Source organism: Pyxicephalus adspersus, chromosome 4, assembly GCF_032062135.1.
Source record: "Pyxicephalus adspersus chromosome 4, UCB_Pads_2.0, whole genome shotgun sequence".
Classification (NCBI taxonomy): domain Eukaryota; kingdom Metazoa; phylum Chordata; class Amphibia; order Anura; family Pyxicephalidae; genus Pyxicephalus; species Pyxicephalus adspersus.
Window position 1 is genome coordinate 136,560,467 of NC_092861.1, and position 72,089 is coordinate 136,632,555.

Here is a 72,089-nt window from a genome sequence, read left to right on the forward strand (position 1 = left end):
ACAGAAAGGCCCACAAACAGCAACTGAAAGCCGCTGCAGTAAATGTCTTGGAGGAGAATTAAAAAGGAGAAAACCCAGCACCTGGTGATGTTCAAGACTACAGGCTGTCATTGCCAGCAAAGGGTTTTCAACCCTTATTAGAAATCAACCTCAAGTATTAGAAATTAACATTTTATTTTCAGCTTTTTAATTTGTCCAATTACTTTTAAACCCATGAAATGAAGTGAGTGTGTAAAAAAAGGGTTTAGTTTCTCACATTTTTATACAATTTTTTTGTTCAACCCACTGAATTAAAACTGAAAACCTGCAGTTGAACTACATCTGAGTTGTTCCATTTAAAATGAATTGTGGTTTTGTACAGAACCAAAATTAGAAAAAAAGTTGTCTCTGTCCAAATATTTATGGACCGAACTGTAGGCAGGTATCTTCACTGACTTAAGGATAAAATCGTAAGTGAGAAGTGATCTAAAAATCTTTAAATATACATAATTGTATTGGTACTGTAACCAACTTCTTTTTTACAACCCAACCCATTTCGCAGATACACTCCGCTTCATCAGGGTATTGTAAGTACAGTTCACCAATACAGTATATACGCACATAGATGTCAAACAAAGGGTGTGTAACAGAAGCCTGACACAAGGCACAGAACAAAAGATGGAGAAATCTCCACGGCAGCACAGGACTACTGGCTCAACAAAGAGGTATAAAAGTTTGCCAAACCAAAATGTTAATCTTCAAGGAAGTATATATGCCAGTATCTATATGTGTGCATACATACATACATTTGTCTTGCAATGTCAAGAAGATTGGACTTTCATCACCGATAATAAATGGCATCCCACCAGAAAAGGCATAATGCCATCCAGAAAGGAAACAGTGTTGTTTCTTGTATGGAAATAGATATATAACATATGGTGGATGGTGGATATGGTGGATGAAGTGGTTGAGTAATAAATCCAAAAAGACCAAGAGGGATGAAAAGTGCCAGTCCTGTGCATAAAGCCCCCAAGACAAGGGGTAAGGAATGCAGGCTGTGGTCCATGGTGCAGGACCCAGTTAAGAACTAGGGAAAAACATTAGAGAATTTAGAAAACAACTAAGAAAATGAATACAATGACCGACACCAGTTCCATATCAGCCCGTATACCAAATAAAAAATAAAAGCCATATAAGAAAAGTTAAAGCTTACTAGAGTTGTATCATATGAGGATTTTCTCTTGGGGATCCTAAACTTTTCCTTTTCTGAATTGAAAATAAAGTTTTAGATATAGATACACTCCAAAACAGTTTTAAACAATTCAAATTTAAGTAAATGAATATACCTAAAATGGTTTTATATTCAGCTGCTGTTTATTATATAATATTTAGTTTGTCTTGCTTTCCCCTCAAATGATGTATAATCCTACTTTCTTACTTTGTATATGATGAGGTCACTCGTAATGCAAGATTTATTGTCCCTGCCAATTTTTCTTCCAGGTGGTTTACTTTAACATACATGGAATTGAACAATCATGCCTCCCTTCCTTAAGAACACTCACGCTGAGAGATACATGAAACCCATTGTCAGATCTTCTAAAAATGCCAGCTGCTTGGCAGTCATACTGATCCTGACTGCGGTACTATTAGTCACTGACCTGCAACGCACTTGGCAAATTTGTTTTTGCTAAGTGATTCAGAAAGTATTTAACTCAGAAGAACAGCATGGAAGAAAGACAAATAGCATGTAAGCCTATCCACTACTTAGCTTTCCTTAAAGAAAAAAACTTTCTAATTATTTTTGCACAGTTCTTGAAATAATTAGGAAAAAAACAAGATAATGAAAAGATAAATATCTACTTAGACATGATTATAAAAGTAAAATTGAAGTTGTGGCCTCTACAGGTTAACATTTATCAGGACTATAGGATATTTACCAGGATTCACTGGGAATGAACACAACAGGTTTAATAAAACAGAAGACATTCTAGGCAAAGCAGCAGGCAACCTACAGACGTACTGTAAAGAAAAAACACCAAAATGACGAGATTAGATCTGTAGTGCCTAGCACAGGGTCCACCATCCCCCATGTGGTGCCTTTTGAGTGTTAGGCAAAGTTAGGCACCAGGCAGACAACGAACAGTAGCTGTTTTGTTAAAGTTAAAATGTTTACAAAGGCTGCCAACTGTGCCAACTAATAATCTTTGCCTGCACAACAACTTCTGAGGTTCTGTCCCCATCCCATTGGTGGGGTCTACAATCCAAACTCGAAAGGTGTAGGGGTAGTTGGTGTTTTGTATATTCCTGGTCACATAGAGGGCCCTACAGAGCCTCTGAGCCCTGCTTTGCTGGAAAAGGAATTCTAAGGGACTTGATAAAATACAATAGGATCACAATGTATCCAAGGTTTTGTACAATTAATGGAACTATAGTCAAGGTAACAAATGCAAAGCGGCTTTGTGCTTAAGGGCTCCTTCCCATCTTTGCAATGTAATACTGCATACATGATGGAGCACATTGAGAAAAAAAAAACCCATACTTCTCCAGTGAATTGGCTGCATGTACTTTAACACTGTAAAAATCTCACATGACCTTAAGGCAACACACACTATGTGTAAAGTTGTATTCTGCAATGCAGGTGACTTGCTTAGTACTGTAACAACATTTTTAGTGCCAATCAGAATAAATGGCACCACAAAACACACCAATCATGGTACGTGTTACTGTGCATTGCAGCAACTAATCGTAAAATGTGTTTTATTGGGCATTGATGCAATTTTTTTTTTAAATACTAAGCTATTGTGAAGCCCTAAGGGTCACATTTGGTCCACCCTATATTTATTAAGTTGGTACTGCTCAACTTGGCATTATAGTGCCAGCAACAAGAGGGGGTCAAGGTACCCTTTGAAGCTGCACACAAATGTTGTAGCTAGAACATTAGCAGTAACAATATGAAAGCCTTCAACAAAATGTCAAGAGATCCACAGTAGTTTAAAAGAAAGCATGGTACATCGAGTTCAACGTTGTAAGGAGAAATAAAAGCAGGAGAAATTAATAGAAAATGCACTGTTGCTCTGTATAGGGCATCAGGGTTGTGCTTTGTGACAGTCCAAGCTCTGACGTCTTTTCAGATTTTGACAAAATGAGGAAAATAAGAACGGCATGATTCCATTAGGATTGGGATTGAAGCTAAGCCATAAATCTAACATCTGCTGCATAGGATGATTTTTCCAAGTTAATTTAAAGGGTATCTCCTGGAAAACAAGTAAATACTGCAAAGAAACACATAAGTCTAACCTGTCATATATACTATATTGCTGTATGGAGGGTGAAGAAGTTAAAGCCTGAAATTTATTTGCCTTTGTGCCACTTTTACAGCTCCTTACCCTTTCATCTCTTCCAAATATCAGTGCATTGTGACCCTGTTGTAAAAATCTACCTCTCCCCAATATATTACCAAGCAGATAAACCTATTCCCCAATTTTATCTTTCAGTTCAGCAGATTGCATGACCATCCATGTGGCCCAAAACCGCAATCACGTTGGTAGTCTGCACAGCCTACCATGTTTCTAAGCTTACATAGAAAGCATATTAAGAGACACTGTCATCTGCTCATTCAGATCAAAGGACTATGCCTTCTTGTAGTAGCCTGCTAGCCATAGTCACTGACCTATGGAACTTACTAAGGTGTATGTCATATGTCTTGCACCCTTGTCCTCCCCATGTGACAATATTTGGGCCTGGTGATTAACTTACATCTACATGCTACTTGTACCCAAATCCCCACCCCAGAGGATTAAGAAAACCAGTGCTGAAAGTGGAATATAAATGGGGGAGTGTACCCCCATGTCTCTTTAGGACCAAGACAAAGCAGTCAGCAGTAAAATCTACAAGACAACAAAGCAGAATCCAACCTGCTTTAGCCTGCTTTTACTAGCAAATGTAATAGCTGAATACATTTCAGGACACCAATGCAGTTTGCATGGTATTCTAAAGAAATGGGAGTATGCAAGCACACCAGACAGAATTATACTTTATACAAACTTAAAAAAAAAAGTGTAGTCAGCACAAACACTCTCTGAACCAGAAGAGCAAGTCTATAAATAGCATTACCTGGCCTGCATATTCCGAGTCTTGAAACGTGCATTGTACTAAATGGGAAACGCTCCAATATTGTAAGCCACTTAGGAAACTTTAGAAAATGGATTTGCCTTCACAATGAATATGACGTTAAAAGCCTTTTTGAAAAAAATAAAAATAAAAAAAAAGTGTTTTCCAAAGGTATAGTTAAAACTTTTTTCAGTGGTCATTCAGTACATCATGGTGCAATTATTGTATGGCTACTAAAAATCTGTTCTCTACGTGATTATGTGCATTATGTTAAGGTTGACTTTATTTAAATGGGCTGCCAATGCACCACAAAACTAGACTTGTACCATAACGTGGGGTGTGCCTTGGGTGTGTTTAAAGGTGAATGAATAGCACCACCAATAAATTAACTAATAAATATAAACTAATAAAAAACTGTGAATTCACACCTGCATTATAAAGCAGAATTCCCAAGCACCCAAAATATTTTTTCTCCAATTAAGACCACTTTGGTTATTTACACATTCATTTCTACACCTTTCCAGCCCTATCCAAAATCAGGTGGAGGTGACACTGTTATGGTAGTTTGTGAGAGCTGGAATGAAAATAGATGTCTTGCACACTAAAACCAATCAGGTTTTACCTTTTCTCTTCAAAAATGATAAATTGGTCAACCTTGCTTTCCTATATTAGGAAGTCACAAAAAAAAGCCAACAATACCCTTCCTTCTTTATAACATTTGAGCATATAGGACAAACAATCCTCATACACCTCTAAGTCTTCAGCTATGACACAGGTGCAATATTTTCATTGGAAACTAACGATTTCATGACCAATTGTTCGATAATCGTTGACAAAAAAACTGCACAACGAGAGGCCAACAACGCAATGTCACTGGAAATAAGCGACGGGCGTTTATCTTTGTTATCTATGGTGTGTAGGGTTATGTAGTCATCGTGGATGGTTCTGCGGTACACTTTCACCGCACGTCACTACCTGCATCGTTTAAATGTTCGTATCTAGTGTGCACATTATTGCTGAATTAGATTTGATTGTTCAAAATAATCATCATTTTGTTACGTCATCTGCAAGGTTATGGCTAGGTACACACGTGATAATTCTCATTAGAAAACGAACCTCCAATGACAGTTCAACGACTATTCACAAATATTTTGAACGATCACATAATCGTGAATATTCGTTGATCTGTCCTCGGTCATTCCTTTTCTAACGACAATTATTGCACGTGTGTACGTAGCCATAGCCTTTTAGATGACATAACAAAAATACAATTTAAGAGGGTGCGGTCGTCCTATGACGCAGTCACATGGCCAGCACAAGACGAAAGGTATTTCTTGGTTTTGGAACAGGCTTGGGTTAGGGATATATGCCAATTACCTAATATGTAATTCTGCTGGTATTTAAAAACTCAAAATTAAGATGGGAAATACTATGTCTGTTGACCACCAAAAAGGCTATTCTGAAAGTGTGGATCTCCCAAGTACCCCCTGCTATATTAGAGGTCAGGGAAATCCTCCTTTGGTGCACCCCAAGTGGGGTCAGGAGAAGGACATACTGGGGGGGGGGGGGCGCAGCAGCCAGAGCGGCGGACCATGTCCCCTATACAGATCGCAAGCTCATTGCTCAGATCTGTGATGGGAGAGTAGGTGGGCTCTGGCATCATCACGTCACTATGGGGTATGTTTCTTCCCCTTTGAGGGACACCTAGCTCCGGAGCTGGTTATTTTAGTGGTCCGTTGGTCAGAAAAGGTTGGCCTTAAAATTGCCTAAATAACAGTATAGCTTATAAGTGATTATTGTTCCTCAGTATACCCATACCAATAGGTTCTCTCGACATTGTGAGTTAATACTGTGGCTTCCTTACTCCATGGGCTTTGTTTCATTGCTTAATTATTATTATTAATAATATTATTAATAAACAGGATTTATATAGCGCCAACATATTACGCAGCGCTGTACATTAAATAGGGATTGTTTAGATGTTTACCTGTTTTACCAAGTGTATTGGTACAGTAACATTGATTGACCCAAAGATGCCTAGTATATGCAAGTATCAGATCAATGTATGAACTCTCTATTATGCTATTTTACTGAATGAGGTTTTTATTGAGATGTACAATTCTTCATATATTTCAATTTATTAACAACAGGGTAAGGCCCTGTGTTGACAAGCTTTGGACTTTACTTGCGATTACTTGCTTCAGAATTTCTTGACAGGTGGATTTCACCTGCAGTTGATCCCTCTTGACCTGCTTTAAGCTAGTTACGCTAGGTAAACCTTTTCAGAATTTCTTACATCATGGCTTTGTGAGGATTATTTAAAAGCAAGAGATTGCAATCCAGGGTAACTTCTGCAATAGGGAAGGACAATAAATTGTTGCATATCAATTATTTTTTTATCACTATAATTATTATAATCCATGTTTTAATGGTAATTCAAAAACATGAAATATTGAAATCTAGATTAAAGTTTGAAAATGGAAGTAAATTTTCTAACACTGGGCTTTAAAATCAAACCCCAACTCACACAATCCACAATTTAATGTACAGCGTTGTGCAATAGTATTTAAATTTACTGTAATAGTATTTAAATACTGTTTCTCGTTGTAAGTGCCTAAACAACCCTAATTCATTTTGTTATATCTGTGGCAGTTTCACCATTCCCAGTCAAACGGCAAACATCAGCACATTTGTAGAGCGAGCCTATTTGGCATATTTCAAAGTTAAACTTGGTGATCAAGATAAGTCTTGGGTCCCTCATAAGGTGTGCAAACAGTGTGTCGAGGGTTTACGGATGTGGACAAAAGTAACACGTGATAAGATGCCATTTGGTCTACCTAGATTTAGCGGGAGCCAGGAGATCATTTCAGTGACTGTTACTTTTGTATAGTAAAACTTCAGGATATAACAAGAAAAATAAATGTTACATGGAGTATCCTAGTCTACCATCGGCTAAAATCACAGTGCCGGTTTTACGTTACACTACCCTCTTGAAAAACATATTATGGTGATTAACTAGGTGACAATGATGAGTTTGAAATTAAAGAGGACTCTGTTTGTAAGGGATTTGATAAGCATGAGTTGAGTGATTTGGCACATGATTTTGGACCATCGAAGAAGGCTTCAGAACTCCCAGCATCAAGACTGCATGAGAAAATCTGAACTAAGGTATTGTACTTTCGAACCAGAGAAATTGCATTTCTGCAGTACTTTAGAGTTGACAGTGACTTTGTATATTGCCATAACATACCTGGCTTATTGGAGCAATTGGGAATTCCAATCTATAACTCAACTGATTGGCGACTATTCATCGATAGCTGAAAGCGGAGCTTAAAGTGTGTCCTTCTTCACAATGGCAATATATTTGGGTCAGTCCCAATTGGCCATTCAGTTTCTTTTTGTGAAGAATATGCAGACATATAGAGAGTCATTGAGTTCTTGCAATATCACCAACACAATTGGGTCATCTGTGTGACCTTAAAATGCTATGCTTCCTTCTTGGTCAGTAACGCGGATACACCAAGTATCCCTGTTATCTGTGCATGTGGGACAGCAGAGCTCGTGAGAGGCATTGGGTGGAAAGGAATTGGCCTCCAAGATCTGACCTAAAACCAGATGATCCAAACATTCTACATGAGCCACTTGTTGATGGAAAGAATAATATATTCCTGCCTCTGCACATGAAACTGGGTCTGATGAAGCAGTTTGTTAAAGCTTTGCCAACTGAAGGAGATGTTTCAAATATCTAATTATGGCATTTCCTAGCCTGTCATTTGAAAAAATAAAGGCTAGTGTGTTTGATGGTCCACAGATTTGGCAGATCATCAAACATAAACATTTCATCAGGACAATGTCAGAAGTCGAAACGAATGCTTGGTTATCATTCAAAGCCATTGTCAAGGACTTTCTTGGAAACACACGAGCAAATTACAGAAATTGTCCACAAAATCTTGGCAAGCTACAAAATGCTTGGTGGCAATATGAGCATCAAGATGCATTTTCTGCATAGCCATCTTTCTAACTTCCTGGAAAACCTTCGTGCAGTCAGTGTGGTGAGCAAGGTGAACGATTCCACCAAGATTTGAAGGTCACGGTATCAGGGTGGATTGGATGTATATTTGATGGCCGACTATTGTTGGAGCGCAAATTTTTACATTAACCGCTTACCTGAACAATTTTCCAATGTCCTACTCTAAAAAAAAAATGGCAGAGTAACAATAAACCCTTTGTATGAACAAAACAAATTTAAATAAACAGTACATTCAAGTTATTTCATTATTTTTTAATTGTAAGTAAAATTTTTATGTTTTTGACAAAAATGGGGGGTACACTGTACTGTAAAAAACTGGATGTGATAGCAAAAAACTGGGGTCATTTCTGGATTCACCCACCACAAATTAGTAAAAAACAAGTGTAAGATCTAACTCAACAAAAAATGCGTTGCTCAGTCTAATTTTAACAATAATTATAAGTTAATCTATAAAGCACATCCGTGCTAAGCCTATAGAAAATAAATCATTTTTAAGAAAGGGTAGAGGACAGACAGGCTTTTGATAGGCATAAGTAGCTAGTAAAAACGTTTTACTAATTAGTGAGTGTAGTCCTATTAATAATATAGACCTACTAAACTAAGTACAATCAAAATTGTAAGGTAATGTGTTAAAGACAAAACTAAGAAAAGTTGCTTATCTTGTACCGCGTTTACAATAATATCTAAAACACCCAACGCATTTAGCCCTTAGGCTTCCTCAGGGGACAGTTGAGATCAAATAAATTAAGACAAGCATAATCACCGAAATGAAAAGGCACTTGGAGATAGCTATGTCAAAGTATCCCAAGGATATCTTTAAAGAATCTATTGAGACTTTGAAGAGGGGTGAATGAAAATAATTTTTGATCAGATAAGGAAGATCTATACGGCTATCCTTTGATTGGTTTTAATCTAGATTTGATATATGAAAATATAGGTCGTTGTAGGGTTCACATACTATAAAGAAAGGTTAAAAGAATATGATATAGAATGCCGTTACTTGTATCTTATTGTTTCAACTGGAAAAGTGCTTTGCCAAATTAGAGCAGGCGCTATTGTATATGTTTTAGAATATCCACGATGGTCACTAGTTACTCTAAGGTTGATGGTATGCAAATCACTGATAGATATAGGATAGCATCAAGCTATACACAAGTAGATGTTAGTCATTGGTGTTTAGTGAGGACTTGTGTGCTCTTTGAAAACACTGGTTTGTATAGGGTGAAGGTCAAGGTGTCAGCAGCCAGTCTCACAGGTCTCTGGGTAGTTCATAAGGTTAGCATGCATTCCCCGGCATTATCATGTTTTCCAGGTCACCCTTGAATTATCTCTCTCCCCCCTTCCTTTTGTTCATTGTCCCCCAACAAAATAAAGTGAACAATGTTTGCAAGTTCTACAGTTCAGCAATGGCAAATGTAATGGTAGTTTCAAATACTTTGTTTGTTATATATATATAAAAAAATATAAATAATATTTATATCTAAAATTCTGTACTGTTGATAACCAGTTTGTTGTAAGTATGTTGTATTTTGTTTGTAACTTCGTAAATTTTACTTTAAAAAAATGGAGTTTCAATTAAATCTTTTTTTTTTTTTTTACTTTGTGAGCAAGCGCGCCAGGGTCAGGGTAGCATTTCTGTAGCTGTGGTCCTGCTAATGATTTCATTTTTTTTTGTCCAGTAATGGGAAAGATTTACAGCTTTTATTACGTTCCCTGCTCACTTGTGACAGCACTATCACCAGGATAAATAAAAAAAAAAGAAAGATGAAAAAAACAAATCTCAAGCATACATTGAAAAAGATGTTTTCCACAGTTTTTCTTCAAAGACACAAAAATATAATGAATGCCCAAAGCAACCAATTATATTTGGGATTATTCTGTTTAATATGCACAGTCTTTCTGTAGCCCTGATCATTCATCCCAAATAACTTGCAGCTATTGATCACAGCTTTTAAAGCTCTGAAATGGTCCAACTGTGATTCCAGTTCTAAAAGATGCCAAATTTATTTCTTTATATTTTAGACTGCTAAAGCACTCTTGATAAGAAGAGTTTTTAAATGAGAAAGCATGTCAATGTAAAATCTGATAACAAAAGGCAACAGTCATTTTACAGGCACTCAAAAAAAATGTACATGTGCCTGGGGTTGGTGAATTCATTCGTTAAATATTGATCATTTTAGCCCCAGTGTCTTCTATGAGCTAATTTACGGGGCTGCAAAAGCACAACTGCTGTATTTTTCCAGGTCAATTAAAAATTATGTTGCATCCCGACAGTCATATAATTTGATAGATTTCCAAATGAAATGTAAAATAAATACAGAACAGAGAATGTAATAGTATTTTGGGGTAGATATTTAATGCATTTTCTAGTTTTCCTTAAAGAAGATGGTGTTATGCACGGAGATCTTGCTTACAGTTCCTTGCTTCGCAGCTTCCAAAATATCAAGAGACTTCAAACCCAAAGACATCATTGCAGCTTGGCTGAAAATAAAATCAAAGGGTTTTTGGGAAAAAAAATAGAACATGCAAACGATCACAGGCTCTCAGCTAGTTGACAATTTAATGTAAAATTTAGATACTTTGGGGTCATATTCTCGCCCAATACTTCCTAGAAGAAATTATATTGCTCAAATCTATATCAGTAAAAACTAAAACCCAGCTGGCTGGAATAAAAAAAAAACCTGCCCTCTGCACAGTTAAGAGTTCATTCTCCCTACTGTGTTGCTACATTTTCTATAATTCATGAGCATTGCATATGGCAGCCTATTCATTTAAATGGGCATAATATGCATGTGCAATGCTGTGCAATGCTGTGCTCTGGGAAGCACAGCCTGCAGTAATTCATGGTGGTACATTAAGCAGGGGCAACGCACTAGCGGGAATGCTTCTAACAAAAGTACTATTGACATTTTTGTATACTAATACTGCTCAGCAGTACCTGACAAGTCAGTTGCCACATCCCAGATGTCATAACCAAGAAGCAAAATAACTGGGTCTACAACCACCTTTAGCAAATAAAATCAAATTTTATTAAACAACTGTAATATATATTTAAAAAGACATTACAACATCTTTAAAATTAAATATGTTATACTTGATGCGTTTCCCAGAAGACTGCTTCCTCAGTAGTTAACTAAGATCTATAAATATATACAGCGCATAAATCGGTTTGCAGAAATAGGTGTATAACAATTGAGAACTAAGATTTGATTTTAACCTCCCTAGAGGAAACCCCAAGTGTGACTCAGGGTACAGAAAAGTTGCTAAAAGTGGTAACCCTGAGTCACACTCAGGGTATGTTAACCTATGGGAAGGTTAGTAAGTAGAGCGCTAAGCTAATCAGTCGGCGTCCCTCGCCGTCCAGCGCCGCAATCTCCGTCTTCTTTCATCTTCCTGCTTCTGCATCCAATGAGTCATCGGGGAGTTCCCAGTGACGTCGGTGCGTGTGTACGTTGCCGGCGGGGCGGGAAATTCAAAATCCATTTGTATTGCATTCAATACAAAATAACTGTATTGAATGCAATACATTGGATTTGTATGTGTAAAAGCAGTACATTGTTTTCAAGAACATTTATTTTACAGTATATATATTAGTATGAGTATAATGTGTATTCTTTTTTTAATTTAAAAAAATAAAACATTTTTTTTAAATATATAGATTATTTAAGTTATTCTATTTATTGTTTTTACATGATTTTGTGTTTCAAACTTTACTATACTCATACTATTATAATATACTGTAAAATAAATTTTCATGAAAAACAATGTACCCATTTTAGACATATAAAACTGGAAAGAAATGAACCGCTAGGGAGGTTAAAAGTTGCAATGTCTTTATGTATGTAACAGTTTAATAAAAGGTTTTATTTTGGTAGAGGTGGTTGTATGTGTTAGATAAAAGTTCCAAAAGGGGTTCTTTTTGCTTCTTTACTTTTGGCATTTTTTCTAGGATTGTGTAAACAGATTTTCTTCCTATACGTAGAACAATGACATATGCTATTCAAAGGAAACATCTAAACCCCAACTAAATCCCAATCCTAACTAAACCTAAAACTAAGCAAGGCAAATTCTAAAGGGCCTGTGAACTACTATGATTACGTGACCAATCACATGTGACCACGGTTACAATAGAAATCAGGTGCCTACATGTGAGTTTGGGAATGGAAGTCACAGGAAGTAGGTAATGAGCAATTAGAAAGCCGCAGTATTTTAACGGAAACATAAAGCAACAAAAGGTCCTGTAATTACACCACTACAGGCAAGCACAGCAATCCAGTAGGTGTTTGAATTTAGGAAAATTTTCCTTCCAAAATGTGAAACATCATTTACAATCAATGTAATTTTTTAAAGAATTTGCCTTGTTCAATTTTAGCTTGAGTTGGGGTTCAAACAAAGAAAATTGTGCTATTTGATTGGAGTCCACAACTCCCCTCAGACCTTTCCTGCACAATTTCTTTTTACAGAAATGCAAGCAAGGATATTGGGCACGCAGTGGTCAGATATTCTATCTCATCCTAAGGTGGTGTTTGTTTTTAAGGCAGTATTTTAAAACTAATAAGGCAGTATAATAGTACATATAAGGCACTATAAAAGCATAGGGTGGCACTTGTTGAGCCAAGTCTAAAAAAGCAACTGCCAGATGCTGCAAGAAGCATCTCAGAATTTGGCATCCACCAGTAGGATTAAAAGAAAACTTATCAGTCTATTGAAACACCTGCTATGAATGGGCTCATAAATATTATTGATAAAGCAAAGACAAGCCGTCAAATACCAGTTGGTAGGCTTAAAAACATCTGGGTGAACCAACTTTGGCTAAACTATAGTACGTAAAGCTAACTGATGTAATACTGAACAACAAGAGAGTTTTCCAGCAGAGCTGAAATATTCAGTGGTCTGCCGGTTAATACCCAACAAGCTATTTAAAACACAATATACAATAAACTTGTCAAAATAAGACAAAACAAAAAACGTGCACCGTTTAGGTGCCAAGACTGATTTTATCCAGATGTTACATGAAACCCATTGGGGCCTTTATAAAACTATTAGTAAATTGTATCCGGAGTAACCAATCATATGCTAGCTCATGTTACTCCGGTGCAGTTAAAACAGCCAATTGGCTACTATTCACTCCGTGTTTTCCATGCAATTGGTCATAAAGGCCTGAATAAATAAGCTAATTGGTCCTCTGTCTATGGTTAAACTGTGGCTAAATTAGGGTAGGAACACAGCAAATTTTAGCATAATTAATATGAAGATGAATAACAGCTATTCCACAACTGCCTGCCATTGTGAAAAATTGGAAGGTTTAAGAAAGTTTTTTCAACTAATAATTTTTTGGTTTTGCTAATTTGTATGAATTCATGTAAATTTCCTTTCCATGTTGTAAACAGAGACTGCAGGCCGAAGAGCAAACATTGCACAAATTCCTGATCACACATCTGGAATGGAAAACGTGTACAGGCATTTGGTATCCATGTTGTAAAAGGCCATTTGTTGCAGCTATCTATACCTGTATCCAAAACACGTCGGGTGGTTTATCTGCCCATGCACGGGCAATAAGATTTTAGCATAATTATTATGATAATGAATAACAGCTACTCCACAACTGTCTGGCATTTTTAAAAATTGGAAGTTTTAAGAACGTTTTTTCAACTATTTATTTTTTTCAGTTTTGCTAATTTGTATCAATTCATGTAATTTTCCTTTCCATGTTGTAAATAGAGATTGCAGACCAGAAGAGCAATCTGAAAAAAATCTCTCACACGACACACAAAAATTGAATGCAAGCTTTTTTCCTCGTTGGCTTGTAATGTATGTTTGAACTTGCAAATTCAACATCAAGAAGAATTCGTTTCCTAGCACAGCTCCCTCCCTGCTTGCATATCATAGTCCTCTGCTCTTCTGGGACTGCCTAATTACTGTGCTAGCCTGGCTCTTCTTCCTCTTCTTATAACTTTTTATGAAGCCGTCAGGGGAAAAGCAGCAAAAAGGGAATACTATAGTGTGTCATTCGAATTCCAAGTCTGTGGGCTGCAGACATGACATCAAAGATGGTGGTGCACACTAGGGGTTTAAAATCTACACAAGGACAACTTTTACAGTTAATTCCATGCATAAAATATAATACACATATGATCTTATGGAAAGATTTCTGTTTAAATGCATAATAGTAATAGGGTAATATGAATACATGCATTCCAGTGATATCAAACCAATTTTTATCAGAAATCAACCTCAATATTTACACATATATATACACACACACACACAACACACAGGGTGTCCCAAAAGTCACTACACACTTCCTTTTATCTATTTCACTCCAGGTATCATTCAGAGACACTTGAGGCCATCAACATATGACAACTTAGGCTTTGCAGTTTATGTAAGCGTATCATTCCCTTAACCATGGCTCACCAATTGACATTGGAGAAGCGTTGCAAAATTGCTACTTGGCAAGAAGTTTTTCAGTCTTCAACTGCAGTTCAAGAAACTTAATGGCCGTCACTATATTCCAATGCGTAAAAAAAATTACGCTATCCATGGCAAGTTTCTCGAAACAGGATCTGTTCTTGACGAACCACACAGGTGAAAGGCCTGCTACTACCACCACTGATGAAAACACTGAATTCCTGGAGAAGGCCTTCCCATAGAGCCAGGAAAGTCTATCCGGAGGGCAGCACTGAACTCATCAACCAAAGCTTGATTCGTGAAGGCAGGCCTAGCAAGTAAAACTACAAGGACTCCTTTTGATGCTAAAAATATGAGTAATTTTTAGGAATTAATTAAAAGTGTATAGTAACTTTTGGGACACCCTGTATTGTTATAGTGCCCACAACATTCCAGTCCTGTGGGAAAAAAACATGAACATTTAAATCAGTGTAGAACCCCCATTTTGTATGCTAGCATGTAAAAAGTACAAACTGAAAAATAATTGCTCATAACTTTTTTTTTTTTTTTTTTTATAAGGGGCAACCAGCACATTTTTAAACAATCATTTTTTAATTGCACTCTTAAGGGTCAGACAACTAAAAACACATGAAGTATTCCAGAATATGAAAAGCAGATTTTACAATTTCAAGGTGTTTGGAAAAGTTAACACAAGTGGGGGATGAAATACGTCTGATAAAAATGCATTGATCCTAAGCCAAGTATTGTGTGGGAGGTCAATTACGGCAATTATGCAGAATAAAAAAAAAAGCAAAGCACAAATGCCTAGACCACAACACTGAAATAAAAGGTAAACAAGGCACAGGAAGCAAGAGGGAAGGAAAATAAGGGTTGCATAGAGATTGACCATCTCAGAACAACATTTCAGAGGGTTACAGTTAACAGACATTAGATGTTTGTTACAATTTATCCATACCAAATTAAGCAGACATCCTGAGGTCTGATCTCACACTAGCAATCAACTAAACATTCCAATACATGGGCAGATTCTTAGAAAATAAAGCTCTTTTATATGTTTGCTGATGGTGAGAGGCCCACAAATTCCTGATCACACATCTGGAATGGAAAAAGAAGTTATAATAAGGGCCAGTCAGTACTTTTATGTGCCTTTTATACAGATGTTGGCATTGTCTTTTGTATGGTACAGGCATTTGGTGTCCATGTTGTAAAAGCCCATTTGTTGCAGCTATCTATGCCTGTGGCCAAAAAACATTGGGTGATTTATCCGCCCATGCACGGTCAGCTTGAAGTGGTACTATAACAAGGGCATAGACTAACTTTAACACATTTGTAACTAGCATCAAATCAGACTTAGAACAAGCTCTCACAGATCGGGGTATCTAGGGCCACTCGGGAATTATATCAGTCAAAAATAAAATAAAAAGCACTTTCACTTTAATTTCAGCTGCTTAGTTTATTTGTTTCCGCTTTCCAGCACAGACTGGGCAGCCCGCCAGCCTTTTAATCTCTAAAGCTGGATTCAAACATCCATGTTTTTGCCTTTACGCATTTTCCTCTGATATAAATGGAAAAGCACCAAAACACAAGTCCTTGTGCTACAATGCACAGTTGGAATGCATTAATATAAAATGTAAAGTGCTCATTAATTCATGACCATAAGCCATTTTATATAATACTAGGCAACAGCTCAAACCCGTGCTAGGGGTTCAGTAATTTTGGGTTAATTTTTTTGGATGCATTTGCGACATCAGGGGTTAGCACACTGAGTGTTGCGGTTAGTTATTACAATGTATCTAACTGTTTAATTGCAATAATGGCATTGATTACCTTTTTCTCTGAAGGGGCCCTGCATGACCTCAAAATGTTTACTATTGCTTTGTGAGCTTATGATAAAAGTGAAAGGTTTAAATAAGCTCTATTGTAAACAAAGCTGATTAATAAAAAGAGGGAGGGAGCACAGTGACCAGACAATCTACTTCACTGCTTTTCTTGTTAACAGAGGATGAATTTCTCCACAGTGCCTGCAGCTACAAGGTCAGTGGGAGCTTGTTTTGAAATGCATTTACTTCTTAATGTGCAAATACTTAAAATGTTCACAGTCTGACCAAAAGTTTTTGCCTAAGAACCAGTGATACCGGTAGGATCTATTACAAACCAATCATTGAAATACGGGTATTGGAGCTATTCAGGAAACAAGTTCCAGTTCAGCCTTTCAGGACGTGTTAACATAATTAGGCCAAAATAAACGTCCACAGCATTAAAGAGTTTCTCAAAAGGGTTCTGTGGAAACCCAGGGTCCTTCCAGATGTTGCTGGGGGTTCCAAGAACAATAGGCAGTTTGACGCATGTCATTTTAACAGATACAAATGATATTTTTGGCTATCTGTAAGGATGACATTCTTTCCAATGAACACCATACTAATATACGGTGAGCTGTGGATATAGTAATTACAGCAGTAATTACATAAAAACCTGAAAGTTATTTCAAAGGGTTCCCCTGAGAAACACTGCATTAAAAGATCCAGTCTGCCTCCTGTATGTGACACTGAGCTTCATTGATGAAAGTGCTCAAAACTGTGGCCCCATGAAACAAAATTGCAAATGGTATTTACTGGATATGTGGCTAGGAGAATATAGAGGATGCTTTGGTCTCTATCCTTAGCAACAGGGTAGCATCACCAGTTCCTAAATGGCCAAGCTATATTTTCAATCATAGTGTAAGTCCACCAAATGACTGTTTTTGTTATAGAGGGGCAACAATATACTTTATACTCATAGAAATGTACACAAAGAACACATTAAAGTTATAGAACGCTCGGCTAAAGAGCAAGTGGCAAAATGCATTAAGCCCTAACTTAGGTGAAAGGGGATACACTTTAAAGTGCCAATGCAATCTTTAAAAATATATATTTACAGTTGCAGGTAAACAGTACCGTAAATCATTTCAGCCAGATTGCGTGTTTTAGGTAGGGAGGGAGAAGGTAAAATAAATCCAGTGCGTTTTCATAGGTGGAACACTGGAGATGTGGAGTACTGCAAGAAATCTATACCAAGGCATTTAATACAATTCTAGATCAAACCACCATGGCTATAAATGCTGAATTTCTGTGGGTGGGGTGTATGGCACAGGATTAGTAAGGGGTATTGAAAAGGCTTTTTTAACTATTTGCAAAGGACTCCTAATGTCATTTATTTAAAGGGATCTATTTATAAATGTTTCCACACAGGAGTTGCACAACTTTCACCAAAGACTTACACATTTTTCTAGTTAATTCCCAAAAAACTTAGGAAAAGCTGTGTAAACAAATTTATAAATAGATCCTCAGATGTGTCAAGCCATTCTGTCTTGGATAGTAACAAGGGGTTTGAACGTCTGATACTGTTATCCGGAACTATTTCATTTACTGCTATGGTAACCACAGTTTAAGCAAAAATGAGCTGAGAAAAAATGAGATACAAGGACATAGTCTGCAATACAGAGCAGAGACGGGGTCTACGTACATTTTATTCTCTTTGTGCAGTTTTTTGTTTAGGTCTTGTCTTGTGAAACAGCCATTCCTATGATACACTTCGGGGAAATCTTAGGTGTCCCAGATAGCAGCAAAACCGGTTGTAATCCTTCCCTATTTTATACAAAAAAGTGACAGACACAAATTTCATAGTGATATTACATTAGTATATAAAATTATACACTTTGGGTCTGATTTATTAAAGCTCTCCAAGACTCGAAAAGGAAGGCTATCATGGAAGGACCTGGGTGATCCAACAAACTTGATCCAGGATTGAAAATTTTTGTCAGCCAATAGCAAATCATTTTTTTGAAAAATCCATTCGATTCACCCATGGTAGTCCATCTATCTATTCGTCTTGCAGAGCTTTATTGAATAAGGCCCATTGTATTTTATCTTTTAAAACAGTTCTCTGCAGCTTAGCAATACAATAAAAGGGGAAGACAGGAGGGATCCTTTATAAACCAAAGGTATTTATGTGCAATAGCAAGCATTAGGGTTCAAAAACTATAACTGTATAGTGTGGCAGGGCAATTTTCTTTGGTGCTTTGGGGACAATGCTTCTATCCAGCAACATAACTATTCAAACCTCAGAATTCACTGCAGAATTTTATTTTAAGCTGGGTGGGAAGAAGCTGTAGGTGGGTGGTGGTCCCTGTTTTGTGACCCAACTTTTCAGTAATCACCTAAAGACAGCCGGGTGGTTAACAAAAAGTTGCCCGATGGTGCCCCCAGCTAGGAGAGGCTGGGGAGAACAATGAAACCTATACAGGTAAAGGGTCTTTACTCACAGTATTTATGGTTGGGTGGATGTTTGGCCTGGAGTTCTATTTCATTCCAGTAAGATAGCAGGTTGTTGTTCATCTTAAATAAGCAATGCTATGTTTTACAAAAAAAAAAAAAAAATTGTGCTTTCATGATTTTTGATAGATCCAAGTCGATCTATTGAAACACTTAATACTTCAAAGTAGGAATCATGCATTAAAGCAATTGTGTCGAGCACGCATATCACTCGGACAGGCAGCTGAATGTTTAGGATTATTTACATTGTCTTTTTAATTTTGAAGGTAAAATCTTTTCTCCGATTGAGTTTGTGGAGATAAAAGATTCATACGCTGATGAGCATTAAACCACGCATGCCAAGCACTGATAAAATCAAGTGCCTAAAGGAGTGTGATAATTGCAAGGGGCCACATTAGATTCTCTGAGGCCAAATGTACCAAGGTACAAAACACAGTGTTTGAAGATTTGCATATTAATTATGAACATAATTTTCTAGGCTAAGACCAAGCAATGACTGATTAGTCTTAACATCCAACACTTGCGGTTGGGCAGGGGGAGTCGGATGCTGGGTTTCTCCATGCTTTGTGGCACCTTCTAGCAGCCTCATCAGAACTACAGGGCACGGTAGTGACAAAGGGAAGTGACATTGTTCAGAGGAGGACAAGGCAGGTGGAAGTGTGGAGATTGCTATTAAAAAAAAAAAAAAAAAAAGAAAAAAAGCAGCAGTATGCCTAAAATACAACAAATGCATTTTTCTTATGATCACTGTAAAGGGACACAATCATTAAAAATAAGGTTACAAATTTTAGAGTTCGATGAAATATATTATGTGAGATGTGTTATGTGGGCAACATTGGTGGGAGCCAAAGAAGTGGAGGATTGGTAAATAACTCCTAGCATCTATGGCCCTGGACAGACTATCACCTGATCCAACATTTTGGGCTGGTTTATGCAACCAAGAATTGTAGGCTATATGCAACTTTGTCGGAATTCCCTGCTGTACCGATCCCTGGGAAAAAAGGATTCGTCCATTATGGATTTTGGCAGAAAAAAAACAGCCTTAAGATAAGACCAAGGCACAGAATCCTTTGTTCAGTGCACAAATACATTTAACAAACTCCAGTGTGTGCTTATGTCAACATTGTTCAGATATTCTGGCAATGAGTAGCTATAGACATAACAGTTCCTCAATAGAGCTCTACAAGCTCTACAGAACAAAATATGGATTTAGACTTAAAAAGGGGGTAGCATGTGAACAACATGCCGATATGTCAGCACTTGCCAAATATACATATATGTATAGAAAACTATACACAGTAGAGCCCATGTAGAGATCTAACCATATAAGATTCAACAAACTGAACTGCACAGATTTAAGACATTTTTCCTGGAACTAGCAGGACTATGAACAGTTCTCTTTGGATTTACAGGCTACTCCCTCGTACACCTTTCAGAAGCTTCAGGCTGTATAGCACCTAGACAAGATCTAAAATGTCATTGTAAAAAATAATCTGTAAATGCACAAAATTTAAAAAATGACCACAGCAATCGATTTTCATTTTCAGAACCCGACTGAAAAGAAATAAAGTGTCAGATTAACATTAGCAGCCTATATTTTTTTTTTTAGCAAACCTTTGATGGATCAGACCTTATTGTTTTAACATGGGCATGAGAATCTGAAATATGTTATGTCCAGCATAAACCAATAACAAATTATGCCGTTCGGTAAAAACCACATATTTGAAAATGATTGCCACAAACTTGGGCCCTAAAGAATCCTGGTTTTATACAGTTTTACATAAATTGATCTAGAAATGATTCTGGATTCACTAAATTTATTAATACAATAACAGATTCTTGCACTATTCCACATTTCTTTAAGACAATTTTGTATAAAAATAAAGAAAAGAGTTCACTGAGCAAAGTAACAAGCTCACCTTAACAAAGGCACCTGCAAGTAATGCTGGATGCACACTTTTAAGGTTGATGAAATTATACAATTTTAATTATCGGATGCTACAGGTACACTTTCTAGCTTACATTTTTTGCACTTTTATTAAGTGGAAAAAAAAAAAACAATATATATTTTCTTTTTTTTTTTAATAATTCCACTGAGGCCAGTCATAATGATGATCACAGGACAGCCTTATTGCACCATAAATATATTTTGTCAAAAGTTCATGGAAAGGCTTTTAAAGTTCAACTGAAAGGAGCGCAGTGGCTAAAATACAAGTTGACTTAAAACAGCAAAAAAGTGTACAAAAGTCACATACCAGAATTTTATAAACCCGATATCCTCTTTGATTGTCATGAGTGTGTGGTCAATTGAACACACCTAATGACAGGACTGCATATCAGCACTGGCACAGTAAACATGCTCATATGACAGGAGCAAGCAATGCTGCCAGATACCAATGATGCTGGGCTGTCTCAAAGAATCTTCAGTCTAAGGATGTGTACACATGTGCAATAAATGTCATTGGTAAGGATCTTTCACAATCCTTTCCAACGGCAAAGGGCTGCACAATGCAGGAACGAGTGCTGTACATACTGAACCATTTTACTCTATGGAGAGGATAGGGGGGAGAACGACGGATCAGGACCCTGCTACGCTGTCTCTGCTTGAATTACATTGCGATCGTTCGTGAATCTGCCTCAGACGGATCCATAAACGATGAACAACGAGAGCTGTACACACACCAGGTTCTCCTTCAATATCAGCCTTAACGCGATTATGGGTTTAGAATCATCAGATGTGTGTATGTAGCCTAATCTGATTAATTTTTCCTCAAATAATTGGTTGCCTTGGGTACGCACACCCATGAAATTGCCTAGCTCAGGGTTGTCCAATCCTTGAAGGCCACACCACATGCCAGTATTTTTAGTCATTTTTGACTCTTTTGTAAACCATAACTGCTGTCAGAGAAATACTAAAAACTAGCCTGGAAATCCTGGCAGTAAGACATGTTTAGGCTAGAAGGTTCTGGGATCTGTCTGATCTAATTGTTTAACGTTTTGGTGGTTTGTTTGGAGGTCTCTAATGTAAAGTAGTCACACACGTAGCATCTAAACTGCTATACCAGTGTTTCCATGAGCAATAACCTGTTCGTGCCTCTCAGGTCAGTTTGACACCAATTATCTTTTTGGTTATATGTAAGGGTGATAATTCTTCCCAATGGCCACCACACTGAGCTGTTGATAAAGAAATTATAGCAGGGGTCCCCCAAAGTTAAAAAGGTTGAGTTATAGTGTTGCACAAATCAGGCAATGACAACAAAAGGCAAAATGGCTATATAAGAAACCGTTATGCTGTTGATAAATATAAAAGTCAACTTGTATTTTAGTCTGTGAACCCATCAAACTCAGTTTCTTTAACCAAGTAAAAGCACCAGGTCAACTTTTTTTTTTTTTTTTTTTTTGTCAAAAACATTTTCTATTGCGGTAGCATATCATGGACTTTAGCTTAATAAAAAGGCAACATATTTATTCTCCACACTTTGATGGAAATACAAACTGTCCATCTAGTGCTTTGAGGGGAAATCTAGGATATTATATAAGGGGGAAACAGCTTTATTAGACAAGAAATCTACTGTATGCATTTGTTGAATTTTTTCCCCTCCATTTTTTTTTTTTAAGCCATATAGACACCTAATTTCCTGCTACAAAATAAAACGGAGATAGGAGCATTAGTACAATTAGTGTATGCATTCTAAGAACATGCAGTATGGGGATTCTGCTTCATAGTTCCACAGAATGCACAAAATGTCTTCCATTTAGGCAGAAGAGAATAGACAGATACACTTAAAGCTTGAAGTGCCATACTTGAATATTTTCTTAATACAGGTACATGTGCTTATTTTATTTAAATGATACACATTGAGCATATCCTAAGTCTAAGAGGTGATATTCTGTAAGGTAAAGACAGGACAATAAGAAATGTTGCTTTTTTATTATTTTGACTTAATGGGCTCCCTCTCTAGCCACCGCACTCTGACCTTTTGCTTATAGTGATATTCTTTAAGGAAGTCTTGTAACATGGATGGCAGAGGAAGTAAATCAATGCCATCGTAGGTGGTAGACTTGCAAATGACTGCTCTGCAGATATACTGCAAGCTAAAAGGAAAAGTTCTGTTTAAAGGTGCCGTTAGCAAGGGCTCAAAAAACATGCAAGAGCTGGGATCTTTATAATGTTCTAGGAGTCCAGTAACAGTGGAGGAGTGAAACACACAGGGATCATGAGCGTCAAAGCTGAAGTTATGATTCCACTGCTCAATGCGTGCATGCAGAGATCGGTTGTAGCGGCGGAAGCTGACGGAGAATAGGTAGTCCTCTTGTGCGGAATCCCTGAGCAAAAAAGTGCCCTCTGGTCGGCCTTCCAACAAGGCCTCTGCCTCATAGCGATCCATAACTCCCCAGTAACATGGGTTGCTTGTGATTTCCACCAGATCTGGCACAAGGCAGTGAATATAATCGATCTGGGTGTGCACTTTCCAGGCTCCCTGTCTACTCGATTGCATATGGCTGTCTCCCGAAAACTGTCGCTGCTTCTGCCGCCGTGACTGCAGACAGAGAGTTGTGCTGTCTTCTTCGGACTCGCATCCGCCTTGGGATGCTGCACCGTTGTCACCTGACAGGTCAGCCATGCCAGGAGCAAGTTTTGGTCCAAGCTTATATACAGGGTTTACTTGTGCTGTCGCTTCAAAAGTGTGGATTTGGGCATTTGGTGGAGGGTCAACACCTTCTTCAATACTAAGCCTACGCCTCTCACGTAATCTATCCTCTTCATCTTCAGCAGAAAGCAAAGACTGCTCAAAAGTGTCCAGTATGGTTGAGTGTGGACTAACAGGTGCTGTATGCTGTTTAATCAAGTGCCATTTTTGTGCCAGATCAGAACCAGCAGGAAAGGGGCATTTTTCAAGCATCAGTTCGGAGAGATGAATTTTCCTCTTATTAGCAAAAAGAGGCTTTGACTGCCTGTTATATGCTCTAATTGGAAAACACAAACCCACAGTCTCATTCAGCCTTTGCCGTAAACTGCGACTTCCAACAGCCCTGCTTGAAACTACCTCCATATCATGCACGGATCCTATCCCATGACGCCGTTCTCTCCTCTGAAGTCCGTTTCTTTGCCTACTAATTTTTTTGTCTGGATCAATAGAGCTCTGTGTTTTGGTGGAGCACGAATGCTTCTTTTTACCCCCCCATGGGGCATGGCGTGTATATGAGTCTCTTCGTGCCAGACGGGCACCTGCACTAAGACCCATGTCATTGTCCTTTTCAATACTAATTTCAACAAGTTGCGGCATTTCAGAAACACAGTTAGGATTTCTTCTACTAGAACCACTGAAAGGACTTGGGCTGAGTTCAGAAGAAATGTTTTGGTGTATGGGACTAGCTGACTGAACGGAGGCCGGACCAGCGGAACCCTCTGCTTTATCCCCACCATTTAAACACCGGTTGGCATTAACATCCACAATGTCGTTTTGGTTCCCATCATCCTCATGGCTAAAGAGATTCTGGCACCGATATTTGAATGTGTTCCACATTTTTCCAACTTTATCCATTGATCAACTGACCTGCAAGTAGAGAAAGAGAATATCAGATACTGAACTAAATGTAATATAAAATCAACAAAAAATAAAAAAATAATTATTTGCTCAACCTAGAAACCCTTTAAAGAGATATATTTAACAAAGAGAGCATAATCAGCAATGAATCCCCACATCTGACTATCGTGCCTTGCACTAGTAAATCATTTAATTCACACCTTGGCATTTTGGCAGACATGCAATACAAGCAGGGTAAGATTATCATTTAATTGTTCAAAATATATTACCCATTTTACAGAATATGTCATACACCGAGTAATCACTGTGCCAAACACCATTTCCTGTTTTATACTCGTGTTATTTAGAACCCAGATACACAATAAAGGGCCTATGCAGATGCAACAAGCAGTAAAGACCATCATCAGACCTCATTTTACATTTTCATTTACACCTTAAAATAGGAAATTAAAGTATATTGTATCTCTACTAGAAATGTTTGTCTACTGTGTTAAATTGTTCCTAAAATGATAAAATCTCTATAGAAGTTCTCTGTAACAAAAAGGTTATTAAAGTTGCTTCCAGTATTTCCCATCGTTGCTCCATTGTGGCGCTTATTGTATTAATATTGAACACGTCCAAGATATCTTCGTTCTCGGCCACATGGCAAATGCACATATTAGAACACTACTATGCCATGTAGTGATGTGGAGGTCATGGGAAGAAAACAGGTAGGGGGTGCAGGTATCCGATACTCCTGAAGACACTAAAGAGAGCCCCAAATACAAGAGGGAACCACTTTGGAGATATTTTTTTTTTTTTTCAAAAAAGTGAGAAGAGCCAACTGTGAAAACTGTTGAATCATCTGTACATTTTACAGCAAGCATAAAAGAGGAGGAGATTTTGAATAAAGCCAATACCAAACATATATAAGCAAATATGGCATAGATATATTTAACTATTACACAGTATTTTTAAAGTGCCGACATATTACGCAGTGCTGTTTAAGGGGTTTACAATCTAATGTATCATAGTCATGTCAACATAGTCTAAGGTCAATTTTTAGAGGGAAGCCAATTAACCAAACTGCATGTTTTTGGAATGTGGGAGGAAACCGGAGTACCCAGAGAAAACCCATGCAAACAGAGGAGAATCTGCAAACTCCATGCAGATAGTGTCCTGGCCGAGATTTTAACCTGGGACCTAGCGCTGCAAAGGCCAGAGTGCTAAGCTCGGAGCCACTGTGCTGCTCATATAATGAATATAAGTATTGTCTATTTCTAGTTTGTACATAATAGGCATAAATATTACAGCACTTTACCAAAATTTGATGGATTTGTCTTCTTAAAAGCTTATTCCATAGTTTTGTAAGGAAGGTGCAATGCTAGATCAACACATCACAGCTTATTTGCCTCCTGAGATAAAGATAGCAACCACCCAGGGATTGCATTAGTTTTATTAAGAAGAGCTGACAATCTCTAACTAAAAAAAGTAGTGAAGTAAGAAAAATTGTAGGACTGTAATACGTGCATGCAGCAGAATGTATATACCAGACACACTACACCATGTTTCCCAGGCCTAATAACATTGGGAGATCCATTGAAATAACTTTTAGGTTTTAAGGGACTCCTGCTATAACTATCCACCTATCACAGTACATTACGTAGTATGGTGATCACTAAATGATCAACATCCCTCTACTTTACCAGGAAACTTCAGTCACAATAATACTGGCTGGATTGGGCCAAACAAGAAACAGCTTTAAAACATTTAGAACTATACATAACCTTCTAAATATATGAACAGTATTTTAGTACTAGAGAGCACAACAGTAAACAGGCAATCCTAACCAATTCCTAAACAGTCCTGTTGCTCAACAGATTTCTTATAAATGTTATGCACATTAGGTCAACCTTCCTTCACAGGTGTTATGAAACATGTGCATGATACAGATCAGCCAATTGCAACCTTTTAGCAGGAGTAACCCTTAAAATAGTTTTGAGGTCTAAAGAACCCCGCCCCCCTTCAACTAATATTAAACCTACACAGTGCTCTACCCAGATTGTAGATGGGTGGAGGTCCCTGTATTGTGACCGAACTCAGTAATTGCCCCAAAAACAGGCGGGAGGGTGGGTGCTGAAAAGTGCCAGGTGGTGCGCCCAGCTAAAAGGGGCTGGGGAGTGCACTGCCTACAGCTCATGGTATATTAGTATGATCAGTATACTGTTAAGAGTTTCAAATAAAAAGAATGGAGTTTACTCAACAAAATGAAACAAAACTGGCTAAAAGAAGAGACTGTAAAAAAGTGTTCCCCTACAATGGTGGTCAGTGGAAAAGCAAACCCTTACATTGTCCATATATGTAAATCAGTCAGTCACAGCTCTCTTTCCAAGTAAACTCCTATCAACCCATTGTGAAACCCTGGGGTTTAACAAAGCTCAAGTTATCTATAGCAAACTTTTTCAAAGGCCTCCTCTTGAGGTGGCTAATATTCTTGATGATTATGGCTGTGTAGAATTTTGTCTCATGACATCAAAAGTTGTAAACCCTGCCCAGTTCTGCTGCATTTATTCACTTCTAGGATCTGCACACCTTGAAATGCCTAAATTGTATTTTTTTTTATTTTAGAATTTGTTTTATTATAATTAGGGATAAAATAAAGACAAGATATGGAGGGATATCACTCCAATGGTGACGGAGCAAAAAAGAGTGAGATGTTCAAAGCCTCTAGATCAGCCTCAATTGACCTTTTTATTGTGGGGGAACACTTGAAATATTTTTCGGGTCTTTAGGAAACCCCTTTAATTATTATACCCACAGCTGACAGTACATTAGTGTGGTGATCAGTGGGAGGAATGTCGCCCTTACAGATAACACCAATGCTGTTCTTTTCTATCAACAACAATCAAAAAATGCACATGGACTGTGAACTGGGGTGCTAGGAGAGACTGGATTAATGTACAGGTAAAAGTAGGAAACCCCTCTAATTCCCCCACATTAACAGTTCAGAACAACTTAGGCTGCACATGCATATTGGTTATTTTTTGATACGTCTTGCAGAGTACTTACCTGTATTACAATGTAAAATGGACACAGGTAACCACCAGATTCCTAATAAGTTTCTGCCTAAGGTAAAAATAAAATAAAAGCAAAAATAAAATAAACTGAAGAATGTGTTTGAGGATTACATTGAACATTTGGTAGTGGAAATAACTCTTAGGCTAACTGCTTTGTAGCAATTTGAAATTTTAACACAGATAACCAACTATTCCACAACCAGACCAGTTACTGGAGGTATCCAGGTCTGGTCTGAATGATCTATATACTAATAAAATGTATCACAGCACCAAGCCTGCTGTGGAGGCTTGAGGACAATTTTCTATAGACAGCTATTAGTTTACAATTTCCATACACAACCATCAGCAAAATCCCTAGTCCATACACAGATGATCAGGACCAATCAAGTGTGGTTCACAAACACATGATGACCATGTCCACCATGACCGTGATCAAATGCAAGCTGAAACCTTGATTCAGCTGCTTTCAAGCTTGCAGAGAGCACTGCAGCCTGTAGATGGCCAAGCTGCTCTGTATAATACTGTAATATTCTAATACAAATATAGTATTTAAAAATAATGGATTCATTCATTTATACATGTTGTCCATTTAATATATAACAAATAAAACAGGGTTCCCATTAAAATTGTGTACCTATAAAATTATCTGCACATGTATTAAGAAAAGGTTTATTTACGAACATTCTGATGCTGCTAAATTTGGCCTTGACATTTAGGTTTTAATGACCTAAAAAAAAAAAATCACAACTAAGTAGTACAAAAGAAGCTCCTATCCTTCCTGATTAGTTTTCCTTACTCACCATTGCAGTGAGCCAACCGATTTGGGGATCGTTGGGATGTTATGCCTGCAATCGCAAGGCTTCCTGACTGAAATGATATTCAAGTTGCTATATCTGTTACTAGGCATGAACAGCAAGCCTGTTCAATTCATATAAGAAGTCATTATTATTTCAGAAAGGGATAGTAGATGTCCCTTCTGCAATAATCCCTTGTGTTTGCTCGTAACTGTCCCACATGCCTGCAGGGGAATTACATCACCCTAGCCTGGTCAATCAAGATAGTCAAAGAAAGTCTCCAGGAAGAAATGAAGGGGGATGGCGGCAGCGCCCTGAGACAGTACAAGGACTGATGAGTATGGCGGGTTTAGTTCCCCTTTAGGCTCACCCTGCATACATCTGGGATAATAGGGCAGATGTTTGGTCTAACCAGGGATCCTGAAACAATATACAAGGATTGTGGACACGTAATGTGATAAAAGAAGGTATGGTACAGCCCTCCACCCCCCCCCCAATCTTGTGTGTGAGGGGTTTCTGGTCCTATCTGGTTTGGTACAAAATGATCAGTAGGTGGCGCTGTTATTGGTCTGTTTGTGTTTTGGTTGCAACTGACGTCATTCTGCTGTAAATGGCAGAATAACCCATTGGGTCGCATATAGATCCTAAGCAAAGGTTAGGGTCTCTCACTGGATAGAAAAAAGCCTTTGCTTTATGCATATTCCAAAAGGAACAATAAAAGCTCATACTAAAGGGATAATGTTTAACTTCCTGGATTATGCTGGCTCGGAGATACTAAGAAACATGGGTATTTATCCCCCACACAAATGTTCAGCTACTTGTGTCTGTTGGCTGAAAGTGGATATTTTATTTTCCAACGATATATTTATATCACATCTGGCAATGCAAAGGAGAACATACATCCCATTACAGCAAGCAAGTCATGTCTGCTTTCTCACTAGCAGAAAATTTCTGCTATTTTTCAATTAACATTTCAAGTCTTATATAAATATACTCTGCTAATGCCGGAACTGTATAACTAGGGGTGAATACATAAATGCAAAGAAATTTTCTGATTAAAACATAATAATTAAACACATTTGTATATGAAATTGAAGAAGTAATAATGTTAAATAAAATAAACTGGCATTTTAATAAATGTGTGGGTATGTCCATGTATTGTAACATCTAAACTATCCTAATTTTAATAAATAGTAATTTTTGTGTGGATATTGAAAATCTCGGATTCTTCTATTTCTCTTTACCTACTGGGAAACATTTAACATCGGTACCAATCTCTAAACATTAATCATTTTACCTTCTGAGCTTCTAATGGAGACATGCCGATATGTAGTTCAGGAGCTGACATCCAGAATATTTTTGTGTCTATTCACACATTCTCTACCAACAACAACATGCTAACAGTAAAGCTTACAGGGACATTACAATCATTGCTGCAGAGCCTATTTGCTTAGTTTATTCCTGCAAGAGTCATTGCAATAACAATTATCTGATGGCGTTTTATGTATGTCATGCTAATAAAAAAAATCCTGCAACTAAAATTGCTCCTTGCTTTGAGTACCTTTACATGTGCTGCCAATTCCAAGCTGCATCAAGCGTTTTTAGTATTCGCACTGAGAAAAGAAGCCTATGCACACAAGCCGCAACACAGCGATTACAAAAACACAAGGCTGATTTCACCAATGTGTGGCTACTGCTGGTGGAGGAACCATGATTATGGATGCAGAACTTTAAATGCCTTTTTTATCATTTTGTTTCCATTGAATATGTCATTATCTATAGCGATAATATGATCTTCATTATAAAAACATACCCTAGATTTCTAATTCCATAACTCCACACTTGTGTAGTTATTCAGCTTCAAATTTTAGTTGGATTTTCAAGTGACGCTGGTTAAATAATCTAATTTGAAGGTAACAAGCCGATACAAAAAAAAAGTGCAATGTTGAAAGGTAGAACTTTATAAAATCTTCTAGACAGACAAAAACATTGTTAAAAAAATGCAAAAAACCTCAACCTATAATATTAAAAAAAAATAATAATTATATTAAGATTTTATGGTTAATTTACAAAATTCATGGAGTACAACCATTACATCTGCTCCTGACATATGCAGGCTGTGTTTCCCAGTGTAGCACAGCTATCCCCCTTTACACCACTCTTCTAAAAGCTGAAGTATGCAGTCTACAGTTCCAACTGTCACACGATATTTCAGAAGAAGGATAGTGACAAAGGTTTGTTTTGGCACAGCATGCATTATCCTATACACTCAGCAATAGTGATTGCTTTCAAATCCAATGGTAATGGATAAGAGGAGCTATCAGTCCCCTGTGAATGAGCAGCTTAATTTCTGTGCAAGACAGAGAGCACAACCAACATTTTCTAGATATAGTTAGCAAATACTTTTCAGCTGAAGTTGCACACAGTCAGGACTATGCAAAGTCTTATCAGGCAAACTGTACACATACATGGCAGTATTTTCCCCAACTCCTCAGGAGCCACCCAAAACCAGCCAGGTGGTTACTGAAAAGTGCTAGGTGGTGTGCCCAGCTAAAAGTGGCTAAGGAGAACATTGCATGGTGTTAAACCCAAGAGAAGAACCTTTTTGTCTATATATGAGAAGACTGAAAAAATGTGTGAATGCAAAGCAGATTGAAAGCTACATTTTGAAGAATGATTTACTACCTGCTTTTCTTAAGATTTGGTCCCCTTGGCATGCAGCATCACAGCTCGCTTGGCATTGAAAAGTAGGTACTGAATCTAATCCCCATGGGCTTTTTGCTGCCTTTGTATCTGAGGGCCAGTAGTCCTTCTCTTGACTGTCACCTCTTTTTTTTTTTTTCAAAACGGATGCCACGTGGTGTATAATCTGTTTACACATCCAGCTACACACAAATACTAATATTTATATTTATATATATATATATATATATATATATATATATATACATACACACATATACACACACATAATATATTATACATACACACACATACATTACATTACATTACAGATACTTTAAGTACAACATGTGAGTGCAAGTACACCTTACTGATCCACTAACTACCAGCGAAATACGAAATACCACAAGGACCCAATTCTTTAATGTGCTGACAAGAACAGATTTTGGTAGAAGAAATAGTTAGCCAGTACTGTGTTGATTTTCCGTTCTCTGGCCAGTCTCTGTCTGCGATGGGTCAGAATTAGTGAGTTGTATGATGATGGTCACCAAACTGAGGACAAGCAGAAAACAAATATTGCAGAACAAGCTGATATGTTATTCTATTAATGGGCTAATTATCTTTTTTCCTGCAACAATGTAATGAGGATGAAAGCATTGTTTAAATAAACACCAAAACTAGTGAAAGGAGGGTGAATCTGCAGTGGAATCACGATGCCAGAGGAGCTGCCTCCTACTAACGGGTTCAAAAGCCACAAAACATCCATAATTAGGAAAGACTGCTAATCCTGAGGCTCCCTCACATCCATTGAAAGGTAGAACTAGTTTGTACTGGTTTTGAGCAAACGTCAGGCTGCAGAAAGAAGAAAATGTTCCACTCTTCATATTCTGAGCACTCAAACTCAGGGAAATGCAGCTTTAACACAGAGAAATTCATGCTGGAGTAAAGCAAAGCAACTTTGAAGACTGTGCAGCTGTTTGTAATGCATTCATAGGAGTTAATGGTGGAAAGAAAAAAAAAAAAGTGTTTAAAGCTGATGGGAGTTAGGACTAAGATATCAAGCAAAGAGTAAGATTGTCAGACCTCACACTGACTTTGCTTGGTGCAAATCAAGCAAAACTCAAGTTTCACAACAAAGATGCTCAATACTTTTTTTTGCAATAACAATCTGCCTTGAGCATCTTTGTTGTGAAACTTGAGTTTTGCTTGATTTGCACCAAGCAAAGTCAGTGTGAGGTCTGACAATCTTACTCTTTGCTTACGGTAATATCTTAGGCCTAACCCCCATCAGATTTAAACACCTTTTTTCTTTTTTTTTTTTTGCAATAACAATCGCTCCATGAAACAATAAAAAAAAGCTGGCCACCCCAGCTTTCACTGTGCTTGGGGGAGGAGGAAGGACTAAACTCCTTTGCACCCGCACAGTAGTTGAGTCGTCCTGGTTCGGCCAAGGATTGTACATAAGCAGGAAGAGAACAATAGAGAAAAAAGATGGTAATGGCCTGTAACAGTGCCGGACAGGTGAGTATAGTAAGTTCAGTTCTGCTTTAAATGGGACAAATGATGGTAGCCAGGCAAAAAGCATTTAAAAAAAAAAAAAAAAAAAGGCAAAAACACAGCCTACATATTTCTCAGCACTGACACTTCAACACTGACTTGTATTATTATATTATTATATGTATTATTGTATTATTGGCATATAGTCTTGTACAAATTCTAATTCAGTGAAGAGAACAGCACAACACTGACAGAATAGGTGAACCCACCAGAGTTGTCATTATATAGGGCCATGTACATGGCGAAAGAACAAAAACATCTACAAGTGTGAAACAAGAAATCACATCATCTACAAGGACTACTTAAAGTGTACCTAAACGCAGAAACTTCATGCATGCGCAGGTAAGATCAGCAAGTTTTTTTTTTTCCAACCTACGTTACTCGATCTTGCGCCTGCGTCGGGTGACGTAGGACGAAGAACCAGGAAAAAGGGGCCAAGATGGCGCCACCCAGCGTGCCCGCTTAAGACTGATGTGGGGACGACGCGGGACATCTCCGGATGGATCGGACTGCCCTTGCAGGATTGAAGGTTAAGTGTATTTTTTTTTTGTTTGAGGCACTGTTCAGTTTAGTTCCTCTTTAAGAGTGGGTCTCAACAAAACATTTCCTTTTTATAAAATGTAAAAATAGAAATAGCACTAAAACCGAAAATGGTTTAACAAGATTGATAGAAAGTGTTGTTGCAACAAAAAGCGTTCCTGTTCTGCAAAATCCACAGGGTCATCTAGTTTTTGGAAAAGGTTCAAAGCAGATGGAAACTGCTCATGTATCTGTGCAAACATTGTTATACAAATGTCACAAGTAAATAAAGGGAAGCTACGACTTGCCGGAAGGAGATTTTGCCCATATTTAAAAAGAAGAGTCTGTGTATACTTATACCAGGGAAAATGTAACAAAGCGTACCTAACAGTTTTATTTAAAGCAATTTTGTTTGCAACATCCTTTAAAAAAAAAAAAAAATCCTGGGAGCCCTTTTATCAATAGGGAAAAAATTGTGGACCTCATGCAATCACAGTGAGATCGGCAAGTTTTTTTTAAAAAGGAAACGTTTTGTTGAGATCCAAGTCATCGGCAAGATTTTTTCCCCAATCTGCATCACTCGATCTCGTGCCTGCGCAGTGAAAGATCAGGTGACATAGAAAGAACACAGAAGGAGAGAGAAGATGGCGGTGCCAGATACTCCCTCTGCACTGGGGCGAAGACAGATACCAGGACGTCACTGGACCCGATGGTAGAAACCTCCCGACGAATAGACTGATCTGCGGGATTGAAGGTAAGTGTGATTTTTTTGTTTCGAGTTTTGGGTTTACTTCCGCTTTAACATTTTAACTTTCTTCCATCTACGAGTAGAGTATACATACATCCTGTAGATGGCCTTCAAATATGTCCCCGGAGATATTTATATTTTTTCCTTGTTAATGTCACTAGTGCATGTGTACTTTACACTGCAATAATGGCTTCCAGGCCATGCAAAAAAAGAGAAGCAAAAATCTGGAAGAATCCAAGATGGAACCAGCCATCTAAACCAGAAATGTCCCTAATGCTTTTTCTTTTTTACATAGAGAAATGCCCTGCCTAACATAAGAAATGGTATTTTATTAAAATTCTAGCTGTCAGCATAAAAAAGGTTATTTTTGCTATATACCAAATATAAACAAGAAACTATATTACTCTACATAACGTATAGTGCTACCAGATACATTACACATTATTTTAGTGGTTTGTCCGGACTGGTGAGAAAGCTTTACCAGTCTAAACTGGAAACCAATGCTGAATATAAATCAAGGCACAAGGATATCCACCTCTATAGTGTTGAACAGCAGGTTACCCACTTGCAAAACAAAGGTAAAAATCATACTAACCAACTTACCTCGACCATTGCCCACAGCACTGACTGCAGCTCCAGGGGAGAGGAATTGTGCCTGAAGTCCTTGCTGAAATAAATACTTTCAGAATTGTTGATCACCCATGTCCTTCACTGAGCTCACTGGTTCCTATGGCTAACCCCTACTTACAAGGTCAGAAAGAGCAAGCAATGAGCACAGCTGGGGACACAACTGATCAACAGTAGAGTACTGGTTTGTAGATTCAAGGACAAGATGAAATTAAAGAGTCAAAGTCTTTTTCATGTTCAAATTCCTGCAGAAGCTGTCATTATCTCATTATATATATATATATATATATATATATATATATTATATATATACACACACACACATAGCATCATTATTTTTTTTTTTTAAAGTCTTGCTTTAGTTTTTCTTTACTAGTGCTCCCATTTCTTTTTTTTTCGAAAATGCTGATTGCTGTGTGGGAGTAGCAATCCTTCTCCAAAGGTCTGATATCTCCTACAACCACAGTTGCCAACAAAAGGCTTGTTATTATCTTGTATTCATATAGCACCAACATTTTACCCAGATCTTTACAAAGCCCATAGTCATGTCAGTAACTATCTCGAAGGGCCTCACAATCTAATGTCCCTTATGTAGTCGAATGTCATTAGCACAGTCTAAGGAGGGGGGAGAGGTAATTAACTATTCGATTTTGAAATGTGGGAGGAAAACCTGATTAGCCCACACAAACATGGGGAAGTCATACAAAATTCTTGCAGATAGTGTCCTGAGATTCAAACTTGGGACCCAGTGCTGCAAAGGCCAGAGGGATAACCTCTGAACCACCAGGTCAGACACACCTGTGATGCGGGAGAGAGGGCAGTCCTTTGTAATGTACCCACAGTAACTACCTAGCAGGGTCACAAGTTGAAGCACCTGTAGTAATAGAGGGAATAAAAACAAAGCAAAGAAAATCCATGGTAATGACAAGCATTGACCCAACTTAATATGTAATGTAGATTTTCAGGCAATGCTGACACCTTCATCCCCTTTGAAAAAGGACCAACAAAATCCCACTCACCCCCATCACCAGATAACACTGCAAGGACAGACAAAGTGGTGATTCATTACTATAATAGTATAACAGGAAGAGGAAGTTTTGTGGTAAGGTCACATAACCTTCTACAATTGTTTGAATTCTGTGGGTCATTTATGCTCTGACAGTTTTCCTAATATCAGATTTTAGAAAAATTACAATATGGGGTAAGGGTAAACCTATTGGTCCTCTTTGTTCCTTCTTTAGCTGATCACCCCCATTCTTATATGCCTACCTTAATTATTTCTTAATCACAGCCCTCATAGCGGAATCTTGCAGTTCTCCAGTTGAAACAAAAGGTGACTATTAGCTCATTTTAGTTTGTCCATTCATTGTTAAGTGCTGAAGAGCTTCTATGCTCAAGTGCAAGGTGGCTTTTATTGCTCCAAGGCAACGAGATGACAAGTGCAAGTTAAGAAAAGAAGAGGAGGTCTCTGCTTCCAGTGCAAATACACCGCTTATTTAGCGTTCTGCCATATGACCTGTGCAGACAAAAAAAAAAAAAAAAGAAAAAAAAAAAAGAAATTAGGGATTGACTAAAATACCAAAGAAATACATCCATTTAAATCTACATAGTTTTTTTATTTTTTATCATAAGCACAGTATAGTTTTTTATCATTACCCACAGTATGACAAAAAAGCTGCAGAAAGTCACATACAGTCTGACTATTTCTTGGATGGAGGACAATTAAAATCATTTAGCTTTTTCACTTCCCAGCTTCACTGTCCCCAGCACTCCCCTTTCATTTAGGGGTTTAACTTCTTTCAATCATAAATTGTTTTACAATGATAGTGAGGTCTGCATGCAAACACTACCTGCCTTGGAATGCACAAAACTCCAGACAGACATATCCCCTTTATCATCATTACCATTTTGATATTGGCAAAACCCCTCCAAAGAGCGCAGCAAATGCTTGCATTATGTAAATGGGGATACGCTAATAAAGTAAACAAGGCTACAAGGTACTGCTAAATATTCTCAACCCCTCTTGAAAATCTGTAAAAAACAACAAAGACTGTAATCTTTTCGTGGCAGGGTCCTCTCCTCCTGTATCACCGTCTGTATCTGTCTGACATTTACAACCCCTATTAAATGTACAGCGCTGCTGTGTAATATGATGGCGCTATATAAATCCTGTTTATTGATAATAAGACAACTATACTGTTCCTTACCCAGACTGCTCCTTATCATCAGGTAGTGAAATTGTGCCCAAGACTTAGGGGTGTGGGGATGACACTTCTGATCAAATAATCGTGCTCAGGTCTGCTCCCCTGTGCTTAAAGCATGGTCACTGGAAAAATAATAGGGCAGGTAACCTAGTCTTTGGGACACTAAAATATACAGTTATCTGACTTATTCTAAATTTTTTCATACCTGACCTAAAAGCACTGAATCCTGAGAAAATCTAGTATTTCTAGTAGAACTCCGGGCAAAAAAATACTTCAAATCTTCTGTCATGCCATGGGGGATCAAATGCCCCCATATTTCTCTTTCTTGTAGCTCAAGCCACTTTGGACTCTAAAAATTGCCATCACAGCTGCTTCAGACTGAGTGAAACAGAAAAGCACTACCTTTCATCTTGCTGGGAACTGCAATGCACATTCATACAGCTTATACTCTAAATTCCTGGGTGGCAATGTACCAAAAGTACCGTTTTACTAACAGTAACTAGCAATGTGTTGTACTCCAGCATGCATTTCAATTGAGAAAGCTTTAAATACCCTGATTTAGGAACTACACACATGCAGGAGATACATAGAAGCTGTGTGTTGGGGCGCAATGATGGGAAGTTAAATGCCCCACAACAGTATACAAACCTCCTGGGGTTGGAAATCATCTGTTCTATGTATGAAGCAATAGAGAAATATCTTTATAATGCAATACAACTTATAAAAGGTTCCCCATCTCGCAGGTACTTTTGACAGATCACTGCATACCATAGCATGTGGGAAAGGCCAACAACACAGAGTAAACTAGTAATGGCATAATATAATAAAATGTGGTACCATATTCCATATTCATTGCCCTCATTTCACATCCGTTCAGCACTTTTATAATTCGCATCAGACAAGGATAATGTTATAAAATGTGGCTGCATCTGCCCACAGATTTCAGAACAGCCGAAAATTGTCAGCCAACTTTTTTTTTTATTGTAATCAGATTAATTGTTAATGCAGGTTGCACCAGATGGTGAATTAAACATATTGCGTGATCACGAGACAGAGGATAGCACAGTAGCTCAGATGCCAAGCAACATCTGAAGCCTGCTATACAAACTTTAGAACAATGCTTGGGGGAAAGTATAAAGGAAAATTTACTGACCACAGAGGCCTAAAGGGAGAAACAGAAACCTGCTTTTTCTAGCTTACAGCTAAATTATAACAGACAAGAATGCAAGATTGTCAAAATTCACAACACAAAGTGTATCTATATGCAAAAGTTAGTTTTTGCAGGTGAAAAGGTTACCCATCAGGTTCTACTGCTAGAGACCGTTAGAGATTTTGCCTCACTTTCTCTTTTACTTGACAGAAAGTGTGTTTGTGTGGTGGTGGTGAGGGATCTACAACATGGAAACAGAAAAATAAAAGCCGATATCCTTTAAACAGGGAATGCTAGAAGCTAACTGCACCCTTCCCTTTGCTTATTGTCATTACTTCCCGTTCTTTGTTAACTTCTTCCATTGTTGTTCCCCCTTTGTCTTATGGCTGATATGCTAATTGTTTATATTTGTATTTGATATTGATAACATAATTGTATTCTTTGTGTTATCCCTTTCACCATTACCACAAATGTGAATAAAAAGATTGAAATAAAGGATAACTGCACTTATAATGCACAGCTTTCCATTCCTTATGAGATGTGGTATTAGGTAGACAGATTTACTGTGCCACATCGCACCCCGGGTCCAATTCACCAAGACGAAGACTACTGAGTTTTTTTAGCAGGGTCTAGAACAGCAAAAATAGAAAATCCAAAAACGGGACATTTAAGGCCAATTAATTTAAACTTCTACTGAAATGAAATAAGTGATGTTCCTAATGTTGAAGCGTTTCGAGGAGTCTGAGTCCGCTCCCTCAGGACAAGGGAGATCTAAAATTTTAACAGATGATCAACAATAAATATCCTAATACAGAAGTACCACATTTCTTCACAAACGCATACAACTATAAAAATGCAACTCACAAATTTCAGGATGCTCGTGATTGCCCAATAATCTCTTTCACATAGTATGGTAATAGAACAAACAGGAAATCAGCAACAAACCCAGGGTCTACCATCATAGATAAAAGTAGAAGCAGCTAGTAGATCTGGTACCAGTACCACACAGCTTGGAGGATCAGCCCTCTCATATTAAATATATACACACATATGGAAATGAAATATAAAAAATATATATAAATATGAGTTTGAGTAGCCTTATTTACAAATGTAGGTTTTGCATTCTGCTTAATGTTGCTGTACTTAGTACCCACAAAAATTTATTTTGCCTATGTTCTAATATTCAATTCTATTCGGTGTAAAAGAGATACTCTAACTATGGTAGCAAGAGTGATGCATAGTAAAAAAATAACTCTTATTTCTTTCCTAACATTACCTTTAAGCAGAACAAACATGAAGCCACGACGGGGCCATTTTCAGCACAAGAATACAACTCACCATGCATGAAGCAAAAATGTCACAATCACAATTTTCTGGAGATCATCAGCTGAAAAATATATTTTAATGAACCTCTGCTATCTACTGACTCAGCATGTACCAGCTGGTGAGGTAAAGCCCTTAAGGAAATATCTCCATGTGCAATTTATGTGGATGTAGGATCGTCATGGGGTATGACTTAAATGTACAAACAAAAAGGCCAAACTAGATGGGCATCTACCAGTAGGCAGAGAGGTTAAACAGGGTGAAGTCATGCAAGGTATATAGTTGTTCTAATGTACCATTAACTAACACTGAGAAGATTACATTTTTACTGTTCATATTGCCACCTACATTCCCAATTCTTTCAAATGAACTCCCTTATAGCCAAACTCAAGGCTCTGAAAAAAGCACAACTAATAGACAAATATAATGAGCCTGATTTATTAAAGCTCTCGAGACTGGAGAGGAAACACTTTCAACAGTGAAGCTGGGTGATCCATTGCTAGCAAATATTTTCAATCCTGGACAAGATCCATTCCATTGCAGGGCCAATGTGTAGAAATATGTTTAAAACATGGCCTTATGTTGTATTACCTTCATAAAGTTTTAAAAGAGTAAATGATCAATAAAAGTGTAAAAACAAAACAGCAGCTACAACATGTAAGGTCACCAAAGTCTCCTAAACTTTTTATCCCAGCAGCTAACTAATCTTGTGAGTGTTCATGTTATTTCAATGCAGAATTTGGGCAGAACCATTTGCAATTTTACAATGGTAATTTATTGGTGTCAACTGGAACATTTACCTGGATGAGGCAACCCAAAAACATAGTACTTGCCTCTGCCCTGGTTTTTAGGCCAAACAAAATCTTCCTTAAGCAAGCAGCCAGAGTGGAAGATTGTGGGCCAGACTTAAAGTGTATTGGAACCCAGGAAACCTTTTTCAAATAGTATTATTATGGTTATAAATATACATTTGTTTCACAATAGCTCCAATTATCAGATATTATTGCTTTCATTTTTTTGATTCTCACACAGTTGACAGTTCTGAACCTGCACCTATTTCTGCTTTTAAGAACGGTCAGCTTTCAACTCCGACAGGCAGTATAAAGTTAATTTTGCAACTGTTTATGTTTGGCTCCTTACCAATAAAGTCCATGTGCACTGGCTGGGTGTGATGTGTGATTGATAGTCCAGGTTATTACAAAGAGGTGAACTGGTGAAGTTGCTGGGGAGAAGGTGTTAGTTCAGAGCTGGCTTCTGTGAGATAGGCAGACATGTAGACGTCAGGTTTGCTATAAAAATAGGTATGCACTGCTTTTGTTTTCAGGGTAGCCGTCAATCCAGGCATCCCCTGCGCTTGCCGGGACACATTGAACCCCCGCACGGGAGTTATGTCTTCCCAGCCCAAACAATCAAGATGTCCAATCACAAGGAGGAAAATAAGAAGCAAGATGGCAGAGCCTGCAATGGAACAGGGACAGGCGAGTATAGCAAGGTTTAGTTCATCTGTAAATCACAAATCTCCTAATTACTTATCGTGATTCACAAGAAAAGAAAAAAAAAAAAAAAAAGAAGAAGAATAAGCTTTTAATTAAAATGATGATTACTTTCGACCTATTCTATCACTGCTGACCTGACAGGAATCAGGGACTTTTTTTTTTTTTCAAAACGGATGCCACGTGGTGTATAATCTGTTTACACATCCAGCTACACACAAATACTAATATTTATATTTATATATATATATATATATATATATATATATATATACATACACACATATACACACACATAATATATTATACATACACACACATACATTACATTACATTACAGATACTTTAAGTACAACATGTGAGTGCAAGTACACCTTACTGATCCACTAACTACCAGCGAAATACGAAATACCACAAGGACCCAATTCTTTAATGTGCTGACAAGAACAGATTTTGGTAGAAGAAATAGTTAGCCAGTACTGTGTTGATTTTCCGTTCTCTGGCCAGTCTCTGTCTGCGATGGGTCAGAATTAGTGAGTTGTATGATGATGGTCACCAAACTGAGGACAAGCAGAAAACAAATATTGCAGAACAAGCTGATATGTTATTCTATTAATGGGCTAATTATCTTTTTTCCTGCAACAATGTAATGAGGATGAAAGCATTGTTTAAATAAACACCAAAACTAGTGAAAGGAGGGTGAATCTGCAGTGGAATCACGATGCCAGAGGAGCTGCCTCCTACTAACGGGTTCAAAAGCCACAAAACATCCATAATTAGGAAAGACTGCTAATCCTGAGGCTCCCTCACATCCATTGAAAGGTAGAACTAGTTTGTACTGGTTTTGAGCAAACGTCAGGCTGCAGAAAGAAGAAAATGTTCCACTCTTCATATTCTGAGCACTCAAACTCAGGGAAATGCAGCTTTAACACAGAGAAATTCATGCTGGAGTAAAGCAAAGCAACTTTGAAGACTGTGCAGCTGTTTGTAATGCATTCATAGGAGTTAATGGTGGAAAGAAAAAAAAAAAAGTGTTTAAAGCTGATGGGAGTTAGGACTAAGATATCAAGCAAAGAGTAAGATTGTCAGACCTCACACTGACTTTGCTTGGTGCAAATCAAGCAAAACTCAAGTTTCACAACAAAGATGCTCAATACTTTTTTTTGCAATAACAATCTGCCTTGAGCATCTTTGTTGTGAAACTTGAGTTTTGCTTGATTTGCACCAAGCAAAGTCAGTGTGAGGTCTGACAATCTTACTCTTTGCTTACGGTAATATCTTAGGCCTAACCCCCATCAGATTTAAACACCTTTTTTCTTTTTTTTTTTTTGCAATAACAATCGCTCCATGAAACAATAAAAAAAAGCTGGCCACCCCAGCTTTCACTGTGCTTGGGGGAGGAGGAAGGACTAAACTCCTTTGCACCCGCACAGTAGTTGAGTCGTCCTGGTTCGGCCAAGGATTGTACATAAGCAGGAAGAGAACAATAGAGAAAAAAGATGGTAATGGCCTGTAACAGTGCCGGACAGGTGAGTATAGTAAGTTCAGTTCTGCTTTAAATGGGACAAATGATGGTAGCCAGGCAAAAAGCATTTAAAAAAAAAAAAAAAAAAAGGCAAAAACACAGCCTACATATTTCTCAGCACTGACACTTCAACACTGACTTGTATTATTATATTATTATATGTATTATTGTATTATTGGCATATAGTCTTGTACAAATTCTAATTCAGTGAAGAGAACAGCACAACACTGACAGAATAGGTGAACCCACCAGAGTTGTCATTATATAGGGCCATGTACATGGCGAAAGAACAAAAACATCTACAAGTGTGAAACAAGAAATCACATCATCTACAAGGACTACTTAAAGTGTACCTAAACGCAGAAACTTCATGCATGCGCAGGTAAGATCAGCAAGTTTTTTTTTTTCCAACCTACGTTACTCGATCTTGCGCCTGCGTCGGGTGACGTAGGACGAAGAACCAGGAAAAAGGGGCCAAGATGGCGCCACCCAGCGTGCCCGCTTAAGACTGATGTGGGGACGACGCGGGACATCTCCGGATGGATCGGACTGCCCTTGCAGGATTGAAGGTTAAGTGTATTTTTTTTTTGTTTGAGGCACTGTTCAGTTTAGTTCCTCTTTAAGAGTGGGTCTCAACAAAACATTTCCTTTTTATAAAATGTAAAAATAGAAATAGCACTAAAACCGAAAATGGTTTAACAAGATTGATAGAAAGTGTTGTTGCAACAAAAAGCGTTCCTGTTCTGCAAAATCCACAGGGTCATCTAGTTTTTGGAAAAGGTTCAAAGCAGATGGAAACTGCTCATGTATCTGTGCAAACATTGTTATACAAATGTCACAAGTAAATAAAGGGAAGCTACGACTTGCCGGAAGGAGATTTTGCCCATATTTAAAAAGAAGAGTCTGTGTATACTTATACCAGGGAAAATGTAACAAAGCGTACCTAACAGTTTTATTTAAAGCAATTTTGTTTGCAACATCCTTTAAAAAAAAAAAAAAATCCTGGGAGCCCTTTTATCAATAGGGAAAAAATTGTGGACCTCATGCAATCACAGTGAGATCGGCAAGTTTTTTTTAAAAAGGAAACGTTTTGTTGAGATCCAAGTCATCGGCAAGATTTTTTCCCCAATCTGCATCACTCGATCTCGTGCCTGCGCAGTGAAAGATCAGGTGACATAGAAAGAACACAGAAGGAGAGAGAAGATGGCGGTGCCAGATACTCCCTCTGCACTGGGGCGAAGACAGATACCAGGACGTCACTGGACCCGATGGTAGAAACCTCCCGACGAATAGACTGATCTGCGGGATTGAAGGTAAGTGTGATTTTTTTGTTTCGAGTTTTGGGTTTACTTCCGCTTTAACATTTTAACTTTCTTCCATCTACGAGTAGAGTATACATACATCCTGTAGATGGCCTTCAAATATGTCCCCGGAGATATTTATATTTTTTCCTTGTTAATGTCACTAGTGCATGTGTACTTTACACTGCAATAATGGCTTCCAGGCCATGCAAAAAAAGAGAAGCAAAAATCTGGAAGAATCCAAGATGGAACCAGCCATCTAAACCAGAAATGTCCCTAATGCTTTTTCTTTTTTACATAGAGAAATGCCCTGCCTAACATAAGAAATGGTATTTTATTAAAATTCTAGCTGTCAGCATAAAAAAGGTTATTTTTGCTATATACCAAATATAAACAAGAAACTATATTACTCTACATAACGTATAGTGCTACCAGATACATTACACATTATTTTAGTGGTTTGTCCGGACTGGTGAGAAAGCTTTACCAGTCTAAACTGGAAACCAATGCTGAATATAAATCAAGGCACAAGGATATCCACCTCTATAGTGTTGAACAGCAGGTTACCCACTTGCAAAACAAAGGTAAAAATCATACTAACCAACTTACCTCGACCATTGCCCACAGCACTGACTGCAGCTCCAGGGGAGAGGAATTGTGCCTGAAGTCCTTGCTGAAATAAATACTTTCAGAATTGTTGATCACCCATGTCCTTCACTGAGCTCACTGGTTCCTATGGCTAACCCCTACTTACAAGGTCAGAAAGAGCAAGCAATGAGCACAGCTGGGGACACAACTGATCAACAGTAGAGTACTGGTTTGTAGATTCAAGGACAAGATGAAATTAAAGAGTCAAAGTCTTTTTCATGTTCAAATTCCTGCAGAAGCTGTCATTATCTCATTATATATATATATATATATATATATATATATATTATATATATACACACACACACATAGCATCATTATTTTTTTTTTTTAAAGTCTTGCTTTAGTTTTTCTTTACTAGTGCTCCCATTTCTTTTTTTTTCGAAAATGCTGATTGCTGTGTGGGAGTAGCAATCCTTCTCCAAAGGTCTGATATCTCCTACAACCACAGTTGCCAACAAAAGGCTTGTTATTATCTTGTATTCATATAGCACCAACATTTTACCCAGATCTTTACAAAGCCCATAGTCATGTCAGTAACTATCTCGAAGGGCCTCACAATCTAATGTCCCTTATGTAGTCGAATGTCATTAGCACAGTCTAAGGAGGGGGGAGAGGTAATTAACTATTCGATTTTGAAATGTGGGAGGAAAACCTGATTAGCCCACACAAACATGGGGAAGTCATACAAAATTCTTGCAGATAGTGTCCTGAGATTCAAACTTGGGACCCAGTGCTGCAAAGGCCAGAGGGATAACCTCTGAACCACCAGGTCAGACACACCTGTGATGCGGGAGAGAGGGCAGTCCTTTGTAATGTACCCACAGTAACTACCTAGCAGGGTCACAAGTTGAAGCACCTGTAGTAATAGAGGGAATAAAAACAAAGCAAAGAAAATCCATGGTAATGACAAGCATTGACCCAACTTAATATGTAATGTAGATTTTCAGGCAATGCTGACACCTTCATCCCCTTTGAAAAAGGACCAACAAAATCCCACTCACCCCCATCACCAGATAACACTGCAAGGACAGACAAAGTGGTGATTCATTACTATAATAGTATAACAGGAAGAGGAAGTTTTGTGGTAAGGTCACATAACCTTCTACAATTGTTTGAATTCTGTGGGTCATTTATGCTCTGACAGTTTTCCTAATATCAGATTTTAGAAAAATTACAATATGGGGTAAGGGTAAACCTATTGGTCCTCTTTGTTCCTTCTTTAGCTGATCACCCCCATTCTTATATGCCTACCTTAATTATTTCTTAATCACAGCCCTCATAGCGGAATCTTGCAGTTCTCCAGTTGAAACAAAAGGTGACTATTAGCTCATTTTAGTTTGTCCATTCATTGTTAAGTGCTGAAGAGCTTCTATGCTCAAGTGCAAGGTGGCTTTTATTGCTCCAAGGCAACGAGATGACAAGTGCAAGTTAAGAAAAGAAGAGGAGGTCTCTGCTTCCAGTGCAAATACACCGCTTATTTAGCGTTCTGCCATATGACCTGTGCTGCAAAAAAAAAAAAAAAAAAAAAAGAAAAAGGAAAAAGAAATTAAGGATTGACTAAAATACCAAAGAAATACATCCATTTAAATCTACATAGTTTTTTTATTTTTTATCATAAGCACAGTATAGTTTTTTATCATTACCCACAGTATGACAAAAAAGCTGCAGAAAGTCACATACAGTCTGACTATTTCTTGGATGGAGGACAATTAAAATCATTTAGCTTTTTCACTTCCCAGCTTCACTGTCCCCAGCACTCCCCTTTCATTTAGGGGTTTAACTTCTTTCAATCATAAATTGTTTTACAATGATAGTGAGGTCTGCATGCAAACACTACCTGCCTTGGAATGCACAAAACTCCAGACAGACATATCCCCTTTATCATCATTACCATTTTGATATTGGCAAAACCCCTCCAAAGAGCGCAGCAAATGCTTGCATTATGTAAATGGGGATACGCTAATAAAGTAAACAAGGCTACAAGGTACTGCTAAATATTCTCAACCCCTCTTGAAAATCTGTAAAAAACAACAAAGACTGTAATCTTTTCGTGGCAGGGTCCTCTCCTCCTGTATCACCGTCTGTATCTGTCTGACATTTACAACCCCTATTAAATGTACAGCGCTGCTGTGTAATATGATGGCGCTATATAAATCCTGTTTATTGATAATAAGACAACTATACTGTTCCTTACCCAGACTGCTCCTTATCATCAGGTAGTGAAATTGTGCCCAAGACTTAGGGGTGTGGGGATGACACTTCTGATCAAATAATCGTGCTCAGGTCTGCTCCCCTGTGCTTAAAGCATGGTCACTGGAAAAATAATAGGGCAGGTAACCTAGTCTTTGGGACACTAAAATATACAGTTATCTGACTTATTCTAAATTTTTTCATACCTGACCTAAAAGCACTGAATCCTGAGAAAATCTAGTATTTCTAGTAGAACTCCGGGCAAAAAAATACTTCAAATCTTCTGTCATGCCATGGGGGATCAAATGCCCCCATATTTCTCTTTCTTGTAGCTCAAGCCACTTTGGACTCTAAAAATTGCCATCACAGCTGCTTCAGACTGAGTGAAACAGAAAAGCACTACCTTTCATCTTGCTGGGAACTGCAATGCACATTCATACAGCTTATACTCTAAATTCCTGGGTGGCAATGTACCAAAAGTACCGTTTTACTAACAGTAACTAGCAATGTGTTGTACTCCAGCATGCATTTCAATTGAGAAAGCTTTAAATACCCTGATTTAGGAACTACACACATGCAGGAGATACATAGAAGCTGTGTGTTGGGGCGCAATGATGGGAAGTTAAATGCCCCACAACAGTATACAAACCTCCTGGGGTTGGAAATCATCTGTTCTATGTATGAAGCAATAGAGAAATATCTTTATAATGCAATACAACTTATAAAAGGTTCCCCATCTCGCAGGTACTTTTGACAGATCACTGCATACCATAGCATGTGGGAAAGGCCAACAACACAGAGTAAACTAGTAATGGCATAATATAATAAAATGTGGTACCATATTCCATATTCATTGCCCTCATTTCACATCCGTTCAGCACTTTTATAATTCGCATCAGACAAGGATAATGTTATAAAATGTGGCTGCATCTGCCCACAGATTTCAGAACAGCCGAAAATTGTCAGCCAACTTTTTTTTTTATTGTAATCAGATTAATTGTTAATGCAGGTTGCACCAGATGGTGAATTAAACATATTGCGTGATCACGAGACAGAGGATAGCACAGTAGCTCAGATGCCAAGCAACATCTGAAGCCTGCTATACAAACTTTAGAACAATGCTTGGGGGAAAGTATAAAGGAAAATTTACTGACCACAGAGGCCTAAAGGGAGAAACAGAAACCTGCTTTTTCTAGCTTACAGCTAAATTATAACAGACAAGAATGCAAGATTGTCAAAATTCACAACACAAAGTGTATCTATATGCAAAAGTTAGTTTTTGCAGGTGAAAAGGTTACCCATCAGGTTCTACTGCTAGAGACCGTTAGAGATTTTGCCTCACTTTCTCTTTTACTTGACAGAAAGTGTGTTTGTGTGGTGGTGGTGAGGGATCTACAACATGGAAACAGAAAAATAAAAGCCGATATCCTTTAAACAGGGAATGCTAGAAGCTAACTGCACCCTTCCCTTTGCTTATTGTCATTACTTCCCGTTCTTTGTTAACTTCTTCCATTGTTGTTCCCCCTTTGTCTTATGGCTGATATGCTAATTGTTTATATTTGTATTTGATATTGATAACATAATTGTATTCTTTGTGTTATCCCTTTCACCATTACCACAAATGTGAATAAAAAGATTGAAATAAAGGATAACTGCACTTATAATGCACAGCTTTCCATTCCTTATGAGATGTGGTATTAGGTAGACAGATTTACTGTGCCACATCGCACCCCGGGTCCAATTCACCAAGACGAAGACTACTGAGTTTTTTTAGCAGGGTCTAGAACAGCAAAAATAGAAAATCCAAAAACGGGACATTTAAGGCCAATTAATTTAAACTTCTACTGAAATGAAATAAGTGATGTTCCTAATGTTGAAGCGTTTCGAGGAGTCTGAGTCCGCTCCCTCAGGACAAGGGAGATCTAAAATTTTAACAGATGATCAACAATAAATATCCTAATACAGAAGTACCACATTTCTTCACAAACGCATACAACTATAAAAATGCAACTCACAAATTTCAGGATGCTCGTGATTGCCCAATAATCTCTTTCACATAGTATGGTAATAGAACAAACAGGAAATCAGCAACAAACCCAGGGTCTACCATCATAGATAAAAGTAGAAGCAGCTAGTAGATCTGGTACCAGTACCACACAGCTTGGAGGATCAGCCCTCTCATATTAAATATATACACACATATGGAAATGAAATATAAAAAATATATATAAATATGAGTTTGAGTAGCCTTATTTACAAATGTAGGTTTTGCATTCTGCTTAATGTTGCTGTACTTAGTACCCACAAAAATTTATTTTGCCTATGTTCTAATATTCAATTCTATTCGGTGTAAAAGAGATACTCTAACTATGGTAGCAAGAGTGATGCATAGTAAAAAAATAACTCTTATTTCTTTCCTAACATTACCTTTAAGCAGAACAAACATGAAGCCACGACGGGGCCATTTTCAGCACAAGAATACAACTCACCATGCATGAAGCAAAAATGTCACAATCACAATTTTCTGGAGATCATCAGCTGAAAAATATATTTTAATGAACCTCTGCTATCTACTGACTCAGCATGTACCAGCTGGTGAGGTAAAGCCCTTAAGGAAATATCTCCATGTGCAATTTATGTGGATGTAGGATCGTCATGGGGTATGACTTAAATGTACAAACAAAAAGGCCAAACTAGATGGGCATCTACCAGTAGGCAGAGAGGTTAAACAGGGTGAAGTCATGCAAGGTATATAGTTGTTCTAATGTACCATTAACTAACACTGAGAAGATTACATTTTTACTGTTCATATTGCCACCTACATTCCCAATTCTTTCAAATGAACTCCCTTATAGCCAAACTCAAGGCTCTGAAAAAAGCACAACTAATAGACAAATATAATGAGCCTGATTTATTAAAGCTCTCGAGACTGGAGAGGAAACACTTTCAACAGTGAAGCTGGGTGATCCATTGCTAGCAAATATTTTCAATCCTGGACAAGATCCATTCCATTGCAGGGCCAATGTGTAGAAATATGTTTAAAACATGGCCTTATGTTGTATTACCTTCATAAAGTTTTAAAAGAGTAAATGATCAATAAAAGTGTAAAAACAAAACAGCAGCTACAACATGTAAGGTCACCAAAGTCTCCTAAACTTTTTATCCCAGCAGCTAACTAATCTTGTGAGTGTTCATGTTATTTCAATGCAGAATTTGGGCAGAACCATTTGCAATTTTACAATGGTAATTTATTGGTGTCAACTGGAACATTTACCTGGATGAGGCAACCCAAAAACATAGTACTTGCCTCTGCCCTGGTTTTTAGGCCAAACAAAATCTTCCTTAAGCAAGCAGCCAGAGTGGAAGATTGTGGGCCAGACTTAAAGTGTATTGGAACCCAGGAAACCTTTTTCAAATAGTATTATTATGGTTATAAATATACATTTGTTTCACAATAGCTCCAATTATCAGATATTATTGCTTTCATTTTTTTGATTCTCACACAGTTGACAGTTCTGAACCTGCACCTATTTCTGCTTTTAAGAACGGTCAGCTTTCAACTCCGACAGGCAGTATAAAGTTAATTTTGCAACTGTTTATGTTTGGCTCCTTACCAATAAAGTCCATGTGCACTGGCTGGGTGTGATGTGTGATTGATAGTCCAGGTTATTACAAAGAGGTGAACTGGTGAAGTTGCTGGGGAGAAGGTGTTAGTTCAGAGCTGGCTTCTGTGAGATAGGCAGACATGTAGACGTCAGGTTTGCTATAAAAATAGGTATGCACTGCTTTTGTTTTCAGGGTAGCCGTCAATCCAGGCATCCCCTGCGCTTGCCGGGACACATTGAACCCCCGCACGGGAGTTATGTCTTCCCAGCCCAAACAATCAAGATGTCCAATCACAAGGAGGAAAATAAGAAGCAAGATGGCAGAGCCTGCAATGGAACAGGGACAGGCGAGTATAGCAAGGTTTAGTTCATCTGTAAATCACAAATCTCCTAATTACTTATCGTGATTCACAAGAAAAGAAAAAAAAAAAAAAAAAGAAGAAGAATAAGCTTTTAATTAAAATGATGATTACTTTCGACCTATTCTATCACTGCTGACCTGACAGGAATCAGGGACGTTACGTTGTGGTATACAGATAGTACAGGGAAAAGTCAGAGGGCCATGTGTGCTATATTAGGAGAGGGATTTGGGAAGATTGGATTTGGAGAATTAACTAATTAACTTAATTATCATTTTGTATAATACTGGTGTGGTATTTTTAGGACCCATTCACACTTTTGCTTGTGTTGAAGATTGCATCAAGACAACCCTGTTCACCTCTGAATACACATTATCAACCTTAGCACACACCCAAAAAAAAAAAAAAAAATTAAGTGGAGCTTTTTATATTGTTTTTTATTCAGTGTTCTCCTCGGCCCCCTTTTGGCCAGGAGCACCACCCAGCAACTTTCAGTAACCACCGACTTTTTTTTTTTTGGGGGGGGGGGTAATGGAGAGTTGGGTCACAATATAGGTGCTGCCACCTATCTACAATTTCTTCCCACCCTGCTAAAAAAAAAAATTCTGGCTTGAACACTGGTATTATATATAAATTATTTTATTATTATTATTTAGCATTAAGGCTGTGTTCAGAATAAATGACAATGCCCCACCAAGTACATATATTGAAGTATGTGTGTGTATATATATACACACACATACACATACATACATACATACACACATATACACACAGCTTTTTAAAATCAAGACCTTAGGATAAGACGTTTTAAGGTAGGATTTCATGTCCCTATAAGGATATAGCATTATCATGTGATTTCTATATTGCATATTTCATTCATTTTTCAAAGGAATTTTTAACTGAATTTAATAGGATCATCCTTCCAGAATAAACGCCTGCAACTGATCTTTACCCGACTGAATAAAGTTTTATTGAAGGGGAAAAAAAAGAGAAAAAAGAGGAAACGGCAGAGGGCAGCCTGTTTTTCGTTGTGAATGTGCCAGGAAGAAGACGAGTCCTGGGTTGAGGCAGGCACCCGCGGCTGGTCTTGGCAGCACAGCCTTTAGCAGTACATACTTGCTTGGGATCTGAAGTGGATTAAAAGGGAGTTATTTTTCTATCTGCCCACACTAACACTAACTGGTTGTATAAGTCATTTTGGCAATTACTCATAAAGGATATCCTTCTGTTTGAGCAAGTGGTTCATATTTAATATATTTGAGTTACTTACATCACGCAGTGATGTCTATGCACTAAACTGGAAAATTCTAATTGGCTGTTGTCGCAACTGTGCACTTGGAAAAATTAATTTCTAATAAAAGATTTAAAAAATTGACAGCCAATATACTATTACGGGGAATAATTTTCACAGATAAAATGAAAACTGTCCAGGTTAACAAGAAAGGAATACTTTGCTATTTAAACTGTGCAAAACAAACTCGTTTATAATAGGGGATCAGAGACGTAGATCCAAGAATTCATTACACAAAATTAAAATTAGCCTTAAACTACTGCTAAGTCATGCATTTATATTTGAATCCTGCTGCAAATTAAAATGAAGAAGCCTTAACCCAACATTTCTAGCAAATATTCAATTAAACGAGTCAGAACATCTTTTGATGATCAAGCTACAGAAGCTAAAATATAATTGATTTCTACGGAGTAATGTACAACACGTCTTCACCGATAAGTCCGACTGTCAAATAGACAGACAAATATATATATTGGATGCTGCTACAGGGAAAACTGCACAGAACTCCATGAATAGTAAATGAACACTGGACGCATTGGATGGATCCAGAGAACATTGCAGGGAGATTCAAGGATGAGAATTTAAGGGTTTAGAAAAGAAATCTGAATGTTACTGATCATTTTCACACAGCAGCATCATCTTCTATTGCAAGTGATACATATGTGTATTGCCAATTTGTGATACGGTGAATATAAATACTTTGAATGACAAGCATATACAGGACAGCCATCCCTGGAGATACAGGTGATCAGTGAAAGTGGCAAAGGGCCAATTTTGATACTTCTGTACACTTGAAATACCAGCTACAGATCAGGTTATCTGCAAATCCTAACCAACATTATAAACCCAGTTATAGGATTCTGCAGAATGCTGGAAGGTGGCTCTGTGCAAAATACCATCTAATCAGTTATGGAACATCATCTACATTTCTCTCGTCAATGTGTCTGGTATTTCATGTACTTTTTTTAAGCATAGTTATATTACCCATGGTGCAGGTACTGGGAATTGGATGAAATGCCTTCTATCCAGATCCAAGCATTCAATACCAAATATTCAGATTTAAAATAAAGTACTGCTGTGGGTACGATCTAAAGTCCCTGAATAAAATGTAAATGTACCAAGAAATACAAACGCAGGTAAGTGCCATAATTACCCATATATGGTTATAAATGAGATTTCTGAGTACAACACCCATGGGTGCTAATAAAGGGAGTGTAGTGGTAGCAATACTTACACAAGTAATCAAATACTTAAGAAAAAGAATTGTGTAGACTACACATCTACAGATCCTATTATAGGAAGCCAACTGGAGTAAATATGAAACACATTACTGAGAATGCAAAACAATGAGTGTCAATGAAATGCAATAAGATTTAGGAATGGAGCGACTAGAATAAGTATTATTCAAAAAAATGTAAGAGAAAAAAAAGAATGTCAGGACTTCTTGCAGCAAATGAATGTTACCACGGATGCAGAAAGACATTGCACAGAACGGTAGAGTGCTGAATACACAGAACATTGTACAACAATGGATATTGGAGAGAACACTGAAGAGAACATCGTAATAGGAAACATGAAGGCATGGAGGATTAGCTCTGGATGGACAGAACAATGTACAATGATAATTATAGGAGAGAAAACTGAATAGAAGCAGAGCAATACATACACAGAAAACTGTAACAATGTGCAGTGTATACAAAATTGTAACCATGTATAGGATACTAATGGATACATAGACCAATAGGAAGAATCCCTGGAACCCCTGGATTCTGATTTGAATATTACCCTGTAGGGATGGATGGAGTTTGGGTGGTTAGAACAGCCTTGGATCCAGCTTGAGGTACAACACTGGATGGATGTGTAACCCCTGTGTTCTGCTCTGGGTATAACATTGGAGGAATGAATAGTTGGATGTAGCACCCCAGGACCCAGCTATGGATAAAATAATAAACAGAGCAAGCCTGGATCTAGCTCTAAGTATGATATCAGATTGCTGGATGGGGTACCCCGGATCCAGCTCTGGGTCTGACACTGTAACAATTGGAGACCCCTGGATCCAGCTCAGGATAAATAACTGGATGGAAGGATGGAGGACCTCAGGATTCAGCTCAGGGGATGGATGAATGGGGGACCCCTGATCCAGCTTTGGGTATAATGATGGATGGATGAATGAATGGTTGGATGGGGGAACCCCTGATCCAGCTCTGGGTATACCATTGGATGGAAAGGGGAGCCCTGAGCCAGCTCTGGGTATAACAATAGATGGATAGGGGAGCCCTGAGCCAGCTCTGGGTATAACATTGGATGGATGGGGGAGCCCTGCCAGCTCTGGGTATAACATTGGATGGATGGGGGAGCCCTGAGCCAGCTCTGGGTATAACATTGCTCAGGGAATGGGGCTGAAAATCGCCCGGTGGCACTCTGCAAACATATCTGTTGCAGCATATAAGGTTTGCCTCCCTCCCCGCACAGGGCACCAGCAGCCCCCCCAGCCCGCCCCCTTCACTCACCAGTCAGTGTCCCGGCTGAGCTGCGCACACATCCCCCGGTACAGCGCGGCCTCCTCCACACTCTTCGTCCTCCGCCCTTAGCAGCGGCTTCCCGTCCCCAGCACGCCTCAGACGTATCCCTAGGCCCAACTGGAAACTGTAGGCCTCCTCCGGTGAGCGCGCAGGCCGCCCCAGGGACGTCTGAGTCTGCAGTGCTGAGCGGCGGCAGCTCCTCCGCAGACACTATGGAGGCAGCACAGCATCCCCAGCCTGACCGCGACGAAAAATAACGAAGAGACCTAGACAGCCCCGACAAGCAGCAGACAGCAACCAATCGCCCACCGACTCCACCAGTCTCCACCAATCAAAAGGCGAAATGGACAAGACAGCGTGGCTCGGGTTGCCAAGAAAGTCCAATGAGCAGCCTGTTGGCTGCCAACCATGCGTATTAGGGGCGGGCTGAGCGCTAAGTTTGGTTGAGAGGCCGGACTGTAACCCGGTAGCATTAGCTGGGGGTGTTAGAGGTGTGATGGAGCCCGGGGCTCTGGGGCCCAGCTTATACACCGTGTACATGACACACTGCCCACTCTGTTCCCTCTGCAGCCACCAATGTTGGGAGGAAACAACAAGCTCTGCTAGACTCCTCCATTAGCAAAATATATTTAACAGTCTCTGGCACCAATCCACTGCTTCACTACAATATATGCAATGCTTACTAAATCACAGCTGCAACATTGTTCAACATAAAAAAAAACATCATTAAAAAATAAATATATCTTTGTGTTGCATTGTTTATCTGTATGTGGTCTGTGTATGACAGGGTGACAACAAATGAGCAGAACTGTGAGAGTGTTGTCACTGTGTAACAGGAAGTGTGTAGACAAAGACTTTCAGGACAGGGTCACCTAATATAACAGCTGCAGACTTAAGATTTACTTCACTTTTTATTGGTTTTTTACTGGTGACTTTATATAAAGGCGCTATTCAGAATGACTTCACATCTCGAACATAGTCGGCCCCCATAGATATGGGGCTGGTGACAACTCTGAGGTGATCAGATTAATACAAATTCATAGCATATTCATTCGCGTTAGCCAAACACGAGGCGGTTAGCGGTATTGACACCGCTTCTGCCGCCATTTCTCGTGGTCATTGAAGGAGATCCCTGTAGTTCTCTTCACTGGCTTCCATTTCACCTTAGAATCCAAATCCAAGCTCCTGTGCTTTGCCTTCAAATCTCTCCACAGTCCCACTTACCTTTCTGACCCCCACTTACCTTTCTGACTTTCTACTCCCCATCCGCTCTCTCCTCTCCTCCAATGACCTACTAATGACTTCCTCACATAACCTCCTCACACACATGGCTCCAAGACGACTCTCGACTCGACTCTGGAATGGTCTTACTCGTTCTATTCAGCTTTTTCCTACTTTCTGCTCATTTCAAAGAGCCCTCAAAACCCATCTTTTCAAACTTGGCTACCCATCTTCTGTCTTTTAAACCCTCACTATTTACCCACCACTCCATATCCCCCTTGTGTGATACTTCCCCCACCTCCTAGACTGTAAGCTCTTTGGGGCAGGGTCCTCTCCTCCTGTGTCACTGTCTGTATTCGTCTGCCATTCGCAACCCCTATTAATTGTACAGCGCAGCGTAATATGTTGGCGCTATATAACTACTGTTTATTATTATTAATAATAATAATAATAATTCTGAATTGCTCAGGGGTTAGCACCTTTGCAGCGCTAGGTCCTAGGTTCGAATCCCAGCCAGGACACTATCTGCATGGAGTTTGCAGGTTCTCCCCGTGTCTGCGTGGGTTTCCTCCGGGTACTCCGGTTTCCTCCCACATCCCAAAAACATGCAGTTAGGTTCATTGGCTCCCCCTAAATTGACCTAGATTACATTAATGACATATAACTATAGTAGGGACATTAGATTGTGAGCTCCTTTGAGGGACAGTTAGTGACACAACTATGGACTCTGTACAGCGCTGCGTAATATGATGGCGCTATATAAATACTGTATAATAATAATAATAATAATAATTTCCTGCCCCTTATACAGTGGGGACAATCATTTTATTTCAGTCACTCAATTCTGTAGTCGCTCCCATAAGTTATCAACAGCGAGGCAAATCCAGGCCTGTTCACACCTCGTATTAAAGCGGGCCTATCATCACAGTGTAAACATTATACAAAGTGGTTGCTTTCACTTTTACATAATTAAGAAACCTTTTTTAATTTTGTATGTTTTTAGTTACTAACTTATATATTTTTACGGCGATACAAACTGAGGGGTAAACATTGATTACATCCCTGTAATAAATCCCTGTAATACATCCCTGTAATAAATCCCTGTAATAAATCCCTGTACATTACCCCTCAGTCTGTATCACCATGGCGACCATTGGGTGCCGTGTTAGGGGTCTTCCACAAACCTTTACGCAATCTCACACATACGCAGAGCAATATTGGTGCTCGGTTATTTAGGTTCGTGAGACGCAGTCAGAAGACACGTTACTTGATCCTAAACAAGATTCGGCGCCATGATGTCATTAGAAAGCTGAAGCAAAAAACAAAAATATGGCTGTGTGGGATATAATTGGGGGGAGCAGATTAGGACAGCACAGGAACCTCTGGGTGTGGCCCCTGGGCCTTCTCTGAGTGTGGCCCCAATAAAGAGATTCCTTCACTTCCTGTCTGGTAAAGGGTTGTCACGTCAGGACAGGAAGTGATGGAATCTCTCTAACACAATCACAAACAGAAATAACAAAGCTTTTCTAATATTATATACAGGAATTTCAGAACATCTGTCGCATTTTATTACCTGTTTCCTCATTGCAGATGTTCCCTCACTTCATGTGTGGAGAAAGGTTGTCGCCATACCGGGAAGTGATGGGAAATCTCTCTAATGGAGCCCCGGATAGTAGTAAAACCTGACAGGGGTTCTAAAGGTTTCCCCATTTCATTCAAAACTACATTTTTAGGTATAAAAGTTAGACACCATACTGCAACACATGTGCATTCCCCCATCCATTCATTCATGATCTATAATGCTCAGTATTTTATGCTGATTAAGACCAGTCTCTCTTTCTGTGCAGGATGACTGGTCTTATCCCCGCCCCATTTGTAGTTTTCCGCTGGCAGTCTGTAGTAAGCAGGCTTGCTGGGTCCCTCTGCTCTGCTCCCTGTACGGGTTATATACAGTACAGACATAAGAAAAAAAATTACAGTGATACAGGGTTTCTTTTCTCTCCCTTTAAATCTTGTTGAGAATTCTTTTTACTGATCAAAGAACTCTGCTAACTTGTATCCCCATCTCTGAGTACATAATGTAAAATGAATTATAAATGTTGTTTAAACTCATTTATGGTCATTATTTTCCAGATTAATAACATGTTGCTCAGCACTTTGGTTTGAAATAAACAGAATTATGGCACCAGTCTCCACCATAGAGGAGCATCTCCAATCCAATGCCTCTGCACACAGACAATAATAGGTTTGGTCACAATCTGACTTCTTTTATGTTTTTGGACACTCGGAGAAAACTGCAATATGTAACTAAAGCCCATTACAAATGTTACAAGGAAATACAAAATCTTTTAAAAGGGCTTAGATTTAAAGCTAACCTAACCTTCAGTCTTGCACAGCTGTACAGGCTTCTCTCCTGTACTGGGATTATCTATATACTCGAGTATAAACCAATACTTTTATAAATCTGAGAATGCCATTACAAAAAGAATCACTGTTTATACTTGTGTCATACCAGTTGGTGACACTGTGTCCTCATGTAAAGTGTATAATGAATTCCTGCCATCTGAGATATTATTAGAGTTTGTTACACACTTTACATGAGAACACAGCGTCATCTGCTGGTGGCCAACAATAATGCACAAAAGATTATTTTTAAATTGGAAGTTGCAGTGAGTCAGATGGTAGCTGCCTTATTCTTTTTGAGGAAATCCCCCATCATCTAGTGTGGGTTAGTTCAACCCAACACCTCAAGGGCCAGGATACGCACACCTTTTTAGTATTTCTCTAACAGACAGCAGTACATTTAGTAAGTTTGCAAAGAGTCAGGAAAAGGCTCTGTTTGTATAAAAATCTTGGAAGTATGATCTTAGTCTGATGCTCAGCCACGCGCCAGCCAACCACCATTGCCAGGTCTATGTGCACCCTTTGTTTCCAACATAATCAATCACATGGCACATGTCACACCTTTCAAGGAAGAGTTAAATCTTCCTAACATGTGACAAAAATCTCACATGTAGAAAGCTGAGAGATGAATTACAGTGAGCAGTGAATGTGGTTGAGTACAGCTGATCCCTCAGCTCGGATTTATGACATGGAAATAGCATTTGAATAGGGAAGGGAGGAAAAGCACCAGACAATCGATACAATAAGATCTGTTAACATAATGTCTTTTTTTTTTCCTGGATGAGAAGCAGAATCAGAAACCCATTCTACATTTGCTTCTCCAACTTTGGCCTCAGAAAATCATTCTTGGATGATTCATATCACCTAAAGGAAACATCTTTATAGAGAGTTCAGTAACAGGTATAGGTCAGTTTCTCTATGGTAAAAAACAAAGTTATCTTGGTAAGGGCAGCTTCAGACTGTCCACAGAATTGAGCAAAGCCATGTAACTCCCCATGGCTGGCATATTGCCAGACGCTCAAATACTCATTCTGGTTCTTAAAGCGTACCTAAACTCAACCCTTTTATGTTAAGTAAAAATTCTGTGTGTTTTTTTTTTTTTTTAATGCAACACCCTAATGCAGCACTGCCCCCTAATTCTAGATCGCCTAGGCCATTGAGAATGAAAGCCTCCCAAGATACCTACGTCACATATCCCGGGGGGCTATTGGGTGCTCCTTCTGGGCATGACCAAGAACTTTGAGCATGCACAGAAGGAGCGCTTTCGCCAAAGGAGAAAAAAAAGCTGGGTCGGGTGATGTAGTAAGAAGAACCCGGAAGAAGAGGAGAAGATGGCAGTGCATGGAGTGTAGGCCCATAGGTGGATACCGGGACAACACTGGACCCGATAAAAGAGACCTCCGGATCGATCGACTGCACTGCGGGATTGAAGTTAAATGGATTTTTTTATGTTTTAGCCGTTTTTGAGTTTAGTTCTTCTTTAAAGACAGTCTTCTACAAATGCAATATGTCAGGCAGTCATGGTGACACTTTACCTCTTATAGAGAAGCTGATGTTTCATTTTCTGGAGCAAGTTTACCACTAGTAAAATATGCAATGCATGTGCTGCGTTGGTTTGCATTGCATGACAATGGTACACGTAGGAGCTTTGTGCAGAACAATGTAATGAACTATAGCACAATGCTGCACACTGTGGTGCATTTGAATAAAGCAAACCTTGTAGGCAATTGGAAAGTCTGCTTCCTTGCCACATCCCTACTTCCCAGGAGGTGCAGGGGATCTCACTTACCAGGCAGGTACAGGATAAATCACTTACCAAGCAAGTGCAGGGGATTTCATTTACCAGGCAGGTGCAGGGGATGTCCCTTACCAGGCAGGTGCAGGGGATGTCACGTCCCAGGAAGGTGCAGGGGATGTCACTTATCAGGCAAGGGCAGGGGATGTCACTTCCAGGCAGGTGCAGGGGATGTCACTAACCAGGCAGGTGCAGGTTAAATCACTTACCAGGCAGGTGCAGTAAATGTTGCGACCAGGCTTGTAAAAGCCAGTGCTTTCTAAGGTAAGGATTATCATCGTCTGGTGCTGGGGCATTACAAAAAAAGTCCACAAACTATTAGCCATACAGGGTATTTAAAGGCTCTGCTTCCATCCAGTCTACATATACACAACCAATGGCTACATAGCATTTATCAAAGAAGCTGATGGTGCCAGAGAACTGTGCCTGACTAATATGTGTTGAAATAATCATTTGTGGTCTCCATTAATATCCACTGAGACAACTCTGGAGCTTAACTCAGAGACAGGGCGTTGTCACCCTATAATACAAGGTGCCTAAACAAGGAGCTTGCAAGGTCAGCAGGTATTATTTTAATGACATTTTGAAAATGACTATATATTCACACATTAACATATTAAGATATAATTGTTTTTACTGAGTGGGTTTAAATATACACCTAAATGTTAACATGAATATTCAGAACATAGACGGCATCATTCCTTTAATGCATTATAGACATTGATAAGTCCCCCTTATGATACACAGACATTATATTTGATTCCTTTAACATTTACAATATAAAATGTGTCCTTTCGAATGGCTTTTTCAATACCTCCATGACTCACAGGCTGAAAGGTTTTGCTGAGCAGGTGATTATGGCCTACATCAGGCTAATTGGCATGTGGCAAAAGCTATGCTGAAATTATGAGACCTGACTGCGAGCTTCAACATGATGCCTGACTTATCACACAATTAGATCTGCTGTGTAATGTAAAAACCTTTTAACATAGACTAGCCGGGAATGTTATTCTGCCAGGAATCAGCTACAAGTTCAGCTTTTTAGACGCTTGAGCTCTTTAAAGATCAGGTCTTATCAAAATGTGATATTTAATATATTGGTGAAAAATGCTGTCTTAATGAACTATGGTATTTCGAAGAGGTTTGGAACTTTTACTTTTCTGCCTTGCAGTACTGGGGTTTACTTAAGTCTGACCTCCAACAATGACAATGGTTCTATGTCTGACCCTCCTCCAATGTTCTCCTTCCAAAAACAGGCCAGTAGGTCAAAGCCGATTTGCACTAAAAATGTAATGTCTGATTATGCACACAGGACCCCCTTTCTCATGCCAAAATGCTGCATTACAATAAAAAAAACACACACATAGGGTAGGAAAAAGTTAGTTAACCTCTAGGTGCCCACAATATGAATTTTTTAGTCTGGATGTAAAATTCCCCTATTTTGTGGGAGCACTGATTAAGTTTGCAAGAACTAAGAATATGCAACTGCGTGTTTCTGGTCGTTAACTGGTGCACACTACTGTTACCAAAGCCTCAAAAAACACATTGGTTGTGTGAAAGGTGTAACATACTATGCAATCAGACAGCAGCCCTATCTGAGGGTGATTTTACTATCCTACCTGATGGGATAATAATTGCTAGCCTAAACCCTACTCAAAGATATTTAAGGACTGTGCTGGAGAGTCATAATATGATAATTGGACTACCAAACATTCCCTAGGATCTTGTCCAAAGTATGGCAACATTACCCCCCCCCCCAACTATTGAAGGGTAATGTTAATAACTAACTTTTTAAAATTGTAATAGAGAATTATTGGACAGTGGGTCATCATAACAGAATAGGGTGACCTTGCTAGTGCACAGTCTGTTTTAAAGTGGAACTAAACCTGTGCAACTCACCTAACCGTGTTTCATCGCAGAGCACTGCCATCTTCTTTCTCTTCTTCAACCCAGAGACGATCTTTGACCATCTTGATTGGTTGTGCTAGAATGACATACCTTTAATCATCCCTGGCACATGCAAGGGAAACCAGGAACCCGGAGCAGCCAGGTAGGTAAGTCAGATTATTGTAGAAGGGAAATTGCCCGACCTTGCCTGCAATAATGACCTGCCTGATCGAACATTTGTAAAAATGGAACTTTACTTCCATTTTAATTTGCATCAGGCTGCTCTGGTGTGTTAATGATGAACATGAATGTAAGAACATTACAGGTCCCATTGTAGTGAATGACTGTTGTAAAGTATTTTATGCACTTCCTGAAGTTCTAATTTATTACTGGCTGCTACAAAAATAAATTAATTCCAAAACATCTGAATTTTAAAAGCATACTGTGATGACCAGAAAGTTTTGATTAAATTAATTTGTTTTTTTTAAAGTATAGCTAAAGCACATACTTTTTTAAGTTCGTAGGTATAGTTTATTTTGCCATCAGGGAATATCCCTTCACTTTCTGTCACAATAAGAAGTAAAAGGAAATCTCTCCAAAGTAAGGAAATTCTTTTTTGGACAGCTGTTATTGGATCAGTGTCACCTTGCCTAGATTGCACCTGTAATCCTCTTCTGGTGACCTGGTCCCTACAACTGGTGAAGATATGGGGACAGAGAACGCAAAAAAAAAATCTGACACAGGTTCCACAGGTGGGACAACCCAATAGAAGGCAAATATTTCCTGGCACAGTGGCACATTTTTGTAAGTCAGCAGGGGCCACCAGAGGGCCACAAAGCTGAGCTGTGATGCCCTATATATCACAATTTTTTTTTCTCCAGTCCTTCTCTAGGGCAATACAACCCTAGCTCCAACCCCCCCCCCCCCCCCAGCTCAACAATTTTCTTACTATATCCTGCAGAATGAATTGCGGAATTGTAATGAAATTGTGTAGCACCAGGATCCCAGGAACCCAGGACAGAGCAATAAAACATACACAGAAATGTGTAAAAAGCTTTAGGAGACTTAATGCATGGATTAAACTTACCCGCGCCATATATAAATTTACCTATGTGCATAGTGGCTGAACTTATATATGTGCCCTGGGTAGCATTCAGAATGAATGGCAAAAACCTCCAGCACAGCACTTAGTAGTATGTTGCAGTAACACACAACAGAACATTGGATTAATGTGTATTACCAGGCACTGAAAGGTGTGAATCCAGCCTAAAGTTATGTGGTATCCATTACATTTCATTCTAATACTTGGAATAGACTAATTTAGTTTTATTAGTTTGTCCATTGTTTTCCCTACAATAAATCTGCCTGTTTTTATAAATGCTGTGCTATGTTTAGCAACACACAGTCACTTGTTTGGGGTTGTTATGCTACTCCTGTCTTCTTTTCTGTGATTACCAAAAGAAAAGGTGTGAAGAAATCTTATCACTGGCTTCAGCAAGATTAACAAAAGGTCTTTTGATCTGCTAGTCTCAGGGACTGAACTGAATGTTTTACCCAAAACTGAAAAAAGGACACAGTCTGTTGTTGGGAGTAGCTGGGAAACATGAGACCTGTCTACCACGTGTCACAAACCTGGGCAATACAAACAAAAAAAACAGCATAAAAAAATACATAAACCGGCAAGGAATTTAGGCTGTTCATATTGCAAAGCAAATTATCATCTTGCAAGTTGAAGCTTTGATAACGTAAGCCATTCAACCATGCTCATGGAAAAAGCCCATTTATTAGATTGCGGTATTTTTTGCATAGTGAATTATTCACACTTTGTCATTGTGTCAATGCACAGGTTACTGTACATTCCTGCAAACTATTTGCTCTATGGGTGCATTGCAATGCCATCAATTGTGAATAGCTTCCCATCACACTGAACAATGGAGTACGATGCATGATGAACCACAGTGCAACACAAACACATACTCTATATACAGTGGTGCTTTAAAGTTTGTGAACCCTTCAAAATGTTTTATATATTTTTATGAATGTGACCTAAAACAGCATCCTATTTTCCAATAAATCCTAAAAGTAAATAAAGGAAATTTCTTTAAACAAAAATGATTATATTTGGTCATGTATGGGTGGCATGGCCAGGACACTATTTACATGAAGATTGCGGGTTCTCCCTGTGTTTGTGTGGGTTTCCCCCAGGTACTCTGGTTTCCTCCCACTTTTCAAAAAACATGGAGTTAGGGTTATTGATTCCCCCCCAGAACTGATCTTACACTGTGGTAATAACATATAACTATGGTAAGGACATTGGAGTGTTTGCCCATTTGAGGGACAGTTAGTGACAAGGCCATGGACTTTGTTAAGCGCTGCATAATATTTTGGTGCTATATAATTACTTGTTAAAAATAATGTATTTATTGAACAAAAATGATCCAATAACATATCTATGGCAAAAGTAATCATGCTTTCAGCATTTGGTTTGACCCCCTTGTGCAGCAACAACGGCATCTAATGTTGGTGGGTTTTCTCATATGAGCCTCACGGTTTAGGTCTTATCACAACATTTCAATTGGATTAAGGTTGGAACTTTGACGTGGCCATTCCAGAACATTCACTTTATTCTTCTTAAACCATTCTTTAGTAGAACGACTTGTGTTAGGATCGTTAACTTGCTGCATAACCTCCTGTCTCTTGAGATTCAGTTCAGGGACAGATGTCTTGACATTTTCCTTTAGAATTCTCTGGTATAGTTCAAAATCATTGATAAATAAAGATTTGATCATCATACACAAAATATTGCTTGATTTTGCCCAAATGTCAATAATCAATAGAAATTCAAATGTTATGTCTAATCGATTGGCTAATTCATTAAAAACATATAACAGAATTGAAGCCAGCTTTGGAGTTTACACAAAAAGATCTTTGACACTGCAAAGAAAAAACAAGATCCTTGCCCCTGTTCTGACATATTGATCGGTCTGAAACTGTTGTAACCGGCTTTTGCTTGCCCTGAATGTCAGGTTGTAAAACCTTTCCTCATTCAACCAGTTGGGTTTGGAATCTCACTGCTTGCTAATTCATATCATAGAACCATTTCATTTTTTCAATACTTATCATACAGTTACACATTTTTCCTTTTTGTCTCTCTGTTGTTCAAAGAACTGGCATGCTCTTGCTGGTATGATACAGTATAATGGAGCCCTATACAGAATGTTTGGAATGTAAACTTTCCAGTACTGGAGATTGTGGTGTCATTTAATCAGCAAACCAAAAGAAATTTGGTATACACAGTTGGACAGCTTCAAATGAAATGCCAAGGGGTTTCTATGACAACCTTTTTGTTTGATAACATTGTCTTGTCCAGTTTACAGACAGCAAGCTCTGGATTTAGACATTATGGTGCCCCATAAATTTTGCAAGCTATCCCTATTCTTGAATGACAGTAGAAAACATTCTAAGCAGGCATCTCAGATTTTACAACATTTTTTCTTAACTGAAATAACAACCAGTTATTTACAAGCAAATTACTCTTGGTTGAATGTGCATATTTTTTCATAGGGTGAATAAATCCTTAGAAGTCTCTTTAAAGCAAAATTGTGTTGGAAACACCAGCAGAGGAATGGCTGTTCCTCTGCTGATGTTTCCAACATTTTCTGTATTTTTGCTTTAAAGATATTTATAAGGATTTATCCACCCTATGAAAAAATAGGCACATTCAACCAAGTGTAATGTGATGGGATTCACCCAGTATTTTCTAGGAGGATTTCTCCTATGTATTATATGGCATTGGTGAATCCTGTTCAGACAAATCATTTCAGGGTATATCATGCTAGTTCAACAGTAGGTAACTTTTATTGTTGATCTATATTTGTGGAAATTCTGTAGGTGAATCATATTAGGGGAACAATTTATTCACTTGGTGACAATTGTTTTCCATGATGCTGGTGAGTGCCCCCCCCCCCCCCCCATGTTGATATCAGCCAACATGTCTGACCTGCTATGACTAGGGTGGACAGCATAGGACATCTTTGGACATCACTGGGCCCTAGGGGGCCATATGGGACCCCTACAACTAACTCACTGGGGATCAGACAACCATCTTTACATGAAACAAGTGAATTTGATGGAGCATGAGCCCCCCCAGCTGGCACCCCCTCCTGGGTGGCAAAGTTTCCAAGAGCCCAATGCTGGTTTGCATTAGTTAGGGTCAGTGGTGCACAATGTGCTTTTTGGGGGAAAACCCTCTTAATCACCCCCATAATGATGCAGGTCATGCCAGCTTGCATGAGCATAGCAGGGATGCTGCACGCTCCGTTTCCTTGCTATCACTCTACATGCAGGCGATGCCTGGCTGGTTCATTCAGGGAGGGGGAACATGCACCTTAAAATCTTCATTCCTCACTTCATACTATGAAATAGTTTAAATATTGTGCAAGATGCAAATTGACAAATATTGGGTAAATTTCTAAAATAGGATGAATAGCGATGGTACAAGAAAACACTATTTAAATGAAGAACAGATGCTGGGCAACAGGGGGAATGTGGAAAATGTTGACTGGAAAATGGGCAAATGTCAAGGAAATGCTTGGTGAATATCTTGTTGAATCATCGATAAATACACACCTTACTCATAAGTAAAAACAATAAGTTCTCATATAACTGGCCTTTCCATGTCTCATGCGTCACATGCTAGTTCCAGGGTAGTGATTCACTAAGTTTAATTTCACTGATCCAGAATTAGCATGTTGAGCAAGTCAACAAATGGTTATTTCAATTCTGTTTTTCTTTGCAGTTTTCCTACAAGTGACTCTTTCAAAACGCATTACTCAGGCAGCCCTAACATGCCCTAATGATAAAAAGTTGGGTTATAGGGGGTAGGATGGATGGACTTAGCTTTTGCCTGCAGATATCCTTTATTTGACTGTCTCCTGGCCTACATTAGTCACATGTTGGTTTGGTTGCACTTTGCACAGAGCTAAGGATTCTCGCTATCCCTATTAGGAAAACTCGTTATTGACTGCCTAGGCACTTGGCACTACAATGTGGCAATAACAGATGAGCATTGCATGCACTGCCATATCCATTGTAACAAGTATTTTGCATTGCTTTGTAAGACAGATCACAGCATATGTTGGGGGAATGGAAAGACAACAATTTCAAGTGGAAAATAAAAAAATGCAACACTTGCTCTATTTTGGGCCCCTGAAATTTGTTTGCAATAAAACACAAAAATGTACAGCATATCTGTGCATTATAGTAGGCTTACCTGCCCAGACTATCTTAATCAGTGCTGCAATGTCTGCAGTCCCTGATGCTTCAATCCTCACCTGGGTTTGGAGTCTTCAGCCATCTTCTGGGTTGATATGATATAACTCAAGCACACAAGAGTTTCTTCATTCCTGCACAGGTTCTAGTGTAGTCTGCAGACTGAACAGGGCATTGGTGGCTTAGTGTACACTAATATAAAAAAGTGCTGACATGCCACTTGCAAAGAATTATCTTTGATAGCAGAAACTACACAGTCTTTTCTCTCATTAAAAAGAATGCCTGTCAGCACTTTTTATTTAGCGGACTTTAGTTCCACTTTGGGTGAAACTATTACAGTTTTAAAGCACATTAAATTGCTTGGTTGTGCATCTTCATGTGCTGGCAAAGAGCAAGGCTTATCATAAACAGTGGTCAGACTAGAAAATACAACTCTGCCCATTATCTGTTATTCTCAAAAATGACTTGGGGGCTGTCACATGGTTCCAATAAAATGATTAGATATCTCTATCTAACATATAAGAGATTTATGTATTTACTAGCAGGAAACCTGTTAAAAAAATAAATTCAACCTATTTATTGCACAAATATCAAATAAAAACCCTCATATGCACATGGCTGGTTGTGTTTTCTGCTGTTGTTTTCAAAGTATTGTAAGTGAAAATGTCTGAAGTATACGAGGATATATATTATAATATTCAATAAAAGGCTATTTAGACCATCATTTAATGTTTGTTGTACTAGATTAGAGTAATATAGTCATGCTTTTCAGTAGCAGGTTCTTCAAACGGTGGTGGATATCTTCAGGGTCTCTGAACTATTGCAATGCACTATCGTTTACACCACCCAATGGGACCAAGGGACATTTTTGTAACCCAGCACAATATTACTACCATGCTGTGCTGCAAATCTTTTGCCAGCTATTATACTTGTGTGATTTGAATAGCACTACAATGCAATGTACAAAGGTCTATAAATTGGCATGTGTTGCTGAAATGGCCAGGAAAACAGGACATATAATGCAGAGGTGTAAAGTCAGCCATTAAGATCCATAACATTTTTACTGGAGTGGAATAATACCAGATTTATGGACCCCAGTTGTAAATTTCAGATCATTACCCAACCCTCTTATTGTGTCCTAATCTTTCTGGAATCCTGTTAAGCCCCCCCCCCCCCCATCTTGAAACAAACAAAATCAATTAGATATTAGGCATTGTGCACCAGGCAGGTGGTACCAAGACCACCCTCTATGGTACGGTCTGGTTACAGCTGCATCCCCGTTCCATAAACGCAACCAACCAAATGACAGTGTGAAGATCCCTCCTCCATATCTATGAAAATCTGTTCTATGGTCACATCCTTTGTCCAAGATTTTTTTATATCGGAGCGTGTACTGATCCTTGTATGACACCATTGTTATCTTTTGTGTGTAAGTTTACTTTTTCATAAGCTTACTTCTCTCAACCTCATCTATTTTTTTTCTATGGCCTTAAAGAAACCCCTATTAATAATGCTGTGTAGTAAAAATAGAGAAAAAGCTAACATAGATAGTAAACAACATAACCATACCCTTATTTAAATTCTTCTGTTATTGATTGACAAGTTGTCGTTTAATTCCACACCAACAGTGACAGGTAATGAGCATAAACCTTCAATACATCATTATTGCATGGTATGCTTGTGTTCTATTCATGTGGTTCTCTGAGTTAATTGATGGTTAGCTTTAAATGTCTATTGTAATTTTTACTGTAAATATCATTGAAGATGTATTATGTCTACACCTTTTGCAAGGCTGAAACATAATACCTGCCTGAAAGAATGTAACATAAAATGTCAGCTGGTATAAGACAGAGGTTTCTCTTACATTTGAGTTCAGGCTCGTAGAATAACATGTCTGTAAAAAAAAATAAAGGTCATCTTCTAGTGCCAATAGAGCTAGAGCAGGAGGTGGAGAAGACAATGTAGCTGAATGATAAGGTTTACTTGTTGCTGAATATCCAATGTCCCCTAACCCATCACTAATTAGGCATCATTCCATACCTCCTCCTATTGTGTAGTACCATCCCCCCACCTGTTAGATTGTGAGCTCAATTGGACAGGGTCCTCTCCTCCTCCTGTGTCATTGTTTGTACTTTCTAGTATGTAGGTTTCTCATTTGCACCCCTATTTTACTATACAGCACTGGATAATATGTTGTTGCTTCATAAATACCAGTTGAAAATAATAATGCAAGGAATACACCATACACAGTTCTCTCAATGTTATTTATTTATCAATATAACTAGTGTTCAAATTGATTCTTGATTATAGTACTTGAAAATAGGGATGAGTGAGAATTCTTCTGACATTCTTGTGAAAATTTCCTCAAACTTCCGATTTTCAGAGAACCGATTTCGCGGACCAATCAGAAGATCGAGGAAATCATTACAGGATGATTCCCACGGCTGTATTCATGAATGTAGCTGTGGGAATCCTCCTGTGTGGGATCCTCGGGCACTAGAGGTTAAATGAGGGCAAGCCTCACAGAATGATTCCCACGTCTGCATGCATTCATGATGAGCACAGCCGTGGTACTCTTGTGTTCTTGGATAGAGAATCTCTATCCAAGAACACATACTAAAGGGCTGCAAGAGCAATCAGGGGAGTGGAGCTGTCAGCTCCCCTCCCAATTGTACTTGCAGGTTCCAAAAAATTCAATCTCGAGGGCCGAATTTACACAGGCCGTTCTCGCTTACATGTTCAGTAAGCGGAAATGGCCCGATTTGTGGCAAGATCGAATTTTAAAATCTTGCTCGCTCATCCCTACTTGAAAATAAGTGACTCATATCGTAGGTCATCGGAAATAACTGGCTTTTATAAAATCATACACACATTAACTTTAATTAATTGATTGAAGCTGAAAAATGCTAGCCTAAAAAAACTAAGGAAAAAAACTTCTACAATTTGATAGAGCAATGAAGAGTTAGAACCCAGGTTTATATTGATGCTTATATTCCCATTGGGAAAATAGACTTTAATTTTTCTAAACGCCAATGTTGCCCAAAATTACAGTGAGGGTAATTCCAAAAAAGTAAGTGCCCCAGAACATTTGCATATGTATGTGTGTGTATATATATATATATATATATATATATATATAAATATATATATATATATGTTTATATATATATTTATTTAATATATACTTTCTATATAAATAATTTTTAATATTTATTATATTATATCTATTATATTTCACTTTTTTTAGCTCTCTTCTAGAATGTTGAACACTGCGTCACTGCCTCCTCCATGTCCAAACCATGCAGAACCATATTCCAGGAGACCTCACTCCAGTAAAAATGTAAATATATGGTGGATTGGATTGCCATTATTATCCAGAAGAGTTTAGGTCAACTGTAATGATTTGCAGGCGTATAAGTAAGTAGTCCATATGAGGACCAGTCAACATGGCTGTCAGTAAATTATTAGATTGAGGTAGTTAGTTGGGCAGTTGCTATGTTTGTAACATATGTTGGTTGTCTTGTTATAATATGTTGTTTATTAAAACTTGGGAAATGAAAAAGCAAATTGTGATCACAAGTTATTCTTCATTGTAAGCATGACCCTGGACTGGGGTATGTGCTACATGTGTGGGCCTGTTTGGTTTCCAGCACTTTATATGTACAATTAAAGTGTTGACAGTTTTTCTTTGTGTTCAGTAATTATGGTATAATTAGCACCATGTCATTCTGTTATCATAGTTGCCCATCGTCAAGGCTAAAGGTTAATAATATGTACATCACCAGTGGTGTTGTCTGCATTGTATAGTTTAGGACACCCAATACTCCTTAATTGTTGTTCCTCTCACTTGTTTTCTCTTGTTTTGTTTGGAGTTGAATGACAACCTCTGTTTTTGTTTTTTTGTGATTTGCTATATCAGCTGTTCTGTAAGGACCCCCAAAAAACATACGTAGTGAGATCTCACCTGATCAGATAACAAATTTATGTCTTTATTGTACCCCTGAGAAACAACTGGGGGAGAGATTATACCAGCTCTATTTATTTTCTCTCCCATGACTCTCTATAGCAGTATTTCCCAACCAAGGTTCCTCTAGAGCAGGGGTCGGCAAACTTTTTGGACTACTAGGCCATTTCAGGAGGTCAAGAAGGCACACTAGGCCAGAAGAAACAAGGTGTCCAAGGAAAGGTTTTTTCCAACCGTGACTGCAAGCAAACATCCTCAGGCTTCCGCTCATCTGCAGTGTAGCCTCTGTATGTGTGGCATCGAAATGCCCCTAAGATTCGACCGCTTGAAAGTGCTGTTGGTGCAGTTGTACACTAGACACATGGCTTTGTTGCCGCTTTGGAAAAAGAATAATTCGTCAGTCCATTCGGGGTTGAAGACACGACGTTCAAGGTCAACCTTCCAGATACTGGTAGCTGTGCATTGCTTCTGCTCTTTAGGCATAGTAATTGGGGTTACTGTGCAGGAACTCGATGATATCGATGATATCGCGGGAACTCGTGATAACGCAACAATTTATTAGGCCAGATCCAACAATAAATAACAAGGGGGCGTTAGGCTGGACTGGAATACTCGCTAGTTTGCCTACCCCTGCTCTAGAGGTTGCTAGAGGTTCCCTGAACAATTAGCAATTTGTGCTTCTCTGGTCACCTCTACTGACACCAATGTTTTTTTTTGGGCTATTTGTTAATTATTTAATACATTTCAAGGGTCCCCCCATGTTAAAAAGGTTGAGAAAGTATGCTTTGTAGCATCAAACATGGTGAGTAAAATATTTTTTTTTTTTTTCCATTTTTCTTGTTCGTTGAACATATTTGTGCAGTGCATTTTAGGATATTAATGTGTAATGCAGCAAACCCACTCATCACCCTATTCTTCACCTTCTAACAGCAAATATTTTTTTTTTATTATGTGGATGGGCATAGAAGTGCAACAGAATAGTGATGGTGTCACTAAAGGAAAACACATTGAGCATGCAGTGTTCCCATTCACTGGTCAGAAGAAATTGCCATTGGCTGGTGAATGCGAGGGGGGAATTTGTCATTGACAACCACCAGACAATGGGCGCGCCGTCCACCACTGACAACAGGTTTGCAGCTGCCGAGGAGGGGTGAACATTAACTATGTTCAATGGTATTAATATTTATGCTAGTATTATTCCATTATAATTATGCTAATAATTATAATACTACCTCTTTGGAAAACACATATTAAGTTATTTTCTGTTGGTACCCAACCCCCACTAGAAATTCCATATATGCTTACTTATCCCTGTGACCAACTTTATGCTATATACCTGGTGGTCATGCCCTAAAGTCCAGATTTTGTGGACAAGAATGCTAATTCTTCCTTATATATTCTTCGCTAAATGAATTTCATCCTCTATATCAGACTCCCTAAAAATCCACAGGAAGCTCTCTTTTTCCAAGCCTAAGCAAATGTCTTCAAGCAAGCTGATCTCTGAATCTTCAGCACAACCAAACAAACAATTGCAAGAGCTTGGAAATCCCCCGCTTTTA

At 38.5% G+C, this 72,089-nt stretch overlaps 1 protein-coding gene across 5 annotated transcripts; it reads right to left on the reverse strand.

Moving 5' to 3' along the window:
- Positions 1-20,640: 20,640 nt before the first annotated feature.
- Positions 20,641-54,301, reverse strand: SOCS5 (suppressor of cytokine signaling 5). Of its 5 annotated transcripts, XM_072409758.1 has the most exons (4): positions 35,642-35,914; positions 31,394-31,473; positions 27,438-27,494; positions 20,641-24,398 (listed from the first exon to the last, which is right to left on the reverse strand). In XM_072409758.1, the coding sequence occupies exon 4, from the start codon at positions 24,384-24,386 to the stop codon at positions 22,773-22,775; it is 1,614 nt and encodes a 537-aa protein (XP_072265859.1). In that variant the 5' UTR covers positions 24,387-24,398; positions 27,438-27,494; positions 31,394-31,473; positions 35,642-35,914; the 3' UTR covers positions 20,641-22,772. The 5 variants fall into 5 exon arrangements, 4 of the variants coding, with proteins under 4 accessions (XP_072265859.1, XP_072265856.1, XP_072265860.1 ...); XM_072409755.1 differs by lacking the exon at positions 31,394-31,473; XR_011920484.1 differs by lacking the exons at positions 20,641-24,398; positions 27,438-27,494; positions 31,394-31,473; positions 35,642-35,914 and adding exons at positions 40,861-41,102; positions 45,271-45,517; positions 53,978-54,301.
- Positions 54,302-72,089: the final 17,788 nt, after the last annotated feature.

Coding starts and splice junctions, on each gene's coding strand:
- SOCS5 (XM_072409759.1), bottom strand. CDS start 24,386: ATGGATAAAGTTGGAAAAATGTGGAACACATTCAAATATCGGTGCCAG.